Source organism: Lygodium microphyllum, chromosome 22, assembly GCF_053477565.2.
Source record: "Lygodium microphyllum isolate KBCC chromosome 22, Lygodium_microphyllum_v1.1.10, whole genome shotgun sequence".
Classification (NCBI taxonomy): domain Eukaryota; kingdom Viridiplantae; phylum Streptophyta; class Polypodiopsida; order Schizaeales; family Lygodiaceae; genus Lygodium; species Lygodium microphyllum.
In genome coordinates this window covers 29,584,310-29,656,398 of record NC_141156.1, presented here as the reverse complement: position 1 = coordinate 29,656,398, position 72,089 = coordinate 29,584,310, and the positions used below count along the sequence as shown (strand labels likewise).

Genomic DNA, 72,089 nt, shown 5'->3' with positions numbered 1-72,089 from the left:
TTGCCTTTGCTCATCCCTTGTACCTATGTACAGTTGTACTGTCTTTTTCTTTTCTTTTCTCTCTCACTAGGGCAGATTCGCCTTTAAGTGGGAGGTTGTTGGGGTAAAGGCGCCTCTACCGTGCCGCCCCGTGTATTACTACACTGACAGTACCCACCACTGCACATTGTAGGTGGCGGGCGCCCGTCGTGTCACTTTATTCTTTACATTCATTTTAGTGACTAGTAAATAAAGGAAGGCCCGGTCACACATTGTGACTGTTGGAGTTCCCATTTCTTGTCTCTCTCTTTCTTTCTCTTGCTCTCTCGCCATAGCTCGCGTGCAAGCTTCGATCCTTCTCACCTTTCATCCAAGCTTTCTTAATTCTAGACATCTCTCTATGAGCTAAATCCAATCCAGGGCACCATGCTTTGTATGACGAAGCAAAGAAGCATCTTCTCAAAATATCCAAGGTATGCATCACTTCCTATGGTTTAAAACTTCATGGTTTACGTAATTTGATTTGTTTGCTTAGAGCTTATGATTTGGTTTTGTGTTATATTCTTGTTTAGGGGTTCTATTTATTTTTAATGTTTTTCTTTAGAGTTTTATGGTTATTCAAATTTACTTCAAGCATTTTTAAAAAATTGTACAAGTTGTAGGCTATGGGAGTATATGTATATCTTGTCATCTTTGTCTTGAAGTATTGGTTGGTTTTGTATCATTACCTATATAATATACGAATTGTTAGTTATATGAAAACGATATTCTAATATCATTTCATATAAATTGATGCAACACAAACTCGAATGTCTCTTGCTATTATACTCCATTCACCATCATCCATGGATGTGCTTGTAATGAATGGAAAACATTACTGGCACAATAGGAGATGCATACTTCCATTTTTGTGAGAAAGAGAGAAGAGAAAGGGAAGAGACTAAGGCAACATACAAAGATGTTATGAGTTCAACCCAAGGAGTTACAATTTTGTTGGATTGAGTATTGCAAGATTCCATAGATGTTGATATTGCTTATTTGGATATATTAGAGGTGTAATTGTCTAAAGCCATCACATATATGAGCTTATTCAATTAGATATGGGAGTCAAATGTAAACATGTTTAGAGAAGTTGCAAAATTCCTTGTGAATTGTCATCATCTAGGCAAAGTCTAATATGGCTTCATATAGTTTGTAATCTTATGAATACATACAAATTCGTATTCTCTCCCACAACTTTCCTAGGGTGCATCAAATGATAGAACCCCTAGAAGTCCTCAACCTACCTAGACTTGTGTGCACAAATCTATTTATAGAGTATTGAGATCCAAAAGAGTTGAACCCAGGGAGGAAGGGGCTAAGAAGAACCTAGATGTGATACACTATACAAAACCAAAGGAGTGCAATTAAGAAGAAAGAAACAAAGGATGCAATAATGTACAAATTGATGCCAAAATAAAGATCAATTTGCTATGCAATATGGGAAGGAATAATGATCACGATGCAAATCATGCCTAATACATTTTGTGACATGACACTTAAACCATTGTAAACATTATTGATCGTAACTTGTGTGCCATGCAAGTATAAGTGGCTAGCTAACTTGGGAAGTATATACTCGGGAGTAAGTTACTATGTATAAATCCTAGGCATCACATGCGTTCAAGGCATGTTTTATATACCCCTATGTAACCTATTTTGTAAAATTTTATTGACCCTTATGTGACTTTTTAGCAATATTTATAAATCCCTTACCATGAGTTTATTTTTTAAAGTAAAGAATTTAATAGATCCCTATATAATAGAATAGATACAAGATATTACAATATAGAATTGACCACAAAGAAACTCCCAATGGTTCATAAAAATCTCTTAGTAGTTCTAGTGACTATAAAAGTATCATTGTAATATACGACATCCAAAGGTAGATTTCAGATTTTTATCAATAAAAGTAAGATTTTAAAATAATTTCTAGATAGAGAAATCAGGAATACAACTAGAGCATGCAATTCTCAACCTAGGACTAGTTAGCAAAGGGCATTCATGCTAGTATCTTTATGACTAGGATTGCCTAAAGCTATGACGCACATTACTAGGAAGCTAGACTAGCCCAGAGTCAGTCTTAGAGGTCTTTGATAAAAATATAAAAAAAAAATATTTTGACCATCCTATTACTATCTTTGGGCTCGCTTACATTGAAATATTGATCTTGATGTTGCACTATTATGGTGGTAGTAGGGCTCTAGCAAGGTATATCATTATATCTGTTGTATCTAGTTCATCTCAAAATATCCTCTCCACCATTCCTCTTTTCTAGATCAAAGGCATATATGTCGCACAGACATGCATGACACACACACACACACACACACACACACACACACACACACACACACACACTCTCTCTCTCTCTCTCTCTCTCTCTCTCTCTCTCTCTCTCTCTCTCTCTCTCTCTCTCTCTCTCTCTCTCTCTCTCTCTCTCTCTCTGTGTGTCTCTCTCTCTCTCGGAGATGAAAAGAGATAAATGCTACTCAATCCATAATTCAAGCAAGAGAATGAAGCCACGCTTCATTTGTAATTCAAGGAGGTAGATACATTAAAAGTAAAAACATATTGTATTTATATAGACCACAAGTAAATTCTAGAATAATCCATGTAATTGATTTTTGTATTTGCAAAAAACATATTTTGTGTTCTTTTATAAAGTAGATATAGATATACAAAAAATATGAATATACAAAATACACATGATGATTCAATGAAAAAATATGGTTTTTGATTTTTGTATTTACACAAAACTTATTCTGTATTCCTTTACAAAATAGATATAACTATACAAAAAATATGATATACAAATTTTTTCTCCAATCCATAAGTGTGTTTTACTCAACACCTTGGCATTTTCAAAGCTAGAGTCCATGCTGATTTCGATACGCACAGATGCATCACCATGATCCACTAGTCACATTCTTGATGTAGACATACAAATATAAATCATTAACATGAATGAAAATGCCAAAAAATCACTCTATAAGACTTTTTTCCTTCACTCAATTTATATAGCAGATAATACTAAAAAAGAGGAAAAATAATGTTCGTTTACCTATCCTCAATGGTCCTTTTAGAATTCATTGAAGATCTTCCAATCGTTTTCATCAACCACATATTTGTTATTATTATAATATCATATGCGAGGTTTGCAAGAGCAATGACACTTTCAATATCTATCATATCAAGGTTTGTCAAATCATATGTAAAGCTCTGTGTTCCCTTTGATTTTTGATACCATCCAAGTTGAACCTCCACTCCTAAGGGCCTATCTAGGAGCCTAAACCCTCTCTTGTATTCCACATAGGTGCCTCCAACTTTTCTTCTCATATTTTGAACTCGTCCTAAGTACCACACTTTTTGGCTTTTATTTTTTAAAATACTTTTTGAAGATATTATCAATGGCATTGTGATCTTCCCATTGGTATGCTCTTCTTGGAAGAACACAACATAATCTGAACCAATGCCAAATAGATTGCCATTTGTTTGAGTATGATGTTTCTCCTCCTTACTTTAGTATACTCATCATACCCTTGTAAGCCTATCTTTGGACAATGTGGGATTGCCATTGAGTTGACTTGCCAATGTTGATTTAAAAAGAAACCTATTACTGCCAAGCTCCATTATTGGATTTGCTTTGTCCTTTTCATTTAACAAAGAATCTACTACATGTCTTATCTCACTTGTGGATACATCCTCCTCTAAATCCACTCCATCATTTGTAAGAGCTAAAAATTCCTCATGTGTATCGAAATCCTAGAAATTTGAATTGGCGTAAGCATCAAATTTTTTTTTTCGAACCAAGGCTCCAACCACCATTGCTTATCCTCTTTATCTTTTGGTTTCATTTGTAAATGCTCACAAATGTGGTGAGCACTTTGTAATCCCCTTTTTAAGGCATCAATTATCTTCTCATAAGTAAAAACACATCTGTAATAACCTAAATCTGCTTCTTCCATGGTCTCTTTGAGATTCAAATCTCTCCATGCATGCTCGTGTTTCTTGTGGGCATGTGTAAATTTTACACTATTCTCCTTGCACTCAAAATATGAAAGCCTATTCAAGATCCCTATACTATGTAGCATGTCCATCAAATCATAAGTGCGCTCTTGCCAAACCATACTCCCAACTTTTCTGAAGAAGATTTCAATTGCATCAGATCCAGTCAAATGTATTGGAAGGATCTTATTTGAATGAAAGTCTTTAAAATATTTTATGAGCTGTACAACAAAGTGGCATGAGAGTTGTACATCTAGGAATGCCTCATTACTAATATATTTTTTTGAAAATGTATTTGTGGCATGTTTCATAATCCAAGATCTCCAAACTTGAAAAAAGGATGCCACTTTTGCTGCTAAATGGACTCTCTCCACCAAGCTGAAGTGTGGAGACAAGAAAATATTAATGTAGTCTCCTACGGTTTCAAGGTAAGCTTGTGTTCCCACCATGCTCCTCTCTTTTTTATGTTTTCCATTATTTGCTAGCTCCCCCAAACACCATTGGACTTTCCTGCTGCACATTCTTTGCAATGTAGCCCAATTTTGATGATCATCTTGCCTAATATCAGCTTCTTTGAGCATATGCTTGTCAGTTGAAAAATAATCATAAACAATGGCAATATGATTCAAGGTAACCCAAACATCACTAAGAGCCAGTTGATGCTTTGGTTTGTCAAGAATATTGACAAGATTTTTTCCATAATGTATAAAATCTTGATCATGTAGACCCAAAACCTCTCAATTTGATAATTTGATTGAGAGAGGCCATCCATCCCATTTAATCTTGTATTTGGTGCCATGTTTGTGAACATAATCAACTAACATTAGTTTTCTTTGTCGACTATCTCAATCTAATGCGTGTCCAATAAGAGGACCTATCATCGAGGCAAGCTTCTCATCCCACAATGTTGAGATTTCATTCCATTGTCTTTTGAAAAAACTTGCATAAAATAGATTGCATGTGCAATAAGCAGCCACAACTAAGCATGGAAGTGCTTCATGAAGTGGATTTGCAACAAATACTTTTGCATAACCACCAATGATACGAGTCTCAAAAGCATCAACAATTACATCATAGGTTGCTTTTCATTCTCCAACATTAATTATGCATGAAGTCCTGCACTCACGGTCTAAAGACTTGTATCCATCAAACCCAATAAGCATATCATCTTTAGGGTTCCACCTACAATCAAAACAAAAAATGCCTTAAAATTTAAAAGTTGATCGAGAATATTTTTTACAAGCCCAAAAAACAAAATTTGTAGTATTTTTACCTTATTCACTTTTTTATGGTAGTCTCATCTTCCACCAAAATAAAGAGAATCTTTCCTGCAATGCCATGTTTTTCTTTCTCCTTCCAATATATTTCAGCAATGGTGTCAAAAATATATTCATGTATACCAGGTATGAAGTGGATGGATTTGTCTATGGGCTCTCTTTGTCATTGAGAGTGAAGGGCCATTGAGGTTAGTAGTGAGGAAATCATGCAACCTTGGTCCACCCCACATCTTTGAAACCTCAAACAAAGATTTAGTATTTGCACTATATCACTGGCCTCCCTTTGATCATAACATATTTGTAGCTATGCCTTGCAAGAAGTCCCATAGAGAGCAGGTTTTCCACCAAATTTTCCCAATCTATGGGCTTCTATTATATTGTCACAAAATCTATTTATATCTCTTCTCGATTAAGAGACTCCAAGTTGGCTTCATGTAAGCTCCTTATTTTCACTAAAAGAGTCGCATGCCAAAGCTTAAAAGTGAGTTCTCTTATATGCTTTTTGGCAACAAGTGTTGTTTGTCTGAGCTCCTGTCTAGTGAGATAATCTAATCTTCTGCTAGATCTGTTTCCCCTATTCCATCTCTTCTCTTAGGCTAACTTCTCTCTATACACTCTCATCCTAAAGTCAGAAAGCTTAGATATATCTTTGCAATGAGCACAAGAGAAGTTTGTGAATGGTTGGCCACTATTTGAAATACGTGGATGATCAATGTGACGAAAGCAACCATCTAATTGAAAGCATGTATTTCCATAATTCAAATTTGTCCTAGTAAAGGGCTCTGAAAACCAAAATTTGCCACTACATTGATCATCTAATAAATATTTCACATTGATTGTCTTCTTGCTCACCTCAATTATGTGACTCTATAAACCCCAATATAACAAGTTTAAACTTACCAATGAATTTTCATCATCTTCATGGTCATTTAGAGATGAGGCCAATGGATCACCCTGAGTTGAATTTCCAGCCTTTGTAGAGACCATGAACTTGATAAGAGATGTTTGTTTTGGATCATGCACTATACCCTTTCGAGGACGTCCACACAATCCTGTGAGCAATGGCTTGGATTTTTCCTCCTCCAAAAATGCATGTGTGCAATATTGATTTTGTATGCTCTATCAAAATTGTGGTCAGACCTTGAAGGACACAAATGTAGCCATGTGTCATCGTACTTGCACCTTACACGAGCAAAGCTTTTGTCTTTGAAGTCATGTAACGTAGCTTCAATGACCTCAAAATCCCAATCTACATGAAAAGTAGACTTATATTATATAATGTGTTTGATATTAAAAAGCCTCATCTAATGCATACCCTATTTTTTAATAGAAAGAACTGCATATATAAACTCAAACAAAGAAAAAAGATAACATCTTCATGTTTCTCCATGTAAGAATGTAACTTCTCTATTTCTTTCCTATCATTTGGTTCTTGATCAACTACAATATGTTGTATATCCACTTTTATAAGCCCTTGAGACATAATATAAATTTTTTCATGACGTTTATTCTGCATGATGTGTGTCCTCATGAAGTTAGAAACACAAGTATATGCGGCATGCTTCCCTTCCACAGAGCCCTTCCCATGCAACGAGTTACATTCATTACACCAAACACGAACTCGAGATTCTCCATTGATATCTTCGCTGTGTAATTCAAACCTATCATCCCTTGAGATTGTTGATTGTTTTAACTTTAGCATTATTCTATTGCATTCATGTTTCCAAGTCTCGAGAGTGCTTGAACTTAACAATTTGCTTTTTAGTTTTGAAGTGAGGTTGCTTAAAGCTTCATTTTGTTCCTCTATAACTTGTTCTAAACATTGTCACTTAATTGGAGAACATGGTTTATTTGTCACACTAGCACACCTCTTGATGCAAACTTGAAGATTATCACTAAGAGTCCACCACTCCTCTTGTCACTTTTTAATAATATAATTGTCCTCAATGAAGTTAAAAGATCCATCTATGAGCTCATCACCTTCAATTTGTTCAAGAATTTAAGCAAAGGTAGGTTCGGATCCATCTTTTCTTAGTCTCACAAGAGTTAGATTTTCTTGAGTATCATCGAAGATCACTTGAATCTTGTAAAAATCTCCCATGAAATCTAGATGAAAAATCACTTATTCAATTGTAAAACCTACATTCAACATTAAAAGATTGTTACGGGAACATATATTGATTGAATGAGAAAATTTGATATTTTTAAGTGATATCTTTATAAATTATATTGTAATAAGCATTATGGAAAGATCGTGGATCTAAAATCTAATTATCAAGATGTGATTAATAATAGTAAACTTCATACACGAGTCAAATGGCTTGAAGCAACCCATACAAATATTACTCGAGCATGTGGAGCACTTACATTCTATGTGATGGCATGGGGATGGAGTATGATGCTCATGAGATAGCATTATATATTACAAATTACAGGTTGTATTCCATATTACAAACCACAAGCCTATTCCATAGAGTTTCACAAAAAATTATGATATGTTTCAAGGCATCTTTTGATCCACGAGTCATAGAGACTAGTAAAACTAGATTAGATGTTTTACAAAATATGGGAAGAGATTGCAAGATGTGAATTATTTAGAAAGGGCAAGCTAGGATAGAGCCAAGCTCTATGAGCAGTCTTTCTGCCTTTGTAGGATCAATGCCACACTTCGTCCTCAAAAAGTCATCAAGATCTGCAAATGACACTTGCATGGCCCTATCATTTGCCAACATGCGGTCCCTTGCCTTGAACTTTATTAGGTGCATGATCTCTTTATCTGGAGCATCTCTCAGCTCCATATGTAACCATAAGCATTGGCCTAAGCACCAAAACTCAACAAGGTTGATGATGAGCCAACTAATTACATACACATCTGACTCCTTACCATATGCAGACTCACATAGTGGGTCATAGATCTCGGGTGCAGTCCATGACCTTCTTTTCTTTTCCAATGCTCCTTTCCATCTACACTCATCTATAATGTGCATGGGATCATCTACCCCCCCACATTGTGAGTTGAGCGTTGGTCTTGTTATACTAGAAATAAGCATTAGACCCCAATCTATGATACCAATCCTAGGGGTGCTATATCTAGTAAAGTCCAATACCATATTGTTACCATGCAAATTTGAATGGATGACACTGGCACTATGCACGGTCTTCATCCCATCTACCAATGCATGAATAATGTTCGACATAGTTTTTATGACACCCACAATTCTGGCTGTCTCCTCTACATTGGGCACCATGTCAGGACAAGGTCTGAATCCCATTGATGGCTTGGGCAAACACTCGATTATTCTTCTATATTTACATTCTTGAAAAGGACCCCACATCAATATATCATTTAGTGTACCAATATTGAAGAAGGGAAATATTGTAACACAAGGGGGACTCAAAAGTAAAGGCAATGCATTGTACATTTGATGCATTAAATTTTTGCATCCCATGCTCCACTTGAAATTGTTGTAGTTTGGTGTTTTTGGAGCCCTTGTACATTTTAGCGCAATATGCTAAATTTGAAGGAAAATATCTAATATTTTCTATGGTAGCTTCAACACATTGTTCAAAGGCACCTTGGCCAATAACTCTCCTTGGCTTGATTAGCATCAAAGGAAATGCCAATTGTTGGTGCACATTGGTGATTCCTCAATGTGCACAATATAGTTCTTGCCCCTGGCAAATCACCTTGTTGCCTAGTAGGACCAAAAATAGGACTTGCACCTAAGGTGGTCTTAAGACGCTTTGGCAAAGAAATTGCACAAGACAAGTCCTTTACTCTTTGAGCATGCCACCTCCTCTCTCCACTTCATGTTCCATAAGGCTAGCTTCTCCTTTGATGTAGACATTGGTGCTAAGTCTTTAAGATCTTCTAGCATCTTGGGTGCATTTCCAAGCAGTGTGCAACAAAGATGCAAATTTTTCTATTGAATCTAGGACACATCAGTGCTAAGTGTGAAAGCCCTTGTTGTTGCAACATTGTACGCATGGCTGCACATGCCCGGTTGCAAAAGATGAAAAAAGTAACATCGTTACTATTAACAAAGGATATTTGATGTTTTGTGCAAGATGATATGGCCTCTGTCAAGCAAATATTGAGAGCTTTGGCAATGTTGAGGGCCATTGTAAATCATAAACTATCCACAATGAAGAAAGGCATGCATATAAGCATGATAACAAAGGCTTAAACCTTGCACTTGCATATGGACATGACAAAAACCTTGCACTTGCATATGGACATTTCTAGCTAAGTATACGACCTGAATGCCCATTCCATCAAACAATACTAGATAACTAGCACGTCAAGACATTGTGCAACTGAATATATGATCAAATTCCCATCACTTATTCATCCATAAGTAAGCTAAGGCACTATTTAGCCAAATTCATGACCAAGTTCCCATCTATATCCAAGAAGGGAGAAGGGAGGGATGTCACAATTAAAATGACACCTCTATGTCGAGTTCACGATACAGTGCCAAGTCGATTGCGACATGCCCACCAAAAGACACTCACTTGCCGAATTCACGGCTAAGTGCCTATTTGGCAAGTACCTTTCAGCCCTACATACACTTATCAAAAGACCACAGAGGTATCATGACATGTATATGTCGAGTTCACGACACATGCCGATCCACATGTCCCACAAGTAACAAGACAACTTGCATATATGCCAAAACTCAAATATACAAATAATACACGACAAGGAAGAAGCACCTCATGACACACATAGTGTATGCCAATCAGCAACCTCTTCCTTACAATGCGCATGCGCATGAAGGGTACACATATACACACAATCACGAAAACTCCCAAGCACACTTTGAACTATAGTAGTTTATACTTTTTGTAGATAACTTGCAATAACAAAGATAGAATCAACCATACAAAACACATAAGTAACATGCATATCAAAATACATAGATAACAAAGGTGGGACTAATCATATTATAGAAGTTTTCTTTTATCTACAAGCTTTTTAAGTCACTGCTAATATAATTTTTGGATGGGTCTTTAAAGCTTTGCCATGCCCTAAAACACAATTCGTAGCTGCTTCCGTTACTTCAAGAACCAACACCAATTCTTAAAGAAAGGAAAATGATTTTAAACATTGCACAAATCTTGATTGCTTGAGGGGACACATATTTATGGAGAGTAAAACAACACCTGCCATGGGGAGAAAATGTGTGGTAACAAGAAACCCTTTTGATCTAGGATCCTTTAGTTAACCACATTTTGAATATGCCCTCTATTATATAATTGGCATTACCCTTTCAAATTACTATGAGCCACACAAACATAGGTTCTTAAATAATATTGTTCTAAAGAGAAGATAATGAAATAGAAGGCAATATGCAATAAGGATTTGTATGCATAGGTTGGAATGCATGCCACACATGTACTTTATAATAGTGGTTGCTTGTGTGGATAGAAACTTTTGAAGAAGATGCTACCTTTTCCTCCAAAAGGATTCGATGTGTTCAATGTAGTGCATATTGAACACTTAACCCTTTCTTTGCCCCTATCATCGATGATAGAGTATGATCATGGATACAATAACTTCTAGGAGGAGACATAGCTAGGAACATATGTTATTTTTTTCCATTGAGAACACAATTATCTCCAATTTCATTTTCAACATGGTGCAAACTTGGGATGGTGATTCTACATTGCTCTAGCAATCATTGGTGTTTGTCTTTTCTAGGTCTCCCCATCCTAAAATCATATATTAGGCGAACCTTAAAATTTTCGCATGCAGCCAAAAACTTATAGAATGACAAGCTAAACAAATGTAATACTTCAACTCATAAGTACACTCATTTTTCTTAAAATGTTAGTATTTCAAAGCTAAAGCATTGAGTAAGCTTACCTATTGAATAGAATGCCCTTATATTTGTAGCAACTTCTTCTCAATGCACTCTAAGATCCTTTATGTACCCAAACAATGTGCCTCATCTACTTGCATTTCCTTGCAATATAATCAAGTTCAACAACATCAAAATGTTTTCTATTTAAGTGTTGTAGATATTGTTCTAAGTTTGTATTGCTCCATTTAGCATGTTCTATTCAACAATAAAATGAAACTCCTTGCATGATGAAGAGTTCTATAAACTAATATGAAAAAACCAAATGATTAGATTATCAACCAATATTGTGATGCCTATTATCTTCCTCCACAAACAAAGGTTAACGATCAATTACTAGCGAGGATTAGCAACAACAAAGGAAAGGTTGAGTCTTTGAGAAGGCAATGCAAATGCTGTCAATTCTTGAGGAAGCCATCAAGTAGGTGAGGACTAAGTACTATCTCCTTAAGGGAGGGGGGAGATTCTAAAGACATGCAGAGAAGGAGGTGGTGGCAAGTGGCCAACATTGATGGAGAAACATGATTATCCCCATGATGTGGAAGTGAGGAGGCCGTTGACGAAGATGAGACGCAAGAGATTTTGCAGAAGTGGATGAGGCCGCAGGAGAGTCTCGCACTACTACTCGGCTAATGAGAGCTTGGCACTTTTGCTCGATTGATGAGGCCGTCGTCTAATGTGGTTGCAGACAAAGCCACTTCAAAGGAGAAAGGGGTGATAAGGAAGAGGCGCCTTGGTGAGAGGAAGAGATGGAGATGTAACTGATGCAAGAAATGAGTCTGCTCCTCGTCTGCTCATAATCAGCGGCCAGGGAATGAGTCTGTGCCTCATCTACACATAATCAACGCCTTGTAAAAGAAGAGGGAGGTTGGTGAACAATTTGAATCATGGAATAGCAGCATGAGGCCCTCGTCACACGAGCCAACTTACTGACAATATTATTTGCAATCACTAGGAGAACATTGCCAGGAGGAGGATGTGGAGGTGGGACCACGGTCACAGCCATTGGGGAAGTCCACCACTCATCAGCACTTTAATAATTTGGAGGATGATCTAGAATGGGTGCCTCAAGTGAAGAAGAGTTTTCTTGGAAAGGAGTGAGGGTTAATAGCGGGTCCTTACAAAATAAAACATCTTTGGCGAAAGGAAAAAGTGCGAGTGCTAGGATTATATAATTGGTAACCTTTTACACCAAAGTGATCCTCGTAAATCGACAAATGTATACCTTTTGGCCCGTGAAGAGATTTTATTCCACTTGTTAGAGGGAATTAGTGAGTAGATTGGGTTGCCAAAAATCCTCAAGTTAGAGATATTAGGTTTAGAACCATACCATCACTCGTAGAGTGTGACATTGGGAAGGGTGCGACTAGGTAATCGGTTTTGTATAGCATGCCATAGCAATGGCTTCTTCCCAATAAGAGAGGGACACACTAGCAACTCGAAGCATAGCATGAGCAGAGTTCATTAAGGTGCGATTCTTTCATTTGGCCACACCGTTTTGTTGAGGTATATAAGAGACAGTAAACTGATGAATGATGCATAGAGTGCAAGGAAAATCTGTAAACTCATGTTGTTGTTACTACATAAGCAAGTGCATTAACTTTGTCACATTTAACAATAATCCCTTCAAATCCTAGAGGTGAGTTGTCTTCACTGACATGGCCTTTTGTAGGTAAAGATTGCCAATAAAATATCCTATTGGAATATTATGCCAGTCTACCAGATAAGGTTGGAGCATCTTTTGATGTGAATAATTAGACCTGAAATGAACAAAAGGAACTTTAGAATTGTTCAAATTTTATCTAAACTTTGAGGCACTCACATCAACATAAGAAAGCATTTCACCATTTTATGAAGCATAATTTGTTCGGGGTTGCTCCATGTGGAGAGAGAGAGAGAGAGAGAGAGAGAGAGAGAGAGAGAGAGAGAGAGAGAGAGAGAGAGAGAGAGAGAGAGAGAGAGAGAGAGAGAGAGAGAGAGAGAGAGAGAGAGTGTGTGTGTGTGTGTGGCTCAAGGGGATGACCATAGTGTGCAACTTGAAGCTTCATTCTTTATACAGGTCTAAAAATTTAGGGAGGCATCTTGGTGCATGTTTAGTGGGAGAGTGATTGAGATGCCATGGTGACTTCAGGCTTCAAGTATGATAGGAGGGAGAGAGAGTGTGCGTATGTGTGTGCACATGCACACACTCGTGTTTGAGAGAGAGAGGAGCATGAAAATACATGTGTTTCAATCTCATTTTAATTAGGGAGAAAGTATGTTGTAATTATAAAATAACTCTTTGAACTTTAACCCCACAAAATAAGGGACCTCATTAGGTGGGTTTACTCTATTGACTCTCCAAACATGGAAGTTTGTTGAGCATCGGATTGTCTCTCTCTCCTTTGATTTTGGTTTCTCTCTCATTTGTGTAGCACATCAAGCTCCGGGTCCACTATCAACTCTATCTACATGTGGTTGTTGCCTCACTATTGCGCTCCACGTTCAATTGCATTCTTAGCTCAAGTCATGAACTTAGGGGTGGTGCAACTCTTAGGAGCCATCTCATACACATGTCAAATCAACTTGTGGAGATGTTGGAGTGTTGAAGACCATGTGGTCTCATGTGGTCACCATTTGGCTACACAACTACAATACTTATGCCACTAAACATGTCCATGCCCAAGGCCTTTGGATGCTTGGCTTATGCAACCTCCACAAAATGGGTTATTGGACCTAGTCAAACCAAAAAATAGCTTCAAGGAGTTATTCTACCTACTAAATCAACCTCTACCTCTAGATCTTTTTGATAATCTCATCTTGGGGTGGAAGTTTTTACCATCTCTTAGAGATTCTCTCTATAATCCTATGGATACTTTTTGTGGTAACTCCACCTCCAATTGTAATTGCCATCTATATAATAGTAAGTTCTATTTCAAAGACGCACATCATATGGGTGCTTTGGACCTACACATTATTATGAACAAAAATTTCAGATTATGGATACTTTTTGTGGTAACTCCACCTCCAATTGTAACTGCCATCTATATGATAGTAAGTTCTATTTCAAAGACACACATCATATGGGTACTTTGGACCTACACAATATTATGAACAAAAATTTCAGACTCATAGTCTCAAAAGGTTTAAATCACATCACTTCTCGAGGTTATAATGTGAAGGAGGAACATAATGCATTACTAGCAAGGTTTGTAGAAATCCTACACTCTCTCCTATTGAAAACAATGGCTAGCTAGAAACATTCTCATGCTAATTAACCAAGGAATCAAACTTGGCCTTCTCTTCTGCTATAGGACTATCCATATTCAAGAGTTCAAATCTAAGGATATCTCTAAAATACTTAAGGATTTCTATATAGCAGGAATAGACAAGTTCCCTAATAACGCTTCCTTATTTTGCAAGCAACTAGCTAGCTCCCTTGTAAAGAATACTTAAGGATATCTCTAAAATACTAAAGGATTTCTATATAGCAAGAATGGATAAGTTCCCTAATAACACTTCCTTCTTTTGCAAGCAACTAGCTAGCTCCCTTGTAAAGAATAGATTCAATGGGAACAACTTTGATCATTGTGACTTGGATGAGCAAAATATAAGGGAAATGTAGCTAGCATCCCTTCACTAGCTACACCTAGAAATTGAGCACTATCAAGAAAGACTTCCCTTCTTGATGGGCATATATAAGGCTCACAAAGAGGATTTCAAATGGATCACTAATGTTGCTTTTCGTATATATTCTCAAAGTTTTTTGATCTTTGCTACGATACTCTACCTCTAAGAATTGAACTAATGAGGCTTTGAACATAATTCCATAGAAAACCAACACTGTTAGCAGGAATCAACATCCAATCCTTTTGGATAGTTGATTCAAGCTAGCACGTTTTTATTAGCCTACATGGCAAAATGTTTAGTGCCTAAACATCCCACACAATAGTACTATCACCAAATGGGCCTTCTAATGAACACATAAATGTTTCCTCTCAATTGGTAAAGATGATAAGGGGATCTAGAATAACGAACAATCACATAAGAGTCTCTCTCTCTCTCTCTCTCTCTCTCTCTCTCTCTCTCTCTCTCTCTCTCTCTCTCTCTCTCTCTCTCTCTCTCTCTCTCTCTCTCTCTCTCTCTCTCTCTAGAGGAATGCATATACCTCGATACTTAGATAATCAACAACACCTTCATCACACTTGTGGGAGTTAGAAAGAGGCAATGTAAAGGCATTTCCATGGGATTCAACTACTTAGTCTATGGTGCATTCTACTTTTAGCATATTTTGAATACAACGTATAACTTCTACAAGAAATTAGCCTCCCTTGGAAAATATGACATTCTCAAACATTTTTTACATTCCTGTAGATACTATGATGATCTATTTCTCATCAATGTTCCTAACTCCACACTATTTCTTTGTATTGACACGAATTCTATCATTACCATCTATAAAGGAGTTAATCTAGAGTTTGACTATTCAAAAAACTCCTTTTTAATACTTGAATCATGCCATTTTATCTCTCCAACTACAACTTTTTTGAATATGGAAATGTCTTGTGCCAATAGCCATACTACAATCAAAACTTACGATAAAATAAAAAAGCTAGCTTTATAAGGTAATAAGTATATCTATCAGGCTAGTGATTCTCCTTCTAATTGGTCTCACAAGGTAATCATTTCTCTTATTGGGCCTATAATGTCCTCCAATAACCATGTGGATACAATTGTTTTAATACTCGAATCTGGCCATTTCATCTCTCTAACTACAATTTTCTTGAATATGGAAATCTGTTGTTCCAAATTTCCATACTACAATCAAAACTCATGATAAAAATAAAAGCTAGCTTTACAAGACAACAAGTATATTCATTAGGCCGAAAACCATCATTTTGGTTGGTCTTACAAGGTAATCATTTCTATTATTGGGCTTATAATGTACTCGAATAACCATGTGGATACAACCCATGAGAACCTACACTCACTAGTGAAGAACTCCACATTGAGGAATGGATTTAGTAGGTCTTGTTTGTGGCAACTCGTCAATGAGGCAATAGAAAAATACTACCCCCTTATAAAACTTTGAAATGTGAGAAGGATCGAAGCTTTCTTGGAAGAGCTATGGTAGAAGAGTAAGAGAAAGAAAGAGAGACAGAGAAAATGGAAACTCCAACAGTCACAATGTGTGATCGGGCCTTTCTTTATTCAAACTGTCACTAAAAAAATAAAGAATAAAGTGACGGTGACGGGTGCCCACAACCTATAGTGTGCAGTGGTGCGTACTATCAGTGTAGTAATACATGGGTGGCTAGGCAGAGGCACCTTTACCCCCAACAACCTCCCACTTAAAAGGTGAATCTTCCCCAGCGAGGAGTGAAAAGAAAAAAGAAAAGACAGTACAATGTACACATGTACAACAGGATGAGGAAAAACGTTATCTCATCCAATGCCCATCAATCTCTTGAGAAAGGCAAAGTGCTTAGTAGTGAGGCTTTTTGTGACTTGAGAAAGGCAAAGTTCTTAGTAGTGAGGCTTTTTGTGAGCAGATCCATAGGATTTTTGTCAGTGGGGATCTTGACAAGGTCAATAGACCTGTCCTCCACGACCCCACATATGAAGTGATACCTCACCTCAATGTGTTTCGTCTTTGCATGGAAGACCAGATTCTTGGCTAGCTGAATAGCGCTCATAGAATTCAAATGCAATGTAGGTATAGCATCAATCCCAAGGTCATGAACCAAATGGCCTAACCATATGGCCTCCTTGTAGGCCTCAGTGGATGCAACATACTCGGCCTCAGTGGTAGATAAAGTTGTACACTTCTGAACCTTGGACATCCAAGAGATATCACCTCCAACATAGGTGAATACATAGCCAGAAGTGGACTTCCTACTATCTGCATGTCTTGCATAATCGGAGTCTGTGTACCCCACAACTCATGTATCCTAGTTTCCATAGCAAATACACATATATGCTATGCCCTTTAGGTATCTCATGATACCCTTCACAACATCCCAATGCTTCTTGCGAGGTGTAGCCATATAGCATGCCACAACGCCAACTGCAAAGGCAATATTTGGATGAGTGGCTATCATGGCATACATCAAACTACCCACAAATGATGCATAAGGAATCTTGGCCATCTTAGCCCTATGCTCATCTGTTTGCAGACAATCAACATGTGAGATCTTCACATAAGAAGGTAATGGACAGCCAATAGGCTTCATGTCCTGCATGTGGAAATGCTCAAGGACTTTATGAATGTACTCCCTTTGTGAGGTAGAGTAGTCCCTAATGCGCGTTGCACTTAATGCGCATACCAAGAATGTGAGAGGCCTGTTCGAAATTCTTCATCTCAAAGCTCTTCTTTAATTGAGATTTAAGAGCATCCCTGCATCATGAGCTTTTCCTGCTATTAGCATATCATCCACATAAAGTATCAAAATAAGCAATGAGCCATCACAGGCTTTCTTCCTGTAAAGACACAAATCTATAGCACTCCTGTTGTAGCCCTGTGACTGCATAAAGCCATCAAACTTATGATACCACTCCCCAGGTGCATGCTTCAAGCCATAAAAACTTTTCTTCAACTTTCACACTAGGTGCTCCTTGCTAGGTTTTGCAAAGCCCTTAGGCTGCAACTTGCAAATCCCCATGCAAGAATGCAGTCTTGATATCCATCTGATACATGTTCAAGTCAAGCTGTGCAACTAAGGCCAAAACCAAGCGTAGGGTGGTCATCTTGACCGTAGAAGCAAAGACTTCATCAAAGTCAACTCCATGCTCATGTTTAAAACCCTTAGCAACAAGTCTTGCCTTATAAGCCGGCTTGGGGTTTCCAAGGTACTTTTCAGCTTGTACATCCATTTGCACGGCAAAGCCTTCTTGCCCTTAGGCAATGCAGCCAAATCCCAAGTCATATTCTTATGTAGAGAGTCCATCTCAGTCTGCATAGCCCTCTCCCAGGAGTGACTATAACCCCTGTGCATAGCCTCATCATAGGTGAGAGGCTCTCCTGTATCTGGAACCAAGACAAAATGCATCAAGGGCTCAAATCTATCAGGTGGGCATCTATCTCTAGTAGATCATCTCATGATAGGCTCTGCTACATGTCTAGCATCTTGTCCAACACCCTGGCCATGTGTACCAACTGCAATATGCAAGCTGTCAAACTGGCTATGTAGGAGCACATGGCTCCTCCTGGAATATAACATTGCGTATCTCTACCACCTTCTCAGGTTGCCTACGCATCTTGTCTTCATGGAAGACTACATCATGGTTGCGGATGACTTTCTGCACATGTGGATCCAAGAGGCGGTAACCCATCTCACCTACATTTCCATAGCCAAGGAAAATTGTAACTTGCCCGCATATTGGCTATCTAAGTACGCTTTAGCGGTCCATCGAGAAATGAATCTAAGCGTCGCCACCCGGCACTCCCATAGAAAGTTCTGGGGTTTGTCGCCTAGGGTTTCCCGAGTCCACCTTGTAATAGAATGTTCGTGGCCAACCCACTAGGATCGACCTGAAATCTGGGTTCCTACTTGTTAAGGTCTACTAACAACATTTTTGCGTCGGGTTTTGGACATCTTACTTTACGCAGAGATACCCAATCTGAAGTAGATCCATACCGCACTTGGTTAAAAGAGAATGAAAAACGAGAGGGATATGCACTCAACCTCTTTGCCCGTAGGGCATAAATCCATTCCGTCCCCTAAAACGACACGAATCCGGTTCTAACTTAATAATACCTAAAGTCAAATGGCAATAAATCCTTGTGAGGAGCCTCCTAGTTCTTTGGGACCACCCAGCTGTAGGATGGACCCATTGGGAATTCTGTCCAGTCGCTTGTTCCTTGAGAGCTTTAGTTTTCTAATTAGGTCATACCATATTTATGTGCAACATTTAAAATCAGCTTCATTAATTAAGCCTTTTAGGGAACAGAGTTTGTTCGCGTAATTCATGGCATAGATACGAAAACAAAACAAGTAGTCCTTTTGACAAACAAGTTCCTTAACTTATCTTCAAGTTAATCTTTATTTCCTTCCCATATAGGAGAATTATGTATCCCTTCTGTCCAATAGAAGTACCTTGTCCAAATCACATGGCATCAAAATTTTCATCCTTTATCTAAAATAGGATCTTCCAACGCCCTAGACGTTGGGCTCATGGAAGTCTACAACTCCATTCCAGACTCGACAAGGGGTGTCTAGATCTCCATTGACCCCAAGCGACCTAGGAGTGAGACCATCGGCCTGTGAATCGAGCAGTGCCCTCTCGGGGTAATCTGCGGTACGATCTTGGAGATAATCCATGCGTGCAAAATATCCTTCCTTAATATATCCAATTAAGAATCAAGCATAATCGAGGCAATCAACCCTAATATCATCTTCTAGGAAAACATTCCTTTATTTCCCATGGCTACTTGTCATTACTGACCCTTGCCATGCTTTTACCATCAAACACAAGCACTTGAAATATTGATCCAAATCACAATGCAATAATCAATTTATTGAAAGAAAAACATTTAGGGTGTTGTTCAATCAACCAACAAAACTAATTGTATTTTTTCCAAACAATACAAGAATAGACGTGATAATAATTCCATCGCATATTCACTCTTCGCCTTGGGATCAAAGAGCAATTCTATGCAAAATTTTCTTAATACTTGTATGCACAATTCTTAATGTGATTCTTTTTACGATTATGCTATTCATAATCCCTGATCGATTGTTCCATCAACAAATAAGCCATATGCAACTAAGTGCAATTAACTTCCCTTGATATATGCATTTTGTAAATTCCATCTTTCAAATATGTGAAAAGAGGCCTATCCCTTCCCGTGACCTATTCTCGTCCATCATAGTATGGAGCCTAATGTATCTCATGTGAGAATCAAAACAAGCATTTATCAAATTGAAAATACATTACTTATGACTAGTACCACAATTGGATTGACAGTGATGCCTTCGCCCGAAGCTTCGTTGTTGGTTGTAGGATTGCCATCCGCATGCGACATTCTTCGCTTGGAGGCCATCATTGGTGTCAGAGAGAGAACCAGGGAGAGAGGAAGAGGAGAGAGAAAGACTGTAGAGGAGGGAGAAAGACTGCAGGAAGAGAGAGAATAAGAGTGACGAGGAGAGAGAAAGACTAGAATTGGAGAGAGAAAGATAGGAAAGATGAAGAAGCCATGGAAGCTTAGAGCAAGAAGGGAGAGAAAGATTGTAAATGTATTGATTTGTCAAAAGATATGAAAAATTACAACTTCTCTCCTTATATACCAGTGTCTATGTGACATGGCATATTATTAGCATTCTAACTATTCCCAGCTTCTTACAATCCATCCCTTCCCAAAAGTTTTTGTCCTAAAAAACAAACCTAGAAAGAACTAAAGAAGAGATAGATAGAACAGAGTACTACTCTGTTTTATAGCTTTACAAATGGGAAATGAATGAAGAATTATCATTATAAGGGCTGAATTTGAAGAACGGAAAGAGGACCCCACTATATACATGATTTGAAGAACTTCAGAAGCAATTGGAGCCATAGAATCTTCAACAAATAGTTCCAGAAGAAAGTAGACAGCTTGCTGAAATAACAGTCCCTGCTGGACTAAATCTGCCATAACTTTTGATAGAAGTGTCCAAATGAGATGTACCACATATCAAAACGAAGCTCTTGAAGAGTACTTTAAGCTCATGTTGATAACTCAATTCTGAAAATGAAGTACGACAAAAACTGTTCTAAAACAACATGCTGTCCTGAACCAGTCTGCATCAATACTAGCTCCATAAGCAATAGGCTTCAGCCAACCAATGTATCCCTCAAGTATGGATACTCATCCAATATTGAATCAGGTCTCCAAGAAGCCTCTTCAGAGGGTAAACCTCTCCATTTAATCAAATATTCGACAATAGAACGTGATCAAAGCTTCTTTTCACGCTGACCTATAACAGCCTCTAGGATGTACTGAACAAGACCATCTTCATCAATAGGTGGCAGCTCATCAACTAAATCCACTGGATCACCATAATAGGGATTGAGTTGACTAACATGGAAGACGTTATGAATCTTTGTAGAAGAGGGAATCTCTAGTCTGTATGCCAAATCTCCAATCCGCTTAAGGATCCTGTAAGGGCCATAAAATTTGTGGGCAAGCTTATTACTGGATCCATCTTTCAATGTAGAGTACTTAGATTTGGGCACCTTCAACAAAACTAGCTCTCCTTCCTGGAACTCTAAAGGCCTCATATTCTCATCAGCATACATCTTCATCTGATCTTGAGCCTTCCTTAGATTCACCTTGCATTGCTGAAGAAGGGTCTGCATTCTTTCCAACTCTTCTTTCCCATGAGGGTTGATCTTTTCATTAAAAATGACTGTGGGTAAGGGCACCTTGTAACCATACAAAGCCTCAAAGGGTGAAACTCCTATGCTCGCATGAGTGGAATTATTATAAGCAAACTCAGCCAGGTGTAACCAAGAATCCCATGAGGTTTGGACATCATAGCAAAAATGGCGAAGATAAGTCTCCAACCATTTATTAACTCTCTCTGTCTGTCCATCAGTTTGGGGATGATAAGCCGTAGATGGAGCCAACTTAGTACCCATAGATGTAAATACCACTTGCCAAAAGTTACTCATAAACTTTGAGTCCCTATCATGGACAATCACCTGCGGTAATCCATGTAATCTGAAAATATGCTCCATAAACTGGTTGGCCACTTGAGAAGCAGTAAACTGAATTTTTGTTGGGATAAAATGAGCTGCTTTGGTGAGTCTATCAACCACCACATAAATACTATTCCACCCCTTCTTGGAAGTAGGTAAGCCAATGATAAAGTCCATATTAATATGAGTCCATTTACCCGTAGGAATAGGCAATGGCTGCAACAAACCTCCTGGCTTATGGGTGCTATCCTTATTTTGCTGACAAGGCATACACTTCATAACGAAGTCCTTGACATCTTTCCACAGTCCTTTCCAATAAAAGCTCTTGCTGATCCTGTCATAAGTCTTGAAAACTCCCAAATGTCCAGCTAAAGGGGAAGAATGTAACTCCTCCAAAATTTTCCGCTTGAAAGAAGAAGTAGAGGGAATAACAATCTTGCCCTTCCACCAAATAAGACCATTTTTAAGCTGGTAATGTGAGTTTTATTCCATAAGGCCTTGCTATAATTTCTGAAAGATTTGGCTGAATTCCTCATCTAAGAGATATGCCTCTTGTAGCTCTTCAATCCAATCACTATGTAATTATGTCATGGCTGACACTTTGCAGGCCCACATACGAGAGAGAGAATCAGCCACTATGTTATCTTTGCCCCTTGTATGAGTGATGTCAAAGTCATAATTTTGTAATGTTGCTACCCATCGTCGTTGCTTTGGAGTGAGATTTGACTGAGTAAGGAAATACTTGAGTACCCGATGATCACTATGTACTCTGAACCGGCTGCCATATAAGTAATGGTGCCACTTCTTGATTGCATGCATGATAGCCAACATTTCCTGATCATAAACATTCATGGCCATCTCCTTATCTGTAAGCTTACGGCTTTCAAATGCAATTACTCCATGCTCCTGAAGCAAAATAGCCCCAATGCCACGGCCACTAGCATCACACTGTATAGTAAACTCTTTAGAGAAATCCGGGCATACAAGAATAGGAGCAGAGGTAAGTAATTCCTTTAACTGGTTGAAGCTGCTATCTGTAAGAGCATCCCAAAAGAAAGCCTCTTTCTTCAACCTGTCAGTTAAAGGGGCTGCAATTGCCGCATAATGCTTTATAAATCTGCGATAGAATGAAGATAGACCAAGAAATCCTCTAAGAGAGGTAGTAGTAGTAGGCGTTGCCAATCTTTTATGCATTGCACCTTCTTGGGATCAGCATGTATTCCTTTTTCACTAACTATATGTCCCAAGTATTCCACTTCAGTCTGCATGAAAGAACACTTCTTCTCCTTAGCAAAAAGCCTATGATGTCTCAACACATCAAAAACCTTCCTCATATGCGACAAATGATCCTGTAAATTCTTGCTATAGATCAAAATGTCGTCAAAGAACACCAGGACAAACTGAAAGAGGAAAGGTTGCAGAATCTTATTCATCAGGCTTTGAAAGGTAGCTGGAGCGTTTGTAAGGCCGAATGGCATCACCAAGTAATGGTAGAGCCCACGATCAGTCCTAAAAGCAGTCTTGACTTCATCACCCTCTCTCATGCGAATCTGATGATACCTTGATCTCAAATCAATCTTCGTGAAGAATCGAGCCCCCTTAAGCTCATCAAGCAAATCATCTATCCTGGGTATAGGATACCTGTTCTTCACTGTTATCTTATTGAGATCCCTGTAGTCAATGCACATTCTGAAAGATCCATCTTTCTTTTTGACTAACAGGACTGGGGATGCATAAGGTGAAGAACTTGGTTCAATGAATCCCATTTCAAGAAGCTCTTTGATTTGCTTGGCTACTTCCTCCCGTTCACATTTTGATAGTCTGTAAGGTGGCTTATTGATTGTCTTTGAGTTGGGTTCCAAATCAATGGGGTGATCCACCTCTCTCTTAGGATGCAATGAAGTAGGTACTTCAAATAAATCTCTATACTCCTCAAGAAGAGCTGTCAAGGCTGGATGGTTTGTTGAATTATTGGGCCGATCCTATATTTCTTTGTTCAAATGCAAAACAAATATCTGTGAGCACTTCTTGTACTCTTTCTTGAGTTGTTGAATGGTGATAAGCTGAAAATCAGATCTACTAGGGATTCTCTGTAAACGGATGAGCTGTCCATTGGAGAAAAACTCCATATATAACTGCGAGAAATCCATAGTAATCCTGCCTAAGGTCATCAACCAATCACAACCAAGTACAATATCTATGGGTCCCATTTTCAAAGTGATCAGGTTTACTTTGACTTCAAAATTTTCAGCCATCTGCAAAGAAACCTGTGGACAAATCTGAGTGCTGATTTCCTCTTCACCATTAGCCACTTGTACTCTAATGGGCTGCTGTAAGTCAGTGGGAATACAATTCAACTTGTACATAATGGATTTATTGACAAAACTGTGGGTACTGCCACTATCTATCAGGATGAACACTGGCTTTCCACATATGCTTCCCTTCATACGAAGTGTATTAGGGTTCTTAGATCCCGTCTAAGCATCCATAGAGATAGAACAATTAGTGGCAACAGGCAACTCATTACAAAATCCACCAGGATCAAATGGAACATCTCCGCCTGGATCAAAAGGAAAAGAATCAGATGGATCATAAAAGTACTCCTGTCCACCATCATCCTCAAAATCTTCATTTTCAGCATTATCTATCACTGCATTAGCCTCATTTATGTCATCTTCAAAGTCCTCAAAGACTAGCATACTCTAAAGCTTTGGCTTGACATTCTTATATACACACTTTGAAGCATGGTCAGGAGTATACTTTTCTCCACATTTGAAGCATAAGCCCTTATCCTTTCTTTCCTTGTAAAGATCCATGGGAATAGATTTGGAATTTGTAATGGCTGAAGTGGACTTAGGCTTGTTATCACCCTGCTTAAATTCAACCTTTGGACTGTTTGCTGTCCTGAAATTGCTTTGAAGCCTAGAAGCATTAAATGGAGGATAAGTTGGTACCCTTAAGTTCCCACTAGGCACATGATTGCTGCCATAAATGTTACCAACTTGCCCTTGCTTAAAAACAGTCCTTGGCTGTCTATAATTTGGCTGAAATGAAGACTCTTTCCTATACTTTCTTCCATAGCGCTCTGCAAGCTCAATAGCCTTGAAAAGTGAAGTAGGATTTTGCGCCATAACATCAGCTGACAAGGATGGTTCTAAACCATACATAAACTTATGTAACTTGGCCTCATCACTGATGCTTTCCACATACATGGTCAAGTTGAGGAATTGGTTTGTATATTCTCTTACACTTAGGCCCCTTTGTTCCAAACCATACCATCTTCGTGCTAGCTTCTCTTTTTTAAGAGGCGAAACAAAGACTTCAGCCATAAGTGCCTTGAAAGCTTCCCAATTCTCAATAAGTACATTCTCTTTCTTGATATACCTCCACCAAGTGTGGGCAAATCCTTCTAAGTGCAAGGAGGCAAAATGTATCTTCATATCATCAGTTTTAGGAAATATGTCAAAATAGGACTCCATCTTAGAGGTCCATTCCTCTAATTCTGATGGTGCAGATGACTGGCCATTGAATTTGGATAAAACAATTTTGTCCTTGAATTCTCTATCATGGAAGGGTTGCTGTCCCAAAACTGGCTGATCAGGATTTCCAAGTACAGAACCTCCATATTGGGACTGAAATCTTCCAACAGGTGGCTGAGAATTACCATGTAATCTTCCTGTTGGTAAAGCACCCCTAGTATTCTGAGTATGCAGTCCAAAAGCTTGAGTATTAGCTCCATTCAAACTGCCCAAATAGTCATCATGCCTTTGTGAAGCTTCTCCTACTTCATATTGACTATTTGGAATGCCTCTTCTTCCAATGATCCCATTTCCATGACCATTCTGGTTAGATGGCTGAAGTGGGACTGAAGGGCCACTGTTTGAACCAGCTTTCTCATTAATTTCCTTTGATGCCATTTGCAACTGTATAAATTTTGCAATTTGTGCCATGAGTTGTTCGTTGGATTCTACAAACTTATCAATAGAAGCCTTGGTCTGATCAGTAGATTGAACCATCTGCTCCATTCTTGACAAGATGGCCTCATGTCGTTCCCTATGTCTCAATTCATGGGCACACAAGGCATCAGTGAGTATACTGATTTCTCCTTGTTGTTGAGGCTCTTCATGGTTCTCTTAAAGTGCGCTATCCATCATGGAATCCCTGATTTGCTGTGCATAGTCCTCCTGGACCTTATTTTTGCCTTTATGTCCTGCCATACTAGTGCAGTCCTGCAATACCCCCTGTCAGTAAAACAGCTATAACTTTGGCTAGAAAACTTCGATTGCAAAACTTTTTTGTGCGAATCGAAGCTAACAATGCCCTCTTCGAGATGAGCTATAGCACGCTATAACAGGTTTAGGATATAAAATTCTGTAACTAAATTTCAGAGTCTGAACTGTCCAGTCCTGCACCCTATTTAGACCTGTAAGTGCCCTGTTTTGACCCTGTAATGCAAGAGAGTAACCTCAAATGGCTACCAAACCCTACAAAGGGGTATATAGGACCTGTGGGTACCCTGTAGTACCTACACCTGTGCTTCAGTAATGAAGGGTGTACCTGTATCCACCTGTAAATACCCTGTGGGTGACCTGAAAATTCCCTGTTTTACCCTGTTTTAGTCCAGTAGGTACTTGAGTTGTTGGAAAGTCTTCAATCTTCAATCCTCCACTCGCTGTACCTGTGTGAGGGATAAAACGGCAGGACAGGCTCCCTACACGGGCTCCGAATCACCGGGAGGTGGGCAAAGTTCCCCCCGGGTCGGTTGGTTGCACCCCTTCGGGATCTTCGATAGTGAGGGAGGGTCACCTCTCTTTTGTCCCACTATCTCCCCCGGCATCCACCTTTTTCCTCGGTGGGAATATCAACATGGTAGAGGCTAGTGTGCTAAGCAATCAGCATGATATGCAATTGAAAAATATCCATTCAGCCTTTCATGAGATGCAATTGATTGAGATAAAAGAACTTGAGATGGGAGAAGGGTTTACCTATGCAATTCAGTGACTCACTGATTGCTAGTACTTACCCTTTTACAATATTTCAGCTTGGGTGAGAAAAATTTCAACAAAACAAATCAAGGTTATGCATCAAGCTGATCAAATGATACCTATGATGAGTAATGGTTTGAATCAAAAGGAATTCAATGAAATAGGCTGAGATTGAAGAAAATTAATACTATTCTCTGATCTATTGATCAATCCAGTGAATTAATTGATCAATAACCTCTCATCAACAAGTGGAAGGCCATTAGCAATAGGATTATTGAGAGATTTCAGAGATTAGTAAAAAGAAGATACCTCCATTAAGCTTGAAAATTATGATGGATGTCAGCTTCAACCCCGTTGATGCAAAAGCTCTTCATAATCCATCATAAATCCATCATAAAGCTTGAAATCTCCATGAAATCAGTCCATACATGCTTCAATATAATGAAATCCTTGAAGAATCAATACTCCAGCCTTGCTTGAACACTTGAACCTCAAAGATTCAAGCTCCTTAATGAAAAGCCCCAAAATAATCCTTCCATTTGAGCTTCATTGACATGAACGGGCTAAAATCTCTTCAATGTCTTCAATCTTGAAGTCTATCCAGCTTGTATTCAGCTTTAGAGAAGCCTTGAAGGTCGGGGAAGTCCAAAATTTTGAGAAATTTGAGCTTCCATGTCTGTGGCTATGGCTGCCCTGCTATGTATTAGGGTTTGAGCAAGAGAATGACTGATCAGGATGCTTCAGAGGCTGAAGATTGTTGCCAATCAAGTGCTTGATGAGTCCTTTAAGAGCTGAGATCAATGACTGAGGATGTGGAGCAGGCTGAGCAGGGAGTAGAGAGCAGGGAATTCAGCGCATTTTTCGGTGCATTTTTCGGGCTGTTCCTGGGCTGATCATCAGCAGCAGCAAACATCAAGTATGGTGCTCCTCATGAAGCTTAGGCAACAAAGAACCTTTGCCCCATGCTTTGGCAGTGAGATGTTCAGCATAGAGAGAGATATTTGAAGAGGTTATTGACATCCACCATGAAAGCTTCAGCCAAAAGCTTGAAGGAGAGAGAAGAGAAGCTCTCTTTTGAAAAGTAACTATAGTTTAGCCTCTAACTAAGCCCGGTTAACCATCCTTTACCCTAGTTACCTCCATTTTTGCATGAAATTTGATGACGTCCAGCCATTTAAGCCTTTACCCGCCATATCTGACCTTGGATATCTCCAGATGTAGTCATTTGCTAACTGTAGTTGTCCTGCAGCACTCCACTAGTCACTGTCTTGTACCATTTTTGTCTGAAATTGGTTTTGAAATAGGAAAATAGGAGTGAAAATGGAAGAAAATAATGGATCAAAGACTGAAGCTCTGATACCACTTGTCAGAGAGAGAACCAGGGAGAGAGAAAGAGGAGAGTGAAAGATTGTAGAGGAGAGAGAAAGACTGCAGGAAGAGAGAGAATAAGAGTGACGAGGAGAGAGAAAGACTAGAATTGGAGAGAGAAAGACAGGAAAGATGAAGAAGCCATGGAAGCTTAGAGCAAGAAGGGAGAGAAAGATTGTAAATGTATTGATTTGTCAAAAGATATGAAAAATTACAACTTCTCTCCTTATATACCAGTGTCTATGTGACATGGCATATTATTAGCATTCTAACTATTCCGAGCTTCTTACAATTGGCAAGTAGACTTAAGAGATTAAGGAGGCCGAATAGATTCGAGATGGGAGAGCATAAGAGAAAATGGGTAAGTCAAGGATTGAAATAGAGGGAATTGAGCTAACTCTCTTCCTTGCAGCCTCTCGGGGTGACTCCTCTCTCTCTCTCTCTCTCTCTCTCTCTCTCTCTCTCTCTCTCTCTCTCTCTCTCTCTCTCTCTCTTTCAAGCTCTCTCTCACAATCTCTTGGAGGGGTATCCTTCTCTCTACCTCTCTCTTGCAGCCTCTCGGGGTCTCCTTATGCTCCCTTGTGTCTCCCCATGCCTCATATTTATAATGAATGAGAGAGGAGGGGATAAGACTGAGAACAAGAGTGGAGGGGCTCTTGGAAGACTCAATGATCTGATGCTCAGATCATAAATCTGATGGTTGCATTGGCTCCAAAAGGGGGGAAAAACTTCAAGACACTTGCTTAGAAAGCTCTCAGTTCACTTCTTTTTTTCTCTATTCGAAGTGCTGTCTACTGCATGTAGACTGCGATCGTGGCGTGTGCGATTTTGCCATTCAATTTTCTTTATTTTTTATTTTTATAAAATCTCCAAAACTAACTAAAACATCACTTATCTTTTCTTTTAAATGACTTTCAGTTCTATCTTTTTAAGATAATATCTAAAATATAGTATTTTTTTGCCCAAAAATCTAATATTTTTGGACCATCCAAACTATACACATTAATACGAGTGATTAATATGGCTCATAAGTCTCGTTCACGCTGTAACTTCTGTGAAGGGTGGCTATGGTCCTTGTTAATCCGAGGAAAATGTCAGATTATGACTCTTGGTAAGTGGAAGGCATTATTCGAGGACCCTTTTTGGTAAGAAAATCCTGGCTAGTTTTATGAATTAATAATACCCTTATGTAAAAAATACAATATGGAATATAGATACTCTTTTTATGAATAAATTTATGCATTTTAAATTTTTTCCTTATGTGAATGTATATCTATAAGACTATCTTTTCTAATATTCTCTTATTTTAAACTCACATGATGCACATTTGTATACATAGTAACTTACCCGAGGTCGATACCTCCACAACAACTACTTGAGCCACCATCTGTCAAACGTCCATGAGAGCGAGGAGTGGCACTTGTATCTGATGGGACCTAAAATGTGCCGGCACTGGCTATGGCACTAGCCGGACCTCATGCTCATGACACACAAACACCCTCACGGCCTCGCAGACCAGGAGTGTCTATCAAAGGTGCACTAAATGCATTCGTAGTTTATAGTCCACCGGTTTCCTACCCTTCTCCTTAGAGGGAGATCCCAAAGTACATAGGCATAATGCCTTGTCACACACACATAGAGGCAACCTCTCGGTAGAAACATCGCGACCACCTTTCCTACATCGCAGGGATTAGCCCTTTGATGCGCTGCTAAACATATAATACAAACGAGCACAAACTCCTCTCAAGGTACCAATATTTTACATTCCAGGATGTACCATTCCTCACTACAATGTCCCCTTAGGACCCAACGGCTCACCTACAGCTTAGGACATCCTCTCACACTCATCGTTGGTCACAACCTAAGGAAGATAGGTGCCATGCATCCAGGAGGTTTTTTCTGATACCTTTTAATTATTATGCTTAATGCAAATCATGTATGGCTATGTGCTCAGACAAAAGAAAGATCAGCATCGTGCATAGTGCACAAAACATTCTTTCCATGAATTTCACTAACGCTTGCTGCGTTGAAAGGAGGCACCGAGCCATATGCTCATGCTGCCATCCTCTTTATTTAAACTATTTTTATATGCCAAGCGTAATGCATAAATCAAATCTTTTCTTTATCTTTCAGCGTTTCAGCCCCTCTTCATCCAACCCTTAGCATTTTGTATCATTGATCGGTTAGATAGTGTTTCTATGCATTTTTTCCCTTTTAAAAGAACAATAAATACGCAAAAACATAGAAACGGGGACAAACCAAGGCCAACCTCGTGCTTTGCCATCGTTATACATTGCACAAACATAGATATAATTTTTTCTAATTTTTCTCAGCTTGTTTCCTATTTTTTCCTAATTCTAAATCCATTTTCTCTATTTTTGGTATTTTCCCCTATTTTTTTAAAATAAATAATGACTAAAAATGAAGGTTAATGGTGGGCTGTGGCCCTTAGGTTCATTGACAGCAAAAACTCAGATTTAGTTGGCGTGACATATCATATTTCTCATTTATATAGCAAAAAACCCAATTTTATCCTTAAAACGCGTGTTTTCCATGTATTTTAACACTAATTCCAGCCATGTAGCCCTTATATTTTCTGATTTTCAGGTTGTAAATAGTTGAAACTCATAGCAATCAATATCATAATGAACTTTCATCCCATATGAACAAGGTTTCATAAAGCAAATAGCATAAAAAGATCATTTTTCTTTGTAAGAATAGCATTACCGCTTATTTTCAGGTCTTGGTTTCTTGGTCTTGATTACGGGGCTGATTTCTAGCATGCATTTAATGCTCAGCATCTTCAACAACAGCACTCTTAAAGTCTTCATCCATCCGGAACCATTCCGGTCTCAATCGGACAAGCTTTCCTCCATCATTCTTCATTGTCTTCTTGTACGCAAGAACAATCCCTTAAGGGAGAGAGAGGGGGGAGAGAGAAAGATTAAAAGCAGAGATCTTCATCCAAGCCATCATTGCACGAGCGAAGGGCGAACATAGCATCAGCATACAGGAGGGAATCAAGCCCCATGATTACTAGGGGGTTGCTCACAGGCAGAAGGATGCATCAACAAATGGATGCATTTTTCGGCGTATTCTTGGCGTGTTCTTCTCCACGTCTTGTTGCCTCTTCTCTCTCCACGAATTGTATGCCACATTTCATGTGGCATAAGTTGCCTTGGCTCCCAAAGGTCATGTCCACTTGGCCCCTCTAATGTCCACCCCTTCGCATCTTGCTCATTTGGTTGGCCATTTCCCTGGCCATTTCCCCGTCCGGTGTCCAAATCGAGTGTTGTAAATTTCTACGCATCCAACTTGACATCCCGCATTGGCCGGTAACTCCTAACAACATGCACTCTAGTCTAAAAAATTATCAAAAATTAACAAGTGTTGCTCGGGCACCTTTAAAGCAGTTGACGCTTAAAATCGTCCTAGTTGGAGCCACTGCCTTCGATGTTGAATATTTTTCCCTTGATATTCATAATTTTTAGCTATTTTTAAGCACTTCTCGGCATCAAAACTCCGCTCTCATTGGCGACCATGGGATAGGGCGACTCAGCCCGTCGAGTCCCACAATAGATCTGCACAAAACAATCAAAGGAAGCATCAAGCTGATACAAAATAGATACATACTGAAACACAGCACAATGCTCACCCTACCCCCTAACAAGACCAAGGCATGACATCCACAAGGAGTAGGCCTAGTATAATCTGATAGAAGATCCGAAGTTAGTCACTAACCGACTGCTCCAACACGGCCAAACTAAAAAGAACTATCAAAGAGGTTGCCCTAAGTGGTGATCTGAACTACCTACCTAACTAAGGACAACACAACCAGGAGCTCCTACTAGGCGAGGACTCCTATAGCCTGATCAAGAAGTATTTTCTTTCAGCACATTTCTTCTTTTAGATTTCATACTTAGGGCATGTAAACAGGAGGGAGCTGAGCGTAGTGACCCAAGGAGAATAGGGCATCGGCCTCAGGTCCTGTCTCGGTACCCAAGAACCTACCAAGCTCTCGCAAGGTGACACTTAATCCTTTTGTGATGCTCACTTTTATTTTCGCTCCAACCTTCCTTAATTTCTTCTTTTCCAGCAAGATGCCACCCCTAGAAAGACAAGGCATTGGCCCTGGGTCGAATTTGTCCCTAGGAACCTACCAGGCCTTCGCTAGGTGATGATCAACTGCTTATAAATTTTCATTTCATTTCTTTTCTATTTTGATAGGGGTTAGAATCCCTTTTTACACACCTTTGTATATATTTATTGCCTGTAAGACATTCAGGGTTTCTGTCCTTCTATCATCATTATTTTTCCTTTGGCAGGCTTCTCTAACTGCCTCACAACTAACAAGAACTCCTAGAACGGCTGCCTAGCAGGCAAGTAGAACAGGGTCACTAGGACTACTGTCTAAAACAAGTCTTTCAATGTTTGGCAATGTCTTTACAGGAGGCAACGACTACTCAGACCTCCCTTTAGACATACTTAATCTAAACCTGGAACTTCGTGCCTTGGTTGCCGGTCCCCAACAAGAAAAGAAAAACCCCTACAAGTACAAAGACATATATAGCATAAAAACCACAGTACTCATAAAGGAGAGATATCACCGGGATAGGGCCACGAGAAGCGTCCACGCAACAAAAGGTTCCTTCCAAGCTCTTCTTCCGAACCTATCTAGCACAAAACTAAAACAAAAAACCATTAACCGTACCTACACTAAATAGACAACTGGCCCTCTTGGCCTAATGAAATAAAGCACTTCACTACAAAACTTAATCGGCCCTCTTGGCCTAATGAAATAAAACAGTAACACCTCACAAAATTGACCCTCTTGGCCTAATGAAATAAAATAGAATAGCACCTACACATCCCTCCCTGAAAGAATCCAGATATACAATAATAGGCTTCTTCCCAAGGAAGAAAACACAGGGCTCATAGCCCTAAACTAAATGCATAAGGTTATGACCCATCCCTCCTGCATATATAGCAAGAGGCGTACACATAACATGTTATCGAATCAGCCTATGGGTCCAGGATAACAACGGTAGATTGGTCTCGGCTACTCTTTGCATCACCCATATCAACCATTGTCTACCATATATTGCATGCTCTGATAACATTCCCCACAAGCGACCGGGTCCTGTTTCATCATTGATCACAATATCCAAGCTAGGACCACAGTTGAAGAAAAGGTCTTCTTCATAAGTAAGATTTGCCAGTGAATCCGCAAACTGATTCCAGTAACATGGAATCAACTGAAAAGACACACTCTCAAACTCCTCAAGTAGGGTCATAGCAGTTCGATGATACATACAAAGAATGGGATTCCTCACTGTGTATGTCCCATCTAGTTGATTCAGGATCAACTGGGAATCCCCTTTTACTAACAACGCTGAATACCACCTTGTTTGGCAATATGCAGTCCCATAATCAAGGCTTTATACTCCGCCATATTGTTAGTGAATCCTACCCCGAGATAAGCAGCTAACTTCATCGTAACTCTACGTCGAGAATCTCGGATTACTACTCTAAGACTCCCTTTTTTATTAGGGCCCTTGGATGCTCCGTCAAAATATAATGTGTACGTCCACAATGGGTTTACACAACCTGCCATCCAAACTCCTCTACTCATAGTTATGATAGTCAAAGTTTAGCATGTTGAGAGGATGAACTAACGGCTCCATCCCACCTTCTTCATTGAACTCAACAGGGATACTTGTCAACAGTTGTAAACAATGATGGTAGAAGACTTTGATCTCCCACACAAAGGTTCCGTCTTCTTGTTCAATCACTTTGTATCGTTTGCTTCACCAGATGAGTTTCCCCTGATGGTATCTCTGCTCCAGATATGGGTGCTCCAAATAAGGGATTAACCGCTCCATCAACCGGCTTTAAGCTCTTTTGCAGGTCTCAAATCATCCCCAGCATGGACCTGCAATGCATTTTCTTTATATGAGCATACTTAGAAATAATAAGGTTTGATCTTATTAAGATTAACCTTATTTTTAAACTCTACTCCCTGTAGATCAGCTAATAGAGACGTAGACCTATTCTTCCCTATCCTGAAAATCTTGTAGGGACCATCCCATTTAGGTTCCAGCTTCCCTGGAAACAGCTCCCTACGCGCATCATAATACATGCCTAATTGCCCTTTTTTAAATGTATATTTCTTCGCTCTAAGGTCATGCAATTGCTTCATCCGACGTTTAGCTACCTCTTGGTGTAATAAGCTCTGCAACTTCAGCTCATCCAGGTGGGCTAGGGTCGTGAAACGTTTAAAAAGGGAATCCTCATTTCCCAAAGAATGGTTAATTGCAAACGGTATGGTTGGCAACTCAATTTCAAGGGGGAACACACACTCTTCCTCGTAAACCAATTTAAATGGAGTATGGCCGCTTGAACGTGGTATTGTATGCCCATACTGCCACATACAATTTCCTGTCCTAGTCCCATTTCTTCTCAGAGACTATCTTAGGCAAGATCTCCACAAGCTGCTTATTAGTACATTCAACTTGCCCATTGGCTTGTGGATTATAAGGAGTCATTTTATTGTGCTTGATTTGTCAAGCTTCAATCAAGCTTTTGATCACTTTGTTCAAAAAATGGGTTCCACGGTCCGACACTAGTTCCTTCGGGGGACCGAAACGGCAGATAATCTGCTCTAAAAGGAAACTTGCAGTTTCTTTTGCATTGTTCTGCCTCGTCGCCCACGCTTCTGACCATTTTGTAAAATAATTAGTGGCTACTATAATGTATCTCTTCTGGGTAGTAGACGACGGGGTGATAGGACCCACAAAATCAATGCCCCACTTCTCAAATGGAAGGATAGCCATGATAGGCATAAGTGGGTGTTTCCTATTCTCTCTACTATCATGTCTTTGACAGGTATCACATCCCTTAATATAATTAAAAGAATCTTGGAAGATGGACGGCCACCAATACCTAGCTCTTAAAGCTTTCTGCGCCGTCAATTGTCCAGCGAAGTGCCCTCCACATGCAGAGTCATGGCACTCTTCCAAGATGAAAGGAACCTCATCAGGCATCACACATCGGCGATAGATATCATCAACACCTTGCCGATATAGTGTTCCTGCGATCAAGGAAAACTTCAAAGGCTGTTGTTTGATTTTCCTCTTTTCTGATTTTGATAAACTAGCTCCAGTCTCTCATGTTGATAGATAATGCGTGATAGCAGCATACCAAGATGGGATAGAAGTTGTATCAATTTTAAACATTCCCTCAATATCACTTCCTTCAGCCACAAAGTCTCTTTCGCCTCCCCGAAATCCACAAGGCATTCCACAATACCCTGCAATCTTGGTGGCTTACTCTTAATCTCATAATCGAACTCCTGAAAAGTGATTAACCACTTTGCGAAATGATCAGGCAGTTGCAGCTTGTTCATAAGCAATCTAAGCCCTTCCACTTTCGTATAGAAAACTACCTGTTCATAGAGGATGTAGTGCCTAAATTTCTTAGTCCCAAAGACCATCCCAAGACACTACTTCTCCATGTAGGTATAATTAATCCCTGAAATGCCCAATTTTCGACTAGCAAAAGCTATTGGATGATACCACTTTTCCTCCCAGATTTGGGCTAAACAGTAGCTTATACTATGCATAGTGGCTATTGAAAATATATAGAACACCTTGCCTCTTTTAGGTGCTTTTAAAATGGGTGCTTTTACTAGATCCTATTTCACATCCTCGAAAGCTACCTTACAAGGGTTGCTCCATTCAAATAGACAGCTAAAGGATAATAAGTTCGTTAATGGCAATGTTCTTTCTGCCAAGGCATTTATAAACCTTGGATAGTATCCTATCGATGACAGAAAGCTGTGAACCTCTTTCGGAGTGCGTGGTGGACTCATAGCAACTATGACCTTGATCTTTTCAGGGTCAGTTGCTATCCCTACTGAATTGACCACATGGCCTAGCAATAGCCCATAAGGCACTCCAAAGACACACTTCCGTGGGTTAAGAGAGATGAAAAATTGTCTGCACCACTCAAAACACTTTCTTAAAATAATCAACATCCTTTCCCTTACAGTGGCGACCCCCAGGTCATCAATAAATACTTTCAATTCATCTGGGGAGATGTCACCAAAGGTCTTATCTGCTGCTCGTTACCACGATCCAGGTGCATTGCACAAACCAAAGGCCATCACATGGTACACAAAAGTACCAAAGATAGTAATAAAAGTCGTTTTCAACTTGTCCTCTTCTGCAATTGCCATCTGGTTATATCCTACAAAGTAATCCATAAACGATTATATCTCCCTACCTGCTAATTGATCCAAAATCTGGTCAATAAATGGCAACGGGTAGTAATCCTTAACCGTTTTCTTATTCAACTCTCTAAAATCTACACATAGTTGGATCTGGTTGTTTTTCTTCTTGCTGATAAAAACTGGTGAACACCATTCTGTGTGCTGAACAAGGAAGATCAAACTAGCTTTCCTTAGCTTTTGTAACTCCTCAAACAACCTGTCCCTCAGTTCAAAAGGCATACGCCTTACTTTCTGATGCACAGGATGACTGCCTTCTTTTACAGGAATAGTATGAACAGCCAGGCTGGGAGGAATGTCTCTCAGCTCATCATAACTTTAAGCAAAGACATTGCGTAATTCTTGAATCAAGGACACATAGTCCTCCCTTTCTGCTGAACTGAGTATGGAACCTAATTTAATTGGCCGCGAATCATTCGGCGTGCCAAGGTCTAACTCAATCACATCTGCGTCTCTTATCCTATCCTGTGGCTCTATCGGCTCATTTAGAGTTATCTGATAAGTATCCTTTGTAGTGGACCCCTCTTTAGATTCATCACTGGATGATGTCTCACTACCAGATGGATCATCTGCTGTCTCTAATTCAGTAGAGGATAAAGGAGCTCTCTCACTTTGAGGAGACTCAAGGTAAGCATCGACTATTACTCAATTGGCACCTCTACCTAGAACCACATGACCGACGGGTATATCGACTTGACAGTCTGTTTGTAAGATCCAAGGCCTACCTAGCAAAACTCGATAGCTAGGATGTCCTGCAAATCTTATCACCCTAAAGTCCAAGAAGCATTCTACACTTGCCACTGTAACATGGACCTTAGTAATGCAACCTTCTGGTTATCTCAGACTATCATTAGCCATTCTAAGAAGGGTGGAGCTGTCTTTTTGGATGCCTAGACCCAACCTCTCCATCAACTCTGAACTCATGATATTGACAAAGGATCCAGTGTCTACAATGGCATGTTCCACTAATATTCCATCCACATAAGCTGGAATCCTAGGGCAATTATTTTCAGCATGGTCAAACCAATCTTCCCCTACTCCTGCTATGCCCAAAGGTTCTATAATATACCCAATACGTAGGATCTTCTTAAATTCCTTACGTACTCCTGGAGATAATTTGATCAACTGTACAAGGTTTACGTCCGGTTTAACTTCACAAAGAGAACTTGCTAAATCAAAATCATGATAAGTAGCCAAGGCTCTCTTTTCTCGCCAAACCATCCTCTCTTTTGGTCTTTGGACCGGTTTTGGTGCTTCTTTCTTAGCTCTTGTCTTCTTTCTTGACACTTCCTCCTCCTTCTTAGGGTCAACTTTTTTGTACCGGCCTTAGCGGTCCCCCTTCCATGCTAGGATTCTGAACTTGCGTCCCCTTATTCCCTTGTTTAGGGTTTCCCTCAACCGGTTTTTCCTTATCTTAGTCAACCTCTTTAGCCTTTTGGCCTCTTGTCACGGCTCTTAAGTTAGAGGTTTCAGCATCATTGACTCGTACAACCTCAATAAGGGTGACTTCGTTGCCTTGTGGCAACTCTTCTATAGTTGTTCTTCCCCTCTACAATATTTGTCTGGGTGCATCATTCTGTTGCAAGTTATTTCCTTGGGCTCTATGATTAACAGGGCCTGGCTGTTTACTCCCTTGTTGGAGGGAACTAATCTTGCTCCAACAGGTAGCAGCTAAGTGGCCCGACTTCCCACAAATGTCACATTTAACATTTGGACAGTTTCTAGGGAAATGTTGTCCACCACACCACTTACAACTGAATCTTGAGGGTCCACCCTCTTCAGGGCGTCGACTCCCTATAAGATTTTGTTGCTTCTTCAAGAAATTAACGTCGATAGCTATTTATTGATATTGTTCGGAAATCATGTCGGTATAATGCTTCATCATATCCATAACTTCGCCAAGGACATTAGATGCACTCGACTCATAGTCTCGATTGTCGACCCCTCGTTCCATTGGCCTAACAATCTGATTTGGCATTGGTTGTTGACCCATAGGAACAACATTAGAATTTGGAACATGGCCTCCAACATTTGGTGGGGCCAACTGACTTTCCATAGGCATAGTCACAGTGGGAGGAGCTGGCAGTAAAGGTAAATTATGAGCCACGCTCCCCCTCCCATTAGGGTTAGTCATAGGCATCCCTTGACTTGCATTCGTCAATGATGGATTCTGCCAGGTACTAAACCCCCATTAACATTCATTGGAGAGGAGTAGGCCGTTTGTAATCATGCTTCTACTCCCTCTGCCTGCGTAATAGCGGTGTCTATATCTGCCAAGGCCACACTACTCAATTGTACTTGGATATTAAAGTCCAACCCATGCAAAAAGTATTGCAATTGGGCAGCCGGCGGAATGGGAATGTAAGTTTGTAACTTACGGAATACTTCTTTCAGCTTCTTGGCATATGCTTTCACATTCTCATGAGGGTCCTGGCGTGTTACATTCAAGACCCGCAACCAATATTGGCCACCTCTTTCAGGGGCATATTCTCCTTGGAAATCTGCATAGAATTGATCAATTGTGGTTATGGTCCCAGACTCTATGCTGTGATACCATACAACAGTCCTTCCTTTTAACGTCATATTGAAGAACATCATGAGATGTCCCTCTTGGATGCGGTAATTGAACATCAATCTTTGGAACTCACAAATGTGAAATTCTGCATCCTCTTTCGCTAACCCATTAAAAATGGGCAAGGGAACTCCTAAGGCTGGTAAATCCGGCGTCCCTGCAGGAATTGCAATAGGTTGTGCCATGGTGACAATCGGATTAACAACAGGAGCTTGGACGGGTGAATTCACCCCCCCACTTGAAGTGGGTAGACTTGGTGGAGGAAAGGAAGAACTTACGCTTCCTCCTCCACCTAACGGACTACGTGGAGCAGTTGGGTGATTAAGATCACTGCTTCTTATACGTACTGGGCTACTCCTTTGAGGAGAATAACGACTTACAATCTCTAACCACCGTCTAGCCCTCTCAGCACGTTTTGCTTTTTGGATTTTGGCTTGACGGTCCTTGTCAGAGGACATAAACCAACTTCCTTTTGGTCCCTAGAAACCCTAGATCCGAAAACCACCACTTATCAGCGGCTCCTAGCAGACACACCACTGATGGGACCTAAAGTGGCCCAGTACTAGCTATGGCACTAGCCAGACCTCATGCTCATGACACACAAACACCCTCACAGCCTCGCGGACCAGGAGCGTCTATCAAAGGTGCACTAAATGCATTCGTAGTTTATAGTCCAATGGTTTCCTACCCTTCTCCTCAGAGGGAGATCCCAAAGTACATAGGCATAACGCCTCATCACACACACATAGAGGCAACCTCTCGGTAGAAACACCGCAGCCCCACCACAACTCTCCTACATCGCAGGGATTAGCCCTTTGATGCGCTGCTAAACATATAACACAAACGAGCACAAACTCCTCGCAAGGTACCAATATTTTACGTTCCAGGATGTACCATTCCTCACTACAATGTCCCCTTAGGACCCAACGGCTAACCTACGGCTTAGGACATCCTCTCACGCTCATCGTTGGTCACAACCTAAGGAAGACAGGTACCATGCATCCAGGAGGTTTTTTCTGATACCTTTTAATTATTATGCTTAATGCAAATCGTGTATGGCTATGTGCTCAGACAAAAGAAAGATCAGCATCATGCATAGTGCATAAAACATTCTTTCCATGAATTTCACTAACGCGTACTGCGTTGAAAGGAGGCACCGAGCCATATGCTCATGCTACCATCCTCTTTATTTAAACTGTTTCTATATGCCAAGCGTAATGCATAAATCAAATCTTTTCTTTATCTTTCAGCGTTTTAGCCCCTCTTCATCCAACCCTTAGCATTTTGTATCATTGATTGGTTAGATAGGGTTTCTATGCATTTTTTCCCTTTTAAAAGAACAATAAATACACAAAAACATAGAAACGAGGACAAACCGAGGCCAACCTTGTGCTTTGCCATCGTTATACATTGCACAAACATAGATAGAGGAATCATCGGAGGAGGATTGGTCGTCTGGGAGCTATGGAGCGTTCAATGCGCGGATTAGCTTGCCTGACAAGGTGGATGAAGCTGCCATCAAGGCGGTTCTGAAGAATGGTTTCCTCAACGTAATGGTGCCAAAGGCTGAGGGACGATGTGAAGCTGAGCATCAACAATGGCGACCTCACCCTGAAAGCTGAGCACAGCACAGGAGAATCCACAATATTTTACTACAAGATGAAAGGTGACTATTATCGATATTTAGCAGAGTTCAAGACTGGTAATGAAAGGAAAGAAGCTGCACTCAGAACTTCATTGTACTGGCATTGTATGTCTTTTTGAGGATTATTCACAGGGATTGTTGCCCTCAGGATTGGCAGAACACGCACTTTGATTTACTGTACATTTCCAAAGAAGCAGAGTATAGCTTTATATACTTTGTGAACTACTACAATACTGCAGCTGTGAGAATTGAAGCGCTTGATGGGAGTCCTGACAACCAGGCTCCATGGATTAATTACAGTCATTGCAGCCAAAAGTGTGAACATTTGGACTGGAATCATCACCAAATTGCCTAACCTGGGAGCCTTCTTAGCTGATGCATATTGAGGGGTTATGGCATGGAGCTCATGGGGAAGAGCATGATGATGCGGTGATGGTTGAGAATGCTTCTGTCAATCCGCAGTTGGAGAAAATAGTTCAGCCTATGTAGTATGAAGATGATGATACCCCTATCCTCATTCCTCGCAGCCATTTTTCACGCAGTCATTGGGCTAGAGCAACCACTGAGACGGTGGTAAGGATTGGAGAGAAACAGATTCCTTTGGTTGCTTTAGTTGATCAAGGTTCTGAGATTAATCTTATTGCCCGAGGTGTTTATGAGAGTGGCAAGTGGCCTATGGATGCAGAACATGGCTGGCGCATGAGAGCAGCCAATAATACTTCTGGTGATATGTATGCTGTTTGTCTGAGCATCAGAATTTCTATTGGTAATGTTGAAGAGGATTATCATTGCTTTGTTCAGGATTCTTGCTCTTATCCAATTATTATTGGACAGCCTTTCATTACGGAAGCAAGAATGGAGACGAAAGTGATGGATGATGGCTCAGCCTATGCACGGATACGCAGTAAGGATGGTATGTGAGCTGTTCAATTTATGACTGTTGGAGTAAATCATCCGAGAAATGGGGACTCCTTGCGTGAGGCACCACTACCTGCAAAGGAGTTGGATTTTCATTAGGTACCACTGTCTTGCGAGACGCCAATGGTACGGAGCGGAGAAAAGAGGAGATCTCGCCTCCTGGCAGCCAGTCTTTCTCCATTAATTTTGTTGGTTTTTCTTCAGATAGTTCAATGAGTTATCAGAAAATTTCAGATTTGTCTAGAGTTGCCAGGCAGTACATTGGTCATAAGGAGAAAGAGTTGAAGACTACAGGTATTTTGCAAGCAGAAGAGCATGTGGATGGGCTGTATGAAGGAATGTCTTATGCAGATACATTGTCTGAGATGGGAAATATATTGAAAACTGATGTATGTAAGGAATAAAGGATCATACCTGTGCAAACCTTGGATATGTATTAGGAGATTTCTGATTTTATGCTGAAAACTGAGCTAGAGGCTGAGAAAACTCGACAAACCGAATCTATGGCTGATCTTGATCAGCTTTCAGAGTTGCAGAGGGCTGAAACCTTTCAGCCAGCAGAGTTAAATGCTGGAAAAATTCAGCATATAGAGTATGAGGCTGCATCATGGCAGTCCATAGAGCAGAGGGCTGAAACCTTTCAGCCAACAGAGTTTAATGCTGAAAAATTTCAGCATACAGAGTTTCAAGCTGCACCCATGCAGTCCATAGAGCAAAGGGCTGAAATCTTTCAGCCAACAGAGTTGAGAGTTGCTGAAAAATTGCAGAAATTGTAGCAAAGAAAAGAGTGCCTAACTGATGCCAAGGTTGACACGAAGTATAAAACAGTTGATAAGAAGGTTAAACCGATTGCAGGGCCGCTTCCTCCTGATAGTGATGAGCAGATAGAAAAAGCTATGAAGCAGCCTATGTTGAGAGATCCTGCAAATATTGGACATAAATTTACAGCTGAAACTCTTGCAGAATTGAAGATTGGAAATGATGATTTCTTGCTTCCAGTGGAAAAAGAATGTTTTAGAGAGATGCTTAGACGACACGGTAAGGCATTTGCTTTCTTTCCTCATGAAATTGGCTGCATTAGTCCCGAATTGGTTGCGCCTATGGTCATCTTCACTGTTCCTCATGTGCCATGGAATATACGTCCTATACCTGTGCCTAGAGCACACTTGCCAAAGCTAATAGACTTGCTGAATGAGAAGATTAAGATGGGGATTTTGGAACCCTCTTCTGCGCCTTATTCTAACAGGTGGTTTACTATACCAAAAAAGAATGGAACCTTGAGATTTATTCAGGATATGCAGCCCGTGAATAAAGTGACAATCAAGAATGTGGGAACAGGTCTAGTTGTGGATGTGTTTGCCGAGGCTTTTGCAGGACGAGCCATCTATTCCCTAGGTGACTTGTATTCTGGTTATGACCAGTTTTAGCTTGCCTTGGAAAGCAGGGATATTACCACTATGCGGACACCTATTGGTCTTGTGAGGATGTGTACCTTGCCTCAAGGTGCCACCAACTCAGTTGCTCATATGATGAATGCTATGCATAGAGTTCTGCGAGACTATATTCCGCAGTATACCATGCCTTTCCTAGATGATGTGCCTATTAAGGGTTGTGCAGAAGAAGAAAAGAATGAGAGTCTTGATTTGCGAGGATGTAGATAGTTTGTGGCTGAACACTTGGTTGCTTGTGAGCAAATATTAACACGATTAGAGGAGGTGAATTTGACTGCTGAAATCTGTCTTTGGTGTTAATGAAGTCATCATAGTTGGGCATATGGTTAGTTATTATGGTAGAAAGCCTTCACCTGCAAAGGTGGATGCCATAAGCAGGATTGCAGAGTATTTCTTGACTACTTCAGAGGTGCGGAGATTTGTGGGAGCTTGTGTATTTTACATGATTTGGATTCCTCATTTTGCTCACATAGCAGATGTTCTCTATCAGCTGCTTTGAAAGGGGCAGAAATTTCATTGGGATGAGAAGCATTCGAAATCCATGCGTAAACTCAAGAAGCTGTTGCAGTCAGCTCCTACTCTTCGCAATGCAGATTATCAGTGTGGACGACCAATCATGTTGACAGTTGATACTAGCCCTATTGGCATAGGTTGGGCAGTGGGACAAGATGATGCTGATGGAAACAGATATGCAATCCGCTTTGGAGCTAAAGTTCTTAATGAGAGACAGAGGAGATATCCGCAGATTAAAAGAGAGTTGTGGGGAGTAGTCACTGCATTGAAGTGTGATAAAGGGTATTTTATTGGTGCTTCAGTTGTTTGCCTTTGCTTGGCATGTTTACTAGCTGTTCGACTCCAGATATAGCGATGCTTTAGTGGATTGCCTACATCAAATCATTGAATCCAGAATTTCGACACATAGCAGGAAAAGATAATCCAGTTGCTGACATGCTGTCTAGAGTGAGATATGAGGATGAGGAGTCAATGCTTGCAGAAGATGATGAGACAGAGTTTGCAGCTTCTGTCCTTGTTCATGGTTGTCATGTATCTACTGTTGAAGCTTTTACTGAAGAACTCTATGTTGGCGAGTGGCTGCAAATTGGTCAGTTTTTGAGTTCATTGACTCGAAGAGCTGATTGGACAGATGACGTATTCAAGAAAATCAGAAGAAAGGCTTATGGGCATTTCTTGAAAGATGGTTTTCTTTGGAAGCACCCAAAGAAGAGAGGCGGCCTACCCTTGAGAGTAGTTTGTGAGGCAGTGATGCAGATACAGATTATGCGAGAGTTTCATGAGAGTTCTTGGGCTGGACATAGAGGTGTGTGGGCTACCTATGAGAAAATCAAAGAAAGATACTGGTGGAAAGGGATGTATAAAGATGTTTCCCACTTTGTGGAGACTTGCAGGGACTGTCAGCTCTACTCTTTAGTGCGGCATCGTGATGAGTTGCATTCGACCTATCCGCTATGTATGCATTATAAATGGGTGGTTGACTTGGTTACTTTGCCAGTGGGACTTTGGAAGATGAGATATCTTGTCTTGGCCAGGGAGGATCTTACAAACTATGTTGAAGGTAGATCTTTGCGGACAAAGACCACCACTACAGTATGTAAATTCTTGTTGGAAGAAATATTTTGCAAGTATGGATGTATAGGCAAGATTACTACTGATCATGGAGAGCTAGATGCAGATGAAGCTGGAGAATTTTTCTCACAGCTTGGGATTAAGTTGGCTCTCACTACTGCCTATAATCCAGAGGGAAATGGCAAGAGCGAAAGAGGACATCCGCCGATAGTTAAGGCATTGGCAAAAGCGTAGAGGTTGGATTGGAGATTGGCCGAGATTATTACCTTTTGCATTATGGGCAGATCGCTCTACACATAGCATGACTACTGGATATATGCCTGCAGAGTTGATGTATGGGCAAAAACCTGTCATGCCTTACTGAAATCTGTGCTCTCACGTGGAGTGCTCTTCCTTGGCATGAGAATTTATCAAGGGAGGAGCTTCTAGCTCTTCGGATTCGTCAACTAGAAAGAAGGGCAGAAGATGTGCAGCTAGCAGTTGATCGTTTGAAGGCAGCCCGACTCAGAAACAAGGATAGGTTTGATTTGAGGCATCACTTGCGGCCTAGAGCCATAAAAGAGGGAGATTGGGTTCTAGTCTACGACAATAGCCTAGAGAATCAGCATAGTAGCATGAGAAAAATGGTTCAAAGATGGTTTGGACCATATGAGGTGAAATAGGTTTTTGACAATGCTACCTATGAGTTGGCTAAATTGGATGGGACGGTATTGAGGGTGCCCATTGCTGGAAAACGAGTCAAGATTTTCAAGAGAAGAGAAGATGAAGAGTATATACTTGAAGCATTGGTAGAAGAAGAGCAGTCAGAAGAAATTCTAGCAGAAGAAGCAGAGAATATGGATGATGAAGTTGATGGAGAAATAGGTCTACCGGAAATTGATGAAGGATTGGACCTGTTTGTGGACTTGGATGATCTTAGATAGTTGGCTCATCCGGAGGATGCGCAGGTTTAGAGGGGGTGGATGTCGTGCTGCTGCACATCCGAGCCTTAAACACCTCCATTTTTGTTGTGCATCTGTGTTATCTTTTCGTGTGTGTTTCATTGTGTTTGATTGCTGCATTATCTTTCTGTCCTTTTCAATACCCACATCCAATGTACATACTCCACTTGTGTGTTTGTGTTTGTGTGTGTTTCTGTTTGTGTGGTCAGAAAAATATGAAAAACTGATGCCAAAGAATATTATTATGCTGTCAATTTCAATGATGAATTCCAAGAAAAGTGCAGGAAACCGTGGAATCGAAGGAAGCTTTGTAGAAGCCGACATTGAAGCTATGAAGATAAAGGTTGCATGTGAACAAGGCCAACGTAACATGCGGGATAAAGCATTCTCGAAGAAGAACATAGCCATGGGTTATATGCCATTTGTAGGGTTGGTCTAATAGCCACAGGGGCTCCTCCACGTGGTCACTCAGAGATACTGGATGCTTCAGAGAAGGTTGTGGGAGAAGTTACTAGCGGAGGTTTAGTCCTTGCTAATAGGAGCAACTAAATTTGTTGGGCCTTTTTGGGAGGCTAGCTATTTTGGGCAAAAGGAGAGCTTTTTCTCACTCGTTCTATTACCATGAAGGGGGCATTACTATGGAATAATGGACCAAGCTATGGAAGAAAAAAAAAATCAAGTAGAGTAGATTTGATGCAACCAGGGGACTCTGTTGGTACAGAAGTCCTGTGCCCAGATACACAACAACAAGAGTTGTAGTTTGCTAGACTGCTTCTACTACTTCAGGCTGAGGGGAAGGTACATAGCTATCAAGCTTCCCCAAAATAGCGTCTAATTCCTCTTTTTCCTGTGCAGTTCTTGTGCAACAACACTCCCCGTTTTCTTTCCTTCATCGCTTCCAACATCCTCCAGCTTGACAGGAGAAGGCAACTATGTAGCAGACTCCTCTAAGTACCTCTAAAGTCTTTGTCGGTAAAAAAACCGCCTCTGCTGCTTCCTAATCGTCGCTGCCAGATATTCACTTTGATGTCCGTATCTCTGTTCACGGAAAGAAACATAAAAGTATTGAGATAACTAAAAAGGGACATCCATCACAGTAGGCATGCTATTATATTCTTCCTTTGGCTGAACATGGACGGGAAGAGGGATTGAACCTCTAGGGCAAAATTTCAGGAATTTTGAAGCTTTATCGTCATCACCATCATCGCAGAAGAAGAAGAAAATGAGCTAGATCAGTCGTGTAAACGCCCCGAACAACGTAGTATGCTTAACAATTATGATATTTGCTTGTTTTCGAGATTTAATAGAAAAGAGAATGAACACTTAAAGCTGAAAATGAAAATTACTCACAAAATTATAGCCATAAAAATGTAAAAGTAATGGAGACAAGATTGAGGGTTGAAGATGGGCAACCCCCCCCGAAGGAATGTATTTCTGCTCAACCCAAGTCCCTTAGGGAAGAGCTCAGTTACAATCAACCTGAGAGTGAGAAGAAGTAATTCTCACTCTCACAAGATCATGCAAAGATGTACAAACACACATGCATTATCTATTATGCAATGATAAGAACTGATTTCTTTACAGTATGAGAGAAGAAAAAGGGGAATTCAGCCTTTCTCCATCGTTGATCAGCAGTACAGGGATAGAGCTTGCTTCTTGTAGCTAAAATGGAAGAAAGAGCTCAAGAAGGAGGTGCTGTAATGAATTTACAGGCTTGCTGTCTTGTAAAACAGCAGTGATAGAAGAGGGAATATGGAGGAATTTGATAATGGAGAAGTGGGGGATGATGATGGGGATGGATGGGGCCAGTTTCTGGCTATCTGTGGGTGCTGTACATGAGTTTACAGCAAAGAAAAATGATGATCAATGAAGAAAAACGAGCTCTTATTTATAGGAGAGGGGAGAGCTAGTACAAAAGGGGAAAGTGGAGTAGCACAAGACAAGTGTCCAGCCACATGTCATGAGATGTGACAAGTGGTGGGACACTTGGGAACTTGTGTGACAAGTGTCTTGACACTTGTCTCTTCTCTATGGCCTTCCTTTTTGGGTTGAATACTGTCAAGAATAGAAACAACCAAATTTAGTAAGCACAGTCAGAGTACAGAACTTACTATTTTTAGAATGACATCCCTATTTTTTAGGACTAGAATTTTTAGGCTAATTCTAGACTCCTAAATTTTAGGGATCTCCTAAAATTTAGGGACCCCCCCAATATGGGTGTCATATGAAAGCTTTTTTCGTGTACATCGCAAAAATGGTATCCGAATCTTCATGTGACTTTCCTATGCAAAGAAATGTGCATTTCAAGCTTTCAGCCCACACATGCACATTATACAAGCATTTCATGATCATGCCATCTTGTTGATTGTAACTGTCTGTTCTAGTGGATCTAGCCCACACTTCAAGGCATCAGTCCTTTCTGTGTGCGAGTCTAACCCTGATATGCGTGAGTTCTAGTCATAGGTGCCCAATCGGGTCATATAGGTGGAAGTGTGAACTATCTTTTCTCTAACCCACCGCGTGGGTCCACCATAACCTGTGACCACTCATCAGTGGCCAGCTCCAATGCACTTTTCTTTATATCTAATTAGTGCAAAGGAAATAAATTTAATAAATCATTATATAGACAAATTAATGAAAAAGGATACAAATTCTGTTTCTATAGAGTTGTGACAGCCCTCTGGCTTTTATTCAGCTGTCCTCAGCTGAAAAGCTTCTTGATATTGCTGTAGAATATTTGGGTAATCCTTCATGAATTTTTCATCTACCCATTGTGCATCTGTTGTGGGTAGATTCTTGAATTTTAGTAGGAATTTTCGTGTCACAAGGCCACTTCTCGTGGTTCGATCCTTGAGAAACAAAATCTTTTTAGGTTCCAAGAGTTGCTCTGTCTCTTCAACTTCTGGGGGATCTTCAGTAATGGGTTCCTTTGGTTCTGGTCCTATGTAAGGTTTTAGCAAACTTACATGAAAAGCATTGTGTATTTTCCAATGAGCAGGAAGCTCAAGTCGATAAGAAACTTCATTTATTTTCTCAATCACTTTGAAGGGTCCAAAGTATCTACTGGAGAGCTTTGGAAAAGATGAATTTTGACGAGAACCTTGTTTGAGCCTGCTTTTATCAAACTTTAGCAAGACATATTGACCTTTTTCAAAAGCCAAAGGTCTTCTTCGTTTATCTGCTTGCTTCTTTTGTCGCTCTTGGGCAACTTTGATAGTGGCTCGAACTTGATCCATTGCGGTTTTTAAATCTGAAGCAAACTCATCAGCATCAAAAATCTTATCTTTAGTGCGAATAATTGGAGGAGGAATCACTTTACCCTGTACTATTTCATTTGGAGCTTTCCCTGTGGATGAGTGCACTGTATTGTTGTAAGCAAACTCCAATAATGGAAGATATTTCTCCCATTGTGACTTATGTTCACTAACATAAGCTTTCAACATGTCCAAAAGAGTGAGATTCATCACCTCTGTTTGGCCGTCAGTTTGAGGATGAAAAGCTGAGGAGAACTTTAAAGTGGTTCCCAAATTCTCAAATAAAGCACGCCAAAAGTTACTTGTGAATTTGGAGTCTCTATCTGAAATGATCTCAGAAGGCATACCATGTAATCTGAAGATATGTTGAATGAAAAGTCTTGCAGCTTGTGCGGATTTCAATGTTTTATGACATGGAATAAAATGTGATTGTTTGCTGAATCTATCAATTATGACCCAAATCATATCATGACCTTGAGGTGTTCTTGGAATACCTGAGATGAAATCTATTGTGATAGATTCCCATAGATCTTTGGGCACTGGAAGAGGTTGCAACAATCCTGGAATCTTTTGCCTATCATATTTGGATTTTTGGCATACCAGACAAGCCTCAATGAAGTTATGTGTATCTTTTCGTAATGTTGGCCAATAAAAGTAGCGCTCAATTGCACTTAGAGTGGCTGCCCTCCCTCTATGCCCTGCATAAGGGGGTTCATGACTTTCTTTAAGCACCTTTTGTCGAACAGGAAGAGTGATACAAAGGCGATTGTTCATGAGAAGGTAACCGTCTTTGATGGAATAATCTGGATGAGAACCTCCTTGCTGTAAATTTGACCAAATTGCTGCAAAATCAGTATCTTCATCATAAGTATTCTTCATCGTTTGAAAATCTTCATGATGAGCCACTGTAATAGTTGCAATGCGAGGCACTCTAGAAAGTGCATCAGCAACTACATTTTGTTTCCCTGGAGTGTACATAATTTGAAAATGAAACATAGACAAGAAATTTTCCCATCTTGCATGTTTCTCCTGCAAATGCTTTTGAGTCTTGAAATACTTCAAGCTTTGATGATCGGTTTTAATAAGGAATTCATTGCCTAAAAGATAATGTTTCCATATCTTTAAAGCATGAACCACTGCTAAGAGCTCCTTTTCATAAATGTCATACCTTTTCTCCACATCATTTAGACGGCGGCTTTCAAAGGCTACGGCATGGCCTTCTTGATTTAGCACTGCACCAATACAATCACCACAAGCATCTGATTCCACCACAAATGGTTTTACCAGATCTGGAATGATAAGAACAGGTCCAGAAGTAAGAGCTGTTTTCAGCCTTGTGAAGGCTGCCTTCTCTTTTTCCTTCCATTGGAAAAAGATCTTCTTCTTTGTAAGGTCATGAAGTGGAGAAGCCATATGTGCAAAATGCTTGATGAAGCGGCGGTAATAAGAACATAAGCCAAGAAACGATCGCACCTCATGTATATCACGAAGATGAGGCCATTCTTGGATTATCCTGATCTTTTCAGGATCCATCTGAATCCCTTTAGAAGAGATGACATGCCCAAGGTAATTTATTTTATGCATGAAAAATTCACTCTTTTTACCATTTACCAAGAGTTGATTTTGTTGTAGTAATTGTAGAACAATTTCCAAGTGTTGATGATGCTCCTCTTCATTCTTGCTAAAGACAAGAATATCATCAAAGAAAGTACCGACATATTGCCGATGCTCTCTAAAGATGCGCTCCATCATTTGATTAAAGGTGGCTGGTGCATTGGTTAATCCGAAAGGAACCACCAAGAATTCATAAAGACCGTATGAAGTGCGGAAAGCAGTTTTGTGTACATCTTGTGGTATTACCCTAATTTGATGATAACCACTCTTTAGATCAATGCGGCTGAAAACCTTTGAGCCTCCTAGATGATCCAAAATGTCGTCAATTCTGGGAATAGGAAACCGATTCTTCACAGTGATTTTGTTGAGGGCTCGATAATCAATGCACATCCTGAATGTGCCATCTTTCTTTTGAACAAGAAGAACCGGTGAACAAAATGGTGAGCTACTTGGCCTAATTAGCCCACGGTTGAGTAGGTCTTCGACTTGCTTTCTGATTTCTTCTTGTTGAGGACGGCTCACACGGTATGGTGCTATATTAGGAGGAGAACTACCCGGGATAATATCAATATGATGATCTTCTGGCCTTTCTGGGGGAAGTTGATAAGGAAGATCTTCCGAAAAACAATCTTTATACTTTTCCAAGAGCTGAAGTCGCTCATAGGTATGGTGTCTCCAGAAACTCCAGCTTGGATCTCGTACTTCTTGCCTTTGTTGGTGAGTTCTACCTTCTTTTTCTGAGAGAAGATAGTTGAATCTACTCTATGATTCCAGGGCATGCCAAGAATCACATCGCAACCATCAAGGTCTCCGATACAGAAGGTATCTTCGTCACTGTAGCCTTGAATTTGAAACTTGAGCTTGCCAATGTAGGGTATCACAGTCTTCACTGTGTCACCTTCATCAGCATTTAAAGCTTGGCGAACTTCTGCTGGAGTGTCCATCTCTTCATTCTTTAATCCAAGCTCTTTAGTTAATTGCAAGGAAATGATATTTTCATTCGCCCCAAGATCTATCAAGAATAGTGCTTGCTTACCTTGCAACTGTCCCCAAGCTTTTAATAATTTGCGCGTCTCTGGAGTGTGAGTTGTGTTTGCAACTACATCACTGATAGCATTGATTTTCACTGGCGACTTAGGCTTGTTGTCAGAAACCTTGCTTTGTCCCTTGTTTGGACATTGCTTCGCTATGTGGCCTGTTTGTCCACATTTAAAGCACTTCCCTTCTTTCATGAAGCGTTGCTTTTCTTCTTCGGAAAATTGCTTTGCTTGTGGGTATAGATTGGAGCGAAATTGAGGAGCATTAGGAGGTGCATAGGGCTTCATCTTCTTTTGATTTGATGGCTGCTTTTGCCACTGTTTTTGTCCTTCATTTGGGGCTGAATACTCCTCATCATCAGCTACTCTCTTCTTATCATTCTTTTGGAATGATTTGTTGCCATTATGCTCCATTTCCCATGTCTTAGCATGGTCAATGAGTTCCCTGAGACTAGAACAATGATAATGATTAAGAGCAGTACGAAGTTTAAAATGCAAACCTCCTTGAAACTTCCTAAGCTTTTCCGAACTGCTGATCTTCTTGAAATGTTGGACCTTCAAAAGTAGCTCCCAAAATCTCTTGGTATAGTCACCAAGTGACTCATTTTTCCTTTGCCAAAGCCGATCCCATTCGATTTTTACATCTCTTTTGAAATGAACAGGAAGAAATTGGCTTTGTATCAGGCGAACAAAGGACCGCCATGATTTTGGGGCAGCATGATCATATTCCAACCTCGTCCACCAAGTATGGGCTAAGTCGGTTAAATGTAAAGCTACAAACTTAATCTTTTCTTTTTCTTTATACTTGTCACGACCATACAAAATTTGAAATTGACGAATAAACTTCAGAAGAAGATCAGGATTTCGGGAACCATCATACATACTGAACTTGATCTTATTTTCAAGTTGAGATAGTGACTTAGTCTTCTTCTTCTTCTTATGTCTTCGTCCATGCTCGGATCTTGAGGTTGAAGATGATGAAGTGCTTGATGGGGATAAAGATGGAGACGAGGGTGAAGAATGTCGACACCTTTGACGATGATGAGGTCTTCCACGAGAAGGGTGAGAATCTTCGTTACTAGAAGAGGATCCATCAGAATAGGCGCCAGATGACTTTGAAGAAGAGGATGAGCTTCAACACGATCTCTTTCTTTGTATTGAAGTAGAATGTGACTGCCTCTTTGAAGTAGTTGGACTTCTTGATCGGCTCCTTTCATTGGTATGGCTTTGTCTCCTTGAAGTAGATGGGCTTCTTTCCTTGAATTCTTTGGGATTCTCAACTTTTTCTAGTTTGAGAAGTTGCTCACGAATTTGCTGATTCTCCTCTCTAAGACTTTGAATGGCTTGAAGGATAGCACTCGATTGATCCATTGAGACTAAAGAAAAAAAATATGCTCAAGCACTCAATGCAAGGGCTCAAACAAACAAACTTATAGTTGTAAGCACTACCAGTGTTGGGGGTGAGGACCGAGCCAAAGCTCTGATACCACTGTAAACGCCCCGAACAACGTAGTATGCTTAACAATTATGATATTTGCTTGTTTTCGAGATTTAATAGAAAGAGAATGAACACTTAAAGTTGAAAATGAAAATTACTCACAAAATTACAGCCATAAAAATGTAAAAGTAATGGAGACAAGATTGAGGGTTGAAGATGGGCAACCCCCCCCGAAGGAATGTATTTCTGCTCAACCCAAGTCCCTTAGGGAAGAGCTCAGTTACAATCAACCTGAGAGTGAGAAGAAGTAATTCTCACTCTCACAAGATCATGCAAAGATGTACAAACACACATGCATTATCTATTATGCAATGATAAGAACTGATTTCTTTACAGTATGAGAGAAGAAAAAGGGGAATTCAGCCTTTCTCCATCGTTGATCAGCAGTACAGGGATAGAGCTTGCTTCTTGTAGCTAAAATGGAAGAAAGAGCTCAAGAAGGAGGTGCTGTAATGAATTTACAGGCTTGCTGTCTTGTAAAACAGCAGTGATAGAAGAGGGAATATGGAGGAATTTGATAATGGAGAAGTGGGGGATGATGATGGGGATGGATGGGGCCAGTTTCTGGCTATCTGTGGGTGCTGTACATGAGTTTACAGCAAAGAAAAATGATGATCAATGAAGAAAAACGAGCTCTTATTTATAGGGGAGGGGAGAGCTAGTACAAAAGGGGAAAGTGGAGTAGCACAAGACAAGTGTCCAGCCACATGTCATGAGATGTGACAAGTGGTGGGACACTTGGAAACTTGTGTGACAAGTGCTTGACACTTGTCTCTTCTCTATGGCCTTCCTTTTTGGGTTGAATACTGTCAAGAATAGAAACAACCAAATTTAGTAAGCACAGTCAGAGTACAGAACTTACTATTTTTAGAATGACATCCCTATTTTTTAGGACTAGAATTTTTAGGCTAATTCGAGGCTCCTAAATTTTAGGGATCTCCTAAAATTTAGGGACCCCCCCAATATGGGTATCATATGAAAGCTTTTTCCGTGTACATCGCAAAAATGGTATCCGAATCTTCATGTGACTTTCCTATGCAAAGAAATGTGCATTTCAAGCTTTCAGCCCACACATGCACATTATACAAGCATTTCATGATCATGCCATCTTGTTGATTGTAACTGTCTGTTCTAGTGGATCTAGCCCACACTTCAAGGCATCAATCCTTTCTGTGTGCGAGTCTAACCCTGATATGCGTGAGTTCTAGTCACAGGTGCCCAATCGGGTCATATAGGTGGAAGTGTGAACTATCTTTTCTCTAACCCACCGCATGGGTCCACCATAACCTGTGACCACTCATCAGTGGCCAGCTCCAATGCACTTTTCTTAATATCTAATTAGTGCAAAGGAAATAAATTTAATAAATCATTATATAGACAAATTAATGAAAAAGGATACAAATTCTGTTTCTATAGAGTTGTGACAAGTCGCGGCGCGATTATATAAGAAAAGCAGAGACCTCGGAGTCCGGCTCCGTGTTCTTCTATTATCTCATCTCTGCTATGCTGTCAGTAGCAGATCAGGATTTAGGTGGAGCACAAGCTTTTTTATTTCGATTTGAAGGAGAATCCCCGTGGCCGCTATTTGAAGATCTCAGAGAAGACCTCTGGTTCTAGGTCCACGATAATTGTGCCTCCTTTCGGAATAAGCATCTTTGTTGATCTGTTTGAGTATTACACAGCACGAGACAATTCGGAGCTTGCAAATAAAGACTTACCACTCGAGAGCACCGAGGTTCAGCTGGACGCAAAGGTATTCTATTTTGATGTTGGAGAGAATCAGCGAGGCCGCTTTTTGAAGGTGTCTGAGGTCACTCGCAATCGAAGCACTATTATTGTACCAGCTGGCAATGAAGCTGCCGAAGGTTGGGATGCCTTCCGTGATATCCTCAGTCATATTGATGAAGCTCAGCATGTTCTTCAAGCAGATAACCATGCAGCAGGTCTTCAGGATTCATCATTGCCTTCTGAGCATTTGGCAGTGCAATCGCTAGGTGTCGTCTTATCCAGAGATGATTCACAGGCTAGCTCTTCTGAAAGTCCTATAGCTGAGCCCTATTAGTCAAAAGGGGTGGCATTGAGCTTCTTCATCCCACACTGCTATTGATTTGTACACTACATAGAGTCATCCTGTAGCAAGGCATGGTAGCAGATGAATTATTGGAGCTGAGATTTCGCCTTACTGATGTTGGTACAGATATTGGACCAAATAGATATGCATTTGCAACAACTGTTGCATCCTTAAAGGAAAGCATTCCTGCACAAGCTAGATGTCCACAATGAGCACTCATGGATCTCTTGTAATTTTTTTTGACAAGCAATATAGTGATCTTTGGCATCAAAACTTGAGATCTTCTTGTTAGCCTCTTTCCTTGCTGTATCTTGAACCCCATGTTCTGCAGCTCTTGCACGAACTCTACGATAACATTTCCCTTAAACTCCTCAGAGGGAGAACCCTTACACATTGGCAATGCCACGATCACACACATATGGAGGCACTCCACTGACTAATAGTCGGAGCCCCACTGCAGCTCTCCTACATCGCAGGGATTGGCTCTTTGATGCGCTGCTAGACATATAGAACATTTCCACACATACTCCTCTCAAGGTACCAATATTTTACGTTCCAGGATGTACCATTCCTCACTATACTTTTCCCTTAGGACCCAACGACTAAAATACAGCTTAGGACATCCCCTCACACTCATCGTTGGTCACAACCTAATGAAAACAAGTGCCATGCATCCATGAGGTTTTTCTGATACCTTTTGATTATTATGCTTAACGCGAATCGTGTATGACTATGTGCTCACACAAAAGAAAGATCAGCATCGTGAATGGTGCATAAAGCATTCTTTCCATGAATTTTACTAGCACGTGCTGTGTTGAAAGGAGGCACCGAGCCATATGCTCATGCTACCATCCTTTTTATTCAAATTGTTTCCTATATGCCAAGTGCAATGCATAAATCAAATCTTTTCTTTATCTTTCAGCGTTTCAGCCCCTCTTCATCCAACTCTTAACATTTTGCATCGTTGGTTGGTTACATAGGGTTTCTATGCATTTTTTTCCCTTTTAAAATAATGATAAATACGCACAAAACATAGAAATGGGGACAAACCGAGGCCAAACTCATGCTTTGCCATCGTTATACATTGCACAAACATAGATATAATTTTTCGTAATTTTTCCTCAGTCCGTTTTCAAAATTTTCCTAATTTTAAACCAATTTTTTCCATTTTTTGGTATTTTTTCCTATTTTTCTTTAATAAATAATGACTAAAAATGAAAGTTGATTGTGGGCTGTGGCCCTTAGGTTCATTAACAGAAAAAAATCAAATTTAGTTGGTGTGACATATCATATTTCTCATTTATATAGTAAAACCCCAATTTTACCCTTAAAACATGTGTTTTTCATGTATTTTGACACTAATTCCGGCCATGTAACCTTATATTTTTCTGATTTTCAGGTTGCAAATAGTTGAAACTCATGGAAAAAAATATCATAATGAACTTTCATCCCATATGAACAAGGTTTCATAAAGCAAATAGCAAAAAAAATATTTTTCTTTGTAAAAATAGCATTACCGCTCATTTTTGGGTTTTAGCTTTTTGTTCTTGGTTACGGGATTGATTTCCAGCAAGCAATTTGTGCTCATGACGACCCACAATCAGCAATCTTCATCGCTCCTTAATCACGGAGCAATCCGATCTTCGTTGGACAAGCATCCGCCATCGGTTCTTCTTCTTCTTTCTTTACACGTGTATCCACCCTTAGAGAAGAGAGAGAGAGGAGAGAGAAAGACCGATTCTCTCTCTCTCTCTCTCTCTCTCTCTCTCTCTCTCTCTCAGCCATTTGAGGAGCGAAGGGTGGCGATACAGAGCGAAAAGATTGTGGATCAGCCCTGTGTTGTCATTGCCATGGCTTGCTTTCAAGCCAAAATTCACATCGGGGGGGGGGGGGGGGGGGGGTCATTTTTTATCAGCCCCGCCTGCTCAAGAATAGCGTGCGGGCTGTTTTCGTCAAAAAATGGGGGTGGGGGGGTCCCAAGAGGCACCCCTCTTGGCCCCCCTCATGTCCACCTTTTTATTTCTAGTCTTTTTTTAGGCCTTTCCCGCGTCCGGTGTCCGAATTGCATTCCGAAAAATTCTGGGCGTCCGTCTAGGCATCCCGGATTGGTTGACAGCTTTCTTGACTTGCATAGGCACACGGAGAAATTACTAAAAATATGAAAGTGTCGCACTGGGCACCTTCCCAGCACTTGACGCTTAAAATCGTCCTAGGTCGAGCCGCCGCCTTCGTCGTTGAATATTTTTCCGCTTAAGTCCACATTTTTCCGTAATTTTTAGGCCCATTTGCCACCCTAAATCCAGATTTCATTGGCGACCACGGGATAGGGCGACTCAGTCCGTCGAATCCCACAACAGATCTGCACAAAACAACCAAAGGAAGCATCAAGCTGAAACAAAATAGATACATATTAAAACCACAACACAATGCTCACCCTACCCCCTGACAAAACCAAGGCATGATATCCACAAGGAGTAGGCATAGCATAATCTGATAGAAGGTCCGAAGCTAGTTCCTAACCGACTGCTCCAACACGGCCAAATAAGAAAGAACTATCAAAGAGGTTGCCCTAAGTGGTGGTTTGAACTGCTTACCGAACTAAGGACAACACAACCAGGAGCTCCTACTAGGCGAGGACTCTTATAGCCTGATCAAGAAGTATTTGCTTTTAGCACATTTCTTCTTTTAGGGTTTTATATTTCATACTCGGGCATGTAAAAAGGAGGGAGCTGAGCATAGTGACCCAATGAGAACAGAGCATCGACCTCAGGTCCTGTCTCAGTATCCAAGAACCTACTAAGCCCTCGTAAGGCGACATTTAATCCTTTTCTGACGCTCACTTTTATTTTCGCTCCAACCTTCTTGACTTTCTTCTTTTCTAGCAAGATGCTACCCCTAGGAAGACAAGGCATCGGCCCCGGGTCTGACTCGTCCCCAGAAACCTACCAGGCCTTCACTAGGCGATGATCAACTGCTTATAAGTTTTCCTTTCTTTTCTTTTCTATTTTGATAGGGGTTAGAACCCCTTTTTACACACCTTTGTATATATTTATTTTCTTTAAGATATTCAGGGTTTCTTTTCCTTTATCCTCATTATTTTTTTCTTCCGGCAGGCTTCTCTAACTGCCTCACAACTAACAAGAACTCTTAGAACGGCTGCCTAGCAGGCTAGCAGAACAGGGTCACTACAACTACCTTCTAAAACATGTCTTTTGATGTCTGGCAATGTCTTTACAGGAGGCAACGACTACTTAGACCTCCCTCAGCCATACCTAACCTAAACCTGGGAATTCATGCCTTGGACGCCGGTCCCCAACAAGAAAAGAAAATCCCCTACAAGCACACAGACACATATAGCATAAAACCATGGTACTCATAAAGGAGAAATATCACCTAGATAGGGCCACGAGAAGCTTCCACGCAACAAAGGCTTCTTCCAAGCTCTTCTTCAAACCTGTCTAGCACAAGACTAAAACAAGAAACCATTAACCGTACATGTTCAAACAGACGACTGGCCCTCTTGGCCTAATAAAGTACTTCACTACAAAACTTGTTCGGCCCTCTTGGCCTAATGCAATAAAACAGTAAAACCTTGCAAAGCGGGCCCTCTTGGCCTAACGAGATCAAACAAAATAGCACCTACATATCCCTCCCTGAAATAGTACAGATATACAATAATAAGCTCCTTTCCAATGAGGAAAACCATATGGCTTGCAGCCTTAAACTAAATGCATAAGGTTATGGCCCATCCCTCCTACATATATAGCAAGAGGCATAAGCATAAGATGTTGTCTAATTAACCTATGGGTCCAGGATAATAACGGTAGATTGGTCTTGGCTACTCTTTGCATCACCCATATCAACCATCGTCTGCCATATATTGCATGCTCTGATAACATTCTCCACAAGTGACCGGGTCCTGTTTCATTATTGATCACAATATCCAAACTAGGACCACAGTTGAAGAAGAGGTCTTCTTCATAAGCAAGATTTACCAGTGAATCTGCAAACTAATTCCAGTAATGTGGAATCAACTGAAAAGACACTCTCTCAAACTCCTCAAGTAGGGTCATAGCAGTTCGATAATACATACAAAGAATGGGATTCCGTATTGTGTATGTCCCATCTAGCTGATTCAGGATCAATTGGGAATCCCCTTTCACTAACATCCAACGAATCCCACCTTGTTTGGCAATATGTAGTCCCACAATCAAGGCTTTATACTCCGCCATATTGTTAGTGAATCCTACCCCAAGATAAGCAGCTAACTTCATTGTAACTCTACGTCGGGGATCTCGGATTACTACTCCAACACTCCCTTTTTTATTAGGGCCCCTGGATGCTCCGTCAAAATATAATGTGTACGTCCACTATGGGTTTACACGGCCTGCCATCACGAGCTCCTCTATTCGTAATTATGATAATCAAAGTTTAGCATGTTTAGAGGATGAACTGACGGCTCCATCCCACCTTCTTCATTGAACTCAATAGGGATACTTGTCAACAGTCGTAAGTAGTGATGGCAGAAGACTTTGATCTCCCACACAAAGGTTCCATCTTCTTTCTCAATCACTTTGTATCGTTTGCTCCACCAGATAAGTTTCCCCTGATGGTATCTCTGCTCCAGATATGGGTGCTCCAAATAAGGGATTAACCACCCCATCGACCAGCCTTTAAGCTCTTTTGCAGGTCTCAAATCATCCCTAGCATGGACCTGCAATGCATTTTCTTTGTATCAACATACTTAAAAATAATAAGGTTTAATCTTATTAAGATTAACCTTATTTTTAAACTCTATTCCCTGTAGATCAGCTAATAGAGCCGTAGACCTATTCTTCCCTAGCCTAACAATCTTGTAGGGGCCATCCCATTTAGGTTCCAGCTTCCCTGGAAACAACTCCCTATGCGCATCGTAGTACAGAACTAATTGCTCTTTTTTAAAGGTATACTTTTTCGCTCTAAGGTCATGCAACTGCTTCATCCGACGTTTAGCTACCTCCTGGTGTAATAAGCTCTGCAATTTCAGCTCATCCAGATGGGCTATGGTTTAGCTACCTCCTGGTGTAATAAGCTCTGCAATTTCAGCTCATCTCCCAAAGAGTGGTTAATTGCAAACCTTAAGGTTGGCAACTCGATTTCGAGGGGTAACATACACTCTTCCCCAAAACTAATTTAAATGGAGTATGGCCGGTAGCTCGCTTGAATGTGGTATTGTATGCCCATACTGCCACATACAACTTCTTGTCCCAGTCTCGTTTCTTCTCAGAGACTATTTTAGATAAGATACCCACAAGCTGCTTATTAGTACTTTCGACTTGCCCATTTGCTTGCGGATTATAAGGGGTCATTTTATTGTGCTTGGTTTGCCAAGCTTCAGTCAAGCTTTTGATCACTTTGTTCAAAAAATGGGTTCCACAGTCCGACACTAATTCCTTCGGTGGACCGAAACGGCAGATAATCTGCTCTAAAAGGAAACTTGCAGTCTCTTTTGCATTGTCCTGCCTCGTCGCCCGCGCTTCTGACCATTTCGTAAAATAATCAGTTGCTACTATAATATACCTCTTCTAAGTAGTAGACGACGGGGTAATAGAATCCACAAAATCAATACCCCACTTCTCAAATGGAAGCATAGCCATGATAGGTGTAAGTGGGCATTTCCTATTCTCTCTACTGTCATGCCTTTGACAAGTATCGCATCTCTTAACATACTCAAAAGAATCTGGGAAGATGGACGGCCACCAATATCCAGCTTGTAAGGCTTTCTACGCCGTCAACCATCCCGCGAAGTGCCCTCCACATTCAGAGTCATGGCACTCTTCCAAGATGAAAGGAACCTCGTCAGGCATCACACATCGGCGATAAATATCATCAACACCCTACCAATATAGTGTCCCTGCTATGAAGGAAAACTTCAAAGCCTATTGTTTGATTTTTCTCTTTTCTGACTTTAATAGACCAGCTTCAATCTCTCCTGTTGATAAATAGCGTGTAATAGTAGCATACCAAGATGTGATAGAAGCTGTATCAATTTTAAACATTTCCTCAATATCACTCCCTTCGGCTAAAATCTCTTTCGGCTCCCCAAAATCCACAAGGCATTCCACAATACCCTGCAACCTCGGTGGCTTACTCTTAATCTCATAATCAAACTCCTGCAAAGTGATTAACCACTTTTCCAAACGATCAGGGGATTGTAGCTTATTCATAAGCAATCTAAGCCCTTCCGCCTTCGTATAGAAAACTACCTTTTCATAGAGGATGTAGTGCATGGATTTTCTTAGTCCCAAAGACCATCGCAAGACACAACTTCTCCATGTAGGTATAATTGATCTCTGAAATGCCCAATTTTTGACTAGCAAAAGCTATCGGATGATACCACTTTTCCTCCCAAATTTGGGCTAAACAGCAGCTTATACTATACATGGTGGCTGCTGAAAATATATAGAACACCTTGCCTCTTTTAGGTGCTTTTAAAATGGGTGCTTTTACTAGCTCCTATTTCACATCCTCGAAAGCTACCTTACAAGGGTCGTTCCATTCAAATAGACAGCTAAAGGATAATAAGTTCATTAATGGCAACATCCTTTCTGCCAAGGCATTTATAAACCTCGGATAGTACCCTATCGATGACAGAAAGCTATGAACTTCTTTCGGAGTGCGTGGTGGGCTCATAGCAACTATAATCTTGATCTTTCTAGGGTCAGTTTTGCGATCCCTACTGAACTGACCACATGGCCTAGCAATAGCCCATAAGGCACTCCAAAAACACACTTCCGTGGGTTAAGAGCGATGCAAAATTTTTTGCAGTGCTCAAAACACTTTCTTAAAATAACCAACATCCTTTCCCTTACAGTGGCTGCCCCCAGGTCATCAATAAATACTTTCAACTCATCTGGGGAGATATCACCAAAGGTCATGTCTACTGTTCGTTGCCATGATCCAAGTGCATTGCACAAACCAAAGACCATCACATGGTACGCAAAAGTACCAAAGACAGTAATGAAAGTCGTTTTTAACTTGTCCTCTTCTACAATTACCATCTGGTTATATCCCGGAAAGCAATCCATAAACGAATATATTTCCCTACCTACTAATTGATCCAAAATTTGGTCAATAAATGGCAACAAGTAGTAATCCTTAACTGTCTGCTTATTCAGCTCTCTAAAATCTACACATAATCGGATTTGGTTGTTTTTCTTCTTCTTGATAACTACTGGTGAACACCATTCTGTGTGTTGAACAGGGAAGATCAAACCAGCTTTCTGTAACTTCTGTAACTCCTCAAACAACCCGTCCCTCAGTTCAAAAGGCATACGCCTTACTTTCTGACGCACAGGACGACTACCTTCTTTTACAGGAATAGTATGAACAGCTAGGCTGGGAGGAATGCATCTCAGCTCATCATAACTCTAAGCAAAGATGTCGCTGAATTCTTGAATCAAGGACACATAGTCATCCCTTTCTGTTGAACTGAGCATGGAACCTAATTTAATTGGCCGTGAATCATTTGGTGTGCCAAGGTCTAACTCAATCACATCCGCATCTCTTATCCTATCTTGCGGCTCTATCGGCTCATTTAGAGTTATCTGATAAATATCCTTTGTAGTGGACCCCTCTTTAGACTCGTCACTGGATGATGTCTCACTACCAGATGGATCGTCTACTGTTTCTAATTCAATAGAAGATAAAGGAGTTCTCTCACTCTGAGGAGACTCAAGGTAAGCATCGACTATTACTCGATTAGCACCTCTACCTAGAACCACTCGACTGGCGAGTATATCGACTTGACAATCTGTTCGTAAGATCCAAGTCCTACCTAGCAAGACTCGATAGCTAGGACGTCCTGCAAATCTAATTACCCTAAAGTCCAAGAAGCATTGCAACTGTAACAAGGACTCTAGTTACGCAACCTTCTAATTGTCTTAGAATATCATCAGCCATTCTAAGAAGGGTGGAGCTATCTTTTTGGATGCCTAGACCTAGCCTCTCCATCAACTCTGAACTCATGATATTGACGGAGGATCTAGTGTCTACAATAGCATGTTCCACCAATATTCCATCCACATAAGCTAGAACCCTAGGGCAATTCTTCTCAGCATGATCAAACTAATCTTTCTCTACTCGTGCTATGCCCAAAGGTTTTACAATATACCCAATACGCAGGATCTTCTTAAATTCCTTGCATACTCCAGGAGATAATTTAATCAATTGCAAGATGTTCACATCTGGTTTGACTTCGCAAAGAGAACTTGCTAAATCAAAATCATGATAGGCAGCCAAAGCTCTCTTTTCTCCCCAAACCATCCTCTCTTTTGGTCTTTGGACCAGTTTTGATGCTTCTTTCTTAGCCCTTGCCTTATTTCTTGGCACTTCCTCATCCTTTTTAGGGTCGACTTTCTTGTCAATGGGCCTTAGAGGCCCACCTTCCACGCTAGGGCTCTGGACTTGCGACCCCTTGTCCCCTTGCTTAGGGTTTCCCTCAACCGATTTTTCCTTATCTTTGTCAACCTCTTTAGTCTTTTGGCCTCTTGTCACGGCTCTTAGGTTAGAGGTTTCAACATCATTAACTCGCACAGCCTCAATAAGGCTGACTCCGTTGCCTTGGGGCAACTCTTCTATAGTGGTTTTTTCCCTTTGTAATATTTGTCGTGGTACATCATTTTGCTGCAAGTTATTTTCTTGCGCTCTATGATTAACATGGCCTGGCTGTTTACTCCCTTGTTGGAGGGAACTAATCTTACTCCAATAGGTAGCAGCTAAGTGGCCTGACTTCCCACAAATGTCACATTTAATATTTGGACAGTTTCTAGGGAAATGTTATCCACCACACCACTTACAACTGAATCTTGAGGGTCCACCCTCTTTAGGGTGTCGACTCCCTATCAGATTCTGCTGCTTCTTCAAGAAATTAATATCGATAGCTATTTGTCGATATTGTTCGGAAATCATGTCAGTATAATGCTTCATCATATCCTTAACTTCACTAAGGACATTAGATACACTCGACTCATAGCCTCGATCGTCCACTCGTCGTTCCATTGGCCTAACAATCTGATTTGGCATTGGTTGTTGACCCACAGGAATAGCATTAGAATTCGAAACTTGGCCTCCAACATTTGGTGAGGCCAACTGACTTGCCATAGACATAGTCACACTGGGAGGAGCTGGCAGCAAAGGTACATTTTGAACCACACTTCCTCTCCCATTAGGGTTAGTCATAGGTATCCCTTGACTTCCATTCGTCAATGGTAGGTTACCTCCAGGTACTAAATCCGCATTAGCATTCATCCGAGAGGAGTAGGCCGTTTGTAATCGTGCTTCTACTCCCTCTGCTTGCATAATAGCGGTGTCTATATCTGCCAAAGCTACACTGCTTAATTGTACTTGGATATTAAAATCCAATCCATGCAAGAAGTATTGCAATTGGGCAGCTAGTGGAATAAGAATATAAGTTTGTAACTTACGAAACACTTCCTTAAGTTTCTTGACATATGCTTTCACATTCTCATGCGGGTCTTGGCATGTTACATTCAAGACACGCAACCAATATTGGCCACCTCTTTCAGGGGCATATTCTCCTCGGAAAGCTGCATAAAATTGATCAATTGTGGTTATGGTTCCAGACTCTATGCTGTGATACCATACCATAGCCCTTCCTTTTAACGTCATATTAAAGAACATCATAAGATGTCCCTCGTCTTGGATGCGATAATTGAACATTAATCTTTGGAACTCACAAATGTGAAATTCCGCATCCTCTTCAGCTAACCCATTAAAAATGGGCAAGGGAACTCCTAAAGCTAGTAAATTCCGTGTCCCTGCAGGAATTGCAATGGGTTGTGCCATGGCGATAATTGGATTAGCAATGGGAGTCTGAACTGACGGAATCACACCCCCACTTGAAGTGGGTAGACTTGGTGGAAAAGAGGAAGAACTTATGCTTCCTCCTGCACCTAACGGACTATGTGGAGTAGTTGGGTTATTAAGACCACTGCCTCTTATGCGTATTGGGCTACTCCTTTGAGGAGAATAACGACTTACGATCTCTAACCGCTGTCTAGCCCTCTCAGCACGTTCTACTTTTTGTATTTCGGCTTGATGGTCCTTGTCAGAGGACATAAACCAACTTCCTTTTGGTCCCTAGAAACCCTAGATTCGAGAACCACCACTTATAGGCAGCTCCCGGCAGACCCACCACTGATGGGACCTAAAATGGGCCGGCACTGGTTATGGCACTAGCTGGACCTCATGCTCATGACACACAAACATCCTCACGGCCTTGCGGACCAGGAGCGTCAATCTAATGCTAAAGGACAAACTGGCCTAAAGCTTAATTCATGCGTTTATAGTTTATAGTCCAACGTTTCCCTTAAACTCCTCAGAGGAAGAACCCTTACACATTGGCAATGCCACGATCACACACATATAGAGGCACTCCACGGACTAATAGTCGGAGCCCCACTGCAGCTCTCCTACATCGCAGGGATTGGCCCTTTGATGCACTGTTAGACATATAGAACATTTCCGCACCTACTCCTCTCAAGGTACCAATATTTTACGTTCTAAGATGTACCATTCCTCACTACACTTTTCCCTTAGGATCCAACGACTAACCTACAGCTTAGGACATCCCCTCATGCTCATCGTGGGCACAACCTAAGGAAAATAGGTGCCATGCATCCAAGAGGTTTTTCTGAGACCTTTTGATTATTATGCTTAATGCGAGTCGTGTATGACTATGTGCTCAGACAAAAGAAAGATCAGCATCGTAAATGGTGCATAAAACATTCTTTTCATGAATTTTACTAGCGCGTGCTGCGTTGAAAGGAGGCACCGAGCCATATGCTCATGATACCATCCTCTTTATTCAAACCGTTTTCTATATGCTAAGTGCAATGCATAAATCAATTCTTTTCTTTATCTTTCAACGTTTTAGGCCCTTTTCATCCAACTCTTAACATTTTGGATCGTTGGTTGGGTAGATAGGGTTTCTATGCATTTTTTCCCTTTCAAAAGAATGATAAATACACACAAAACATGGAAACAGAGACAAACCGAGGCCAACCTCGTACTTTGCCATCGTTATACATTGCACAAACATAGATATAATTTTTCATAATTTTTCCTCGGCCTTTTTTCTATTTTTTCCTAATTTTAAACCCATTTTTTTTATTTTTGGGCATTTTTTCTATTTTTTAATAAATAATGACCGAAAATGAAAGTTGATTGTGGACTATGGCCCTTAGGTTCATTAACAGAAAAAACTCAAAATTAGTTGGTGTGACATATCATATTTCTCATTTATATAGCAAAACCCCAATTTTACCCTTAAAATGCATATTTTCCATGTATTTTGACACTAATTTCGGCCATGTAACCTTATATTTTCTGATTTTCAGGTCACAAACAGTTGAAACTCATGGAAAACAATATCATAATGAAATTTCATCCCATATAAACAAGGTTTCATAAAGCAAATAGCAAAAAAAATATTTTTCTTTGTAAAAATAGTATTACCGCTCATTTTCGAGATTCGGTTTTTTGTTCTTGGTTACGGGACTGATTTCCAGCAAGCAATTTGTGCTCATGACGACCCACAATCAGCAATCTTCATCCCTTCTTAACCACGGAGCAATCCGATCTTCGTCGGACAAGCATCCACCATCGGTTCTTCTTCTTCTTTCTTCACGTGTGTATCCACCCTTAGAGAAGAGAGAGGGAGGAGAGAGAAAGATTGATTTTCTCTCTCTCTCTATAGTCAGCCATTTTTGAGGAGTGAAGGCTGGTGATACGGAGCGAAAAGATTGTGGATCAGCCCTGTGTTGTCATTGCCATGGCTTGCTTTCAAGCCAAATTTCACATCGTAGGTGGGGGGGGGGGGGGGGGGGGGGCGGAGGGGTTGTTTTTTATTAGTGCCGCCTACTCAAGAACAGCCTGCGGGCTATTTTCATCAAAAAATGGGGGTGGGGGGTTCCAAGAGGCACCCCTCGTGGCCCCCTTCATGTCCACCTTTTTATTTCTGGCCTTTTTTCCGGCCTTTCCCGTGTCCGGCGTCCGAATTGCATTCCGAAAAATTCTGGGCCTCCGTCTAGGCATCCCGGACTGGCCGGCAGCTTCGCTGACTCACACAGGCGCACGGAGAAATTACTAAAAATTTGGAAGTGTCGCACGGGTGCCTTCCCAACACTTGATGCTTAAAATTGTCCTAGGTCGAGCCGCCGCCTTCGTCGTTGAATATTTTTTCGCTAAATTCCACATTTTTCCGCAATTTTTAGGCCCATTTTCCGCCCTAAAATCCAGCTTTCAATGAAAGTAGAGTGGCAAACTCTTAGTTTAACTATAATGTACAAATACATTTATCCATATCTAAGTCCTCCAAATTATTAATAGACTTGTCTAATTTTTAAAAAAGTGAATGAATGCGAGTGGATGTAGGTAGGTATGCATGATTGATTTCAATTTTGAGAGAGAGAGAGAGAGAGAGAGAGAGAGAGAGAGAGAGAGAGAGAGAGTTGGTGTGTGTATGTGTCTATGTGTGTGTATTATGTGTGTTACAAGGAAGAATTAACTTATCATTGCTAATGAACAATTCCAAAAAATAGATGCCTTTACAAATATTAACTATTCTGAAGAGCCAAAAATTTATCATATTACATTGTCCAACAATACAAAGATGGTCATTTGCAAATGAAGTAGAGAGAGCCCTCTTTTTTTTTTAAATATAAAAAAGTTACAACAATTTACAAAGCATTGCATCACCAACAAAGGGAGTCACAGTATAAGGATAAAGCCTAGTACCTACATCCATGCAAATGAAGTGGGTGAGAACCAAAACTTCATGTGTACCCACAGTTTAGCTTATTGGAGTCCATGCTGCATAACCAATGTTTGTTGGAGTTGCTTGGGGGATGCAAGCCTAAAGCAGAAAGGAGGCAAATGAAAGTATTTTGGACCAAGCGTTGTCTTCACAAGGTTTTCCTAGAAGGGAGCTAGCTCTCCCATTAAGTAAGGCAAGGAAGGGGTGTAGTTAGAGTGAGATATCTAGGTCTAGGGATAGGGAAGCTGAAATAGGGAGAGGTGGGAAATACCATGAGATTAGGCTACCTAATATGATTTATTTCAAAAGCTGTATCATTAAGGCACCAAGATTCAGAAAGGGGTTCTTTTATCACTGGAAATTATTCGTTTAACCTACTAGACTAACCAAGTGAATGTATATAAATGCTGAAGACCAGGGGCAATATATGGTCCTAACAATATATTATACAGCCCTATAATTAGAGAGAGCAGGGGTTCAAAGATTACTTACTTGAGGTACCATATGCAGATAAACGATGCTACGTATTGGTAGAAGCTACCTTAAGCTATGGATTCAGGGAGAAACATTATTAACACTGCTATTAGCACATATTAAGGCTAAAATGAAAATACTTTTTTAATCAAGGACCTTAGAGCCATCAGTTACCTTGCGCTCGCGGGACCAGGGCCAACTTGCCTCTGTTGTGGAGGTGGTTGTCAGGTTTGTTATGCCGCCTGATTCATCCTTCGGGGATGATCCTTGCATCGTGGAATCATTACTATTGAGAGGATCATTATGGGTGATCCCGGGGAGGTGATTTGTTCGCTATTACAGAAGGAGGATCATTATGGGTGATCCCGGGGAGGTGATTTGTTCGCTGTTACAGAAGGAGGATCATTATGGGGGATCCCGGGGAGGTGATTTGTTCGCTATTACAGAAGGAGGATAAGGGCCCTAAACAATCGCGAGGCCTATCCATGCAAGGAGGATATTAGCATGTAACGAAGGGCAAATTATCAGATAACAGATATTGCATGTACAGCTTACCAACTTGCCAGAGGTGGAGCACGGCCATTGTTATGCCGGCGGTTGTTAAGTTGGTAATGCCACCTTATTCATCCTTCGCGGATGATCGTCGCATCACTGCCCCCTTTACTGGTGAGATGATGACTGTGAGGGGTGAGTGGTAGGAGGCTAGAGGCCGTGAGCAATCGTGAGTCGAAGCTCGGGATGTACTGCTGCTCTAGCCAAACTCTACTGGGAATGCGCGGAAAGTTTCGGAGCAACGGGGGAGGTCTATGCAGTGAGCGAAGGAATCGGTAGGCGGCCATGGGGCTCCTAGGTGACCAGAGCGAAGAGGAGCCATGAGAGCTAAAAGCGAGAGAAATGGGAAGGCGGTCATCCGTTTTGCAACCGCTATAGATCAATATATCGCCTCTGTTACAACAAGTGAAGCCGCATTCCGTGTAACCCTATAAAGTAGAGTTGCACATATAGTAGAGTTGCACTCCGTGTAATCCGTTTTGCACATATATAGAGTTGCATTCTAAGGTGTAATACAACCCTAATTATGGTGTGCATAACAAACTAGGGACCCCATGTAACCGTATAAAGCTGGTAAAAGTGAGCTTTGATGCTTAGACCAAAGGAAGGCCATGAGCAAGGAACATCCATACTATCCTAGGTTTGGAATTAGTGAGGTGAAGATGTATGTTTGCCCAAGGTATAGAAGATGGAGACAACTACCATAAGATGTTGGGGAGGGATTTAAATTCCTTATCAATGCAATCTATAATCTTTTATATGTTGTGGGCTCTAATGTGGGTAAAGGGACAAACTAGTCAAAATTTTGGTCCTATAACTTGAGAAAAAAGACAAGAGGTTCTTAAAAAGAAAGGGGCTATGTTCTAGAGGGGGTTCCTATTTGATTATCATATGATGAATGGAAGATAAAACCTAGGGAGAGTAACATTTTTAAATTGGGTGAAGCATACCTTGTAAATACTCCCATAACATTGAAGCTTCATACAAGTACTCCAAATACATTTGCAAACCGCTTGTGAGAACCCCCCCTTTCCCATGCACTTAGGATCCAACACAGGGTGGGTGGTAGCTATGGAGCACCACATGTTTGGGTTTTGGTCTTGTAGTATTCACCATGTCAACCTATCAAGGCCAAGAGTTTTTATTTGTCAAGCTTGTTGGGGGTAAAGGCACCTCTGCCTAGCCGCCCGTGTATTACTACACTGACAGTACCCATTACTGCACATTGTAGGAAACGAGCGCCCGTCACCGTCACTTTATTCTTTTTTATTTTAGTGACAATTTGAATAAAGGAAGGTCCGGTCATACATTATGACTGTTGGAGTTCCTATTTTGTCTCTCTCTCTTTCTTGCTCTTACTCTCCCGCCATAGCTCTTCTAAGAAAGCTTCGATCCTTCTCACCTTTCAACTAGTATTAAAGCATGGTTGCTTGAGCATTCCGACTTGGTTCATGGCATCTTCAGCTTCCTATTGAATCCCTACACTCATTGGGTCTCCTTCCCAATAGCCGTAGCCGACTCTCTTGAGCTCCCGTCACTCCCCAACTTCCTAAGCACCTTCCCGACCCCTTTGGGCACTCTCAGGGCATTCCAACTAAGGTATTCATTCATCTTCTTTAGGGCTTCATGCTAGTTATAGGTCTATGGGCTTTGATACAAGTCTATGGGTTTTGATGCATGGAGTGTGATGTATCTTGATTTTATGTACTTTTGATGGTACTTGGTAGGAAGCATCATTAGCTATCAGTTCATGGTCATTTTGCCTTGGTTTTTTGTGGTATTTTGGTTGTTTACAACTGATAACAGCAAGCAGTTTTGAACTGTCTACACTATTTTGGACTGTAGTATGGCATCTTCTTCCACTAAAAGTGCTATCTTCAACATCACTAAGCTTGATGGTACGAATTATGCCTATTGGAAGGGCCAAGTTTGGCAAGTATCAGTGCAAAAATCACAGATAAAACCACTAAGGTTGCATGGAGAATAGCCTGAAACTATGATTGATGACAAATGGATGGAGCTTGATGAGTTATGCAAGTCCACCCTCATCTTGTCTCTCACTGAATAGGTGCATTACAATGTGGTTGAGGAAGCACAGAGTGCTTGGCAACTTTGGGATAAGATCAAGAACCTCTATGATAAGAAAAGTCCAGCAAGTCTAATGTATTGGCTGAAACAGCTTATAGACCTGCGCATGAAGGAGAATATGACGATGTCTGCTCATTTGAGCCAGTTCCATGCTATTCTCAAGAACTTGACTTCGCAGGAGGGCATTACCTTCAATGATGAGGTTACGCCATTGTTTTTGCTTGGGACTCTGAGTGAGTCATGGGATGTATTACGCACTACCTTATGTGCTCCTGTTATTACTTTGAACTTGCCTCTGACTTTATGTCATGAAAACCTAGCTCCTTATTGTGAAAAATGGTTACCAAACAAATTAGGGTTAAACTATTAGGCACTCAATCCCATGCTAGTTATAGATTCTTTAAAAATTCCATGTTAATTTGCATATGGATTGGTGATTGGTTAGAAACTAGTTTTACAATGTTTTCTTGTTTACATGATTAATGTTGTTGCATGAGTAATTACATGTACAAATGCACAAGGAGATTTTGAACAATTCATACGTAGGAAAACTCATGAAATGCAAGAAATTCTCTAATTTTTCCTAGGTATGTATATATAGATTCCCTATGTATTTGCAATGGTTCAATTTTGTATTGGTAGCAAAATAGGTGGATGAAATTTATCGAGTCTCTATCATACACATGTTGTTTTGATAGGTTAATACAATGTCCTAGTGTGCAATTTCTCATCATGTTTTGGATTGTTGTTTTGGATAGAAGGAGCTATGGGTAGGAGATTGATTCTATTTTGAGAGGATCTGGGATATCAAAGAGACTGGTCATTAATGTGTATTTTGGTGCTTATAAAAGCATCTTTTGTATAGTGAGAGCACCATGGACTGGTGGTGCTAGAGGTTGAAGAGCCTTGGAAGTCTTGTTTATTCTCAAGAAAGTGTGTTTCCTTTGATCTCTCATACTTGAAGATTTAGTTTTGATGCTTTGGGGATACATATTTGGGAGTAAGTGTTGAAGTTTGTATGTTGGTGCCTACCTTCTTCCTCCATGTTTTGGAGCTAGAGGAGAGTTATATATAGTGTACTGAGTGTGAACTTTGCTCATTTCTTGATGA

The 72,089-nt window shown here is 40.5% G+C and overlaps 2 pseudogenes; one reads left to right on the top strand and one right to left on the bottom strand.

The window, feature by feature from the left end:
• Positions 1-6,061: 6,061 nt before the first annotated feature.
• Positions 6,062-8,551, bottom strand: LOC148016995 (uncharacterized; annotated as a pseudogene).
• Positions 8,552-45,944: 37,393 nt separating this feature from the next.
• LOC148016994 (transcription factor Pur-alpha 1 pseudogene) lies at positions 45,945-55,039 on the top strand (annotated as a pseudogene).
• The last annotated feature ends 17,050 nt before the right edge of the window (positions 55,040-72,089 follow it).